Here is a 72,089-nt window from a genome sequence, read left to right on the forward strand (position 1 = left end):
GTGCTTAAATTCTCTTTGCTCAGCCAAACAGCAGCAAACAGCAATACTTATGAGACTAGGTTGAATGCAAAATAAACAAATAATACACCAGAAGGAAAACAGTTTACGCACACATACAAAATAGGAGACCATAATCTAGGACCCTGAAATATTGAACGTTCAATCTGAAGGCTCTCTGGTGAGCAGTAGCGTTTACAATTTCTAGTAACAAATGTTCGATATACTGAACAAAAGGACCAAATAATTATTATTCAATAATTTACTTATTTAAGAGGCAAATGCACCTCTGCAATGCCGGGCGCACTGAGATTGTGAGATGCAAAGGTGCCAGTGGAGCAAGTGTTTGCTCCGGGTTAAAAAGGCGTTTGAAAATAGTATTTTGGCACAAAGCTATGAAAAGTGGAGCAGTGCAACATTAGCTCACAAGCAAAACAATAAAAAATCAGCCTGTTTGTTTTTTTATGACAAATTTCCTCAAGGGCCACTAATGGGTTTACTTGCAATCTACACCACTAAAGGCATATGTAACTTTCACATAAGCACATTAACAACAGTGGTCCAAGTTAGCCTTTGTAATGTGCACATCACATCTTAAGATTTGAAGGAAAGTTTTTTTTGTTTTTTTTAAAGTAATCTTTTTATGGCTGGTCCCTTTTACAACATGTATTGTTTAGGCACTTTTTAGTCACAATGGGCAAGACAGCTGATAGACAGCTGAAAGTAGGCACTCAGAAGGCAAGTGCTTCTTTATCCAGGAATACACAATCATTGATGCTTCACAAGGAAAACTCTCAAAAGTGATGACTCTACAGGACCTTGTAAAGAATTGACTGTGCAGCAGATTTACACCCGACCCCCCACCCATCATCTACCTACAGTTAGTGGACAGAAAAATGGAAACACCAATGTAAAGTCACTTAATAGGGTGTTGGACTGTATGCGTCGTGGCATAGAGTCTACCAGCCTCTGGAATTCTGCAGGAGGGATGAGGCACCATTCTTCAACGAGAAAGTCAATCAACTCACACCTGGTTGATGGAGGTGGAAAACGCTGGCTCAGGCATCATTCCAGAATATCCCATAAATGCTCGATTGGGTTCAGATCTGGTGACTGAGAAGGCCATGACATATGGATAAAATCAGTGTCCTGCTCATCAAACCATTGGGCAACCGCACATGCTCTGTAGATGGGGGCATTGTCATCCTGGAAGACACCCCTCCCCTTCCAGCAGGAAAGAAATGCTGCAACATGGGGTGAAGATGATAACTCAGTGCCATTAAGTAGCGATTAGCATTAACCTTGCCTTCTAAGGGAATGAGTGCACCCAAACCACTCCAGGAAAATGCCTCCCACAACATTACGGAACCACGAGAACCCTTCACCGTTGAAACCAAGCACTGTGTAGAGTTCATTAGCTTGGCGCCACACGTGCACTTGTCGAGAACATGGTGAAGGAAGATTCATCTGACCATATCACATTTCTCCACAGCTCGGTAGTCCATTGTCTGTGCTTTTTGCACCACTGGACTCGCAAACATGCATTGCCAGGTGTGATGAGCGGTTTGTGCACTGCAACCCGACTATGGTATCCCGCTCTGTGGAGTTCTTGGCAGACAGTTTTTGATGAAACTTGCTCCTCGCACCCCATATTAAAATTTGCAGTCAATTGATCTGCAGTTGCACACTTGTTTTGCCTTGCACTTCGAATTAATGCACGGACATCACGATCCTGGAGTAGGTGCTTCTGCCCACTGTTTCCCTTTGCTGATGATGTCCATCCCTCAGAGTTCCTTGCCGACATCACCTTAGACACCGTTGCTCATGAAACATCAACAAGTTGAGCTGTCTTGGTCACTGAAGCTCCTGCCAAGCGCACCCCAACAATCATCTTTCAAAGTCACTGAGGGGTCTCCTCTTGCAGCTATGCTAGCCATAATTATAGGCAACCAGGCCTGTTCAGCATTTTTATACATGACCCTAAGCATGCTGGGATGTTATTTGCTTAATTAACACATTAGCCACACCTGTGTGGAAGCCCTTGCTTTCAAAAACGTGTTCCTCATGTACCCAGGTGTTTCCTTTTTTTTGTCCACTACCTGTACCTAGATAATACTTTTGTAGCTTTTAAGATGACATTCATAGTCTGGGTTTATCATTATTTTTTATTTGTAATTTTGTCACCTCTTTGTGTGATAAACATGCTCGTATTCAGAAAGATCTCTACAATCAGAATCTTATTGTGCTTGATCGTTATCTTTGATAGCTGTGCTACATGGAAGGCTTTACAATAGAATACTTCATATTTGATTTGCCTATTTCTAATGCATTTTTTTCCACTCTCCACAAATCCACCCCCAACCATCCTTAACGTGCTGAAAGATGATTGCTGTGTTAAGTAATCTCTGGAGAGGCTGAAGGAAACAGCTTTCCTCACTGCTGCCTGCAAAAAGGCTGTGAAAATATAAACCCTTAGGTATTCTTGACAAGTGGACTTGAAAAGTGTGACCGACTGAAGGCAAACCATAAAGCATGAATTCTGTTTACAGAGTTAAGAATCACTACTTGCATACAGTGAACTCCAAAAGTATTGGACAGTGACACATTATTTGTTGTTTTGGCTCTGTATTCTAGCACTTTGCATTTGAAATGGATGAATATGGGGTTAAAGTGTAGACTATCAGCTTTAATTTGAGGGTATTTTCATCCATATTGGATGAACCGTTTAGAAATTACAGCACATTTTGTACATAGTCCCCCCATTTTAGGGTACCAAAAGTATTTGGACAATTGGCTTCACAGCTGTTTCTTATTAGGCAGGTGTTTGTTTGCATCATTGGTCCATGCACAAGAGACCTGTCAATGTCTAGTCTTGATTCTAGGCTTTGCATTTGCCTTGGGAGTCTGTTGCTGGTGTCTGACAACATGAGGACCAAAGAAGTGTCAATGCAAGTAAAGCTGGCCATCACGAGGCAGAAAAATCAGAATAAATCGATCAGAGACATAGCCAAAACATTAGGTGTGCCAAAATCATCTGTTTGGTACATCATTAAGAAGAAAGCAAGCACTGATGAACTCAGTAATGGCAACCGTCCCAGTAACAGTCCAACAGATCAGGAACACTCTCCAGGAGGTAGGCATAGATGTGTCAAAGACTACCATATGCAGAAAAGTACACCAGCAGAACTTGAGGGTTACACCATAAGATACAAACCACTAGTAAGCCTCAAGAACAGAACAGCCAGGTTACAGTTTGCAAAAAAGTACCTAAAAGAGCCTGTAGAGTTCTGGGACAAAGTCTTATGGGTAGATGAGACAAAGATTAACCTGTACTAGAGTGATGGAAAGAAGCATCTCGTCTGCTCAGATACAACCAAATCCCTCCAAACTCATGGACGGCGCTTCATCATGCAGCAGGACAATGACCCCAAACACACTGCCATAGTAACCAAAGAGTTTTTCAGGGCCAAAAAGTGGAAAATTCTTGACTGGCCAAGTCAATCACCCGATCTGAATCCAATTGAGCATGCATTTCACATGCTGAAGACCAGACTAAAGGCAAAAAGCCCCCGAAACAAGCAGGAACTGAAGATTGCTGCAGAACAGGCCTGGCAGAACACCACCAGGGAAGATGCCCAGCGTCTGGTGATGTCTATGGGTCACAGATTTCAGGCAATCATTGCATGCAAAGGATATACGACCAAGTACTAAACATGACTAATTTATTGTACATAATATTAATCTGTCCAAATACTTTTGGTACCCTAAAATGGGGGGCTTTGTACAAAACGTGCTGTAATTTCTAAATGGTACCCTCCTATTAACCCCCTAGTCACTGTATCATTTCAAATCCAAAGTGCTGGAATACAGAGCCAAAACAACAAAAAATGTGTCAAATAGTTTTAGAGTTCACTGTAAAAGGCAAGATAATCTCAAAACACTTGAGAAAAGGAAATTTTAGTACAGCACAGCAAACTTCCCTCTTTGCAGCTATTAAGACTTCTCTGCCAGTCCCTGTGAATTTGGCGACAATCTTAACAATTTGGTCCACCTCTCTAAGATCACATTACTCACTTATTTGGTGGCCTCCCAAGAAGGATGCCACTGTATATAACTATACCGCACTGAAATCGGATGTAAGTATGTGCACCTACTCCGAAAACTGCATACCAAAACAAAGTAAATCCTTGATATCTCAATAAGCATCAACCAATATGTAATTGTATATATAAATATATAAAACTAGTAACAACTGTATGATCCAATTGAAACACACACACATATATAATTTTTTTTAAGGGACAAGACATTAACCCTAGTATAAATAAATTCTGTTACAGTATTTCAATGACTATGACAAAGCCTTGCATACATTTTTGTTTGCACTGCCCTGGTTGTGACCCAAGACAGTGATGAGGTAACTAACCTTAACCGCAGACACACACACAGACATGAAAATAGTGTGAGCATCCTCAAAAAATAAAAGCTCAAGTCAAAGAATTCAAAGAGAAAGGAAGTACAATATACTGGAAACACAATGACCTACCTTTAACTGTCTGCCATCTGATAATTTCACTTGTCTTAACATTTAAAATTTTAGAAATATAAAAATCAATTGTAACAAAAGTAACAGAAAACACACATTTCAGTTTAAAAAGTCTTTCCATTTTATTTGCAACTATTTAAATACAAAGAATATATAATGATATATTTCCCATTTACAATGACGATTTTCTTGTAAACAAAATTGGCAGATACTGTAATATTGGGCAATTATTCATTTTTGGCCTGCAATATTAAAAGACAGGATGCAGCTGATTTGTTGAAGGTACTGTGGTGTATTTTAACACCCAGCATGTTAACTAATGCTGCATCTTGCAGATCAGTAATACTTACAATACTTTCCCCCAACAAGGTCTATTTCTAGGTGTAAATTATATTTTGCAACACATAGTATATGGTAGAGTTTGGTTTTTGCCCTACAAAATTAACTTAAATGAACAGTACAATATTTATACCGATTTCAGATACAACACTAGTAATGCAAAATTTTGAAAGAGTTTTCCACCCTTTTTACAGTTAATCTCCATAAGGAACAAACAGACCCGTCTGCAAGACTTCTGCAATAGCTACTTAACAAGCGAGAAAGACCTTTGAAAAAAGTCATTAAAAAAAACCCCAAAAACCCCATCCTTTTTTGTATATAAAGATCAGATGTGAAAGAAAGTCTAGTCTTCTGGAATCTGAAATTATTTTTTTTGCTGTATATATAAATCACAAGGAACCACAAGAATCAGCTTGTCACAGCTAGCGAGTCTTGCTTTCAACCAGGGAACTTTTAATTTGCTGACATTTACATTACAGACAGAACTTCAATATTGCCTTAAATCAACTGATGCATATTTTTCCCCCCCGTGGCTTAAATCGGTTACAGTTGTATTTAACACCAGCCCTAGAACTATTAGTATCTGAAAGCTATTAGAGCAGATGAGTTTTAAAAAGTTAATAAATGGTCCCACATTCTTTTCCACAGGAATTCCCCAAAACACATCCACACCAGTGTTTGTGCCACTATATATCCTCCAATACATAATTTATTAATTGTATCCTTACCCTACAAAAATATAACTTGAATTGGATGATAATGTGTTCCGTGTGTGTATGTGTTTATGTATATATGTGTGCATGTATATATTATATATATATATATATTCTGCAGTGGTGGAATACATGATTGGAAAGGATAGCATGCTTTTTTTATTATAACCCTGCTTTTGCCTGATACTATCCCACTTTAAAAGAACCAAAAAAAAACCCAACTAATTTCAGTCATGTAAAACAATACACTTGGTAGATGAATTTTAAAGAATTATAGGTCACTGCTTTCTGGCACATCTGAAAAGGGTTCCCACTATAGTGCCTCCAAAGTTCAAACGTACAGTATATCTAAACTATTAAATCCTGAAAACTTAATTTACTTGGATTTGAAAAGCCTTTTGAAAAATAATACAAGGATCTCCAAAGTCCTTAAAGGGCTCATTTCCACCTCAATAAAGGAAAGGGAAAAAGTGAAATGGACAATATCCGTGGACAGCACTACTGATATTCCAAACACTCTAAGCCACCTGGAATGTACCTACTACATTATGCAATCATGCTAACCAATGAAAATAAGGTATCTGCAACAATGCATTTTTTCATAAATGCTTGTTGATTATATTGAGCTATAATCCCATGCATATAGTAAAAGTGCTAGTCTAGCTTTATTGCTTTTGTGAAACACATTACCAAATTTCTTAAGCCAACTAACTAGAACTTCTTTTCACATTTGGAAAAGACTGAATACATTTGAAAAATGCTTTCAAAATGGATTTTGGACACTTACTAAAATGTAATTCAATAGCAGACTCATGATGCTTAATTGAGTGTTTTATGTTGTAAGATTTCAAATTAAGCATGAATACTAGACCACCTAAATATAAGGCTGAACTTTATGCCTATTAAATTCAAATTTCAATTTTGCAATACATAAAGGGTTCCAAACTTTTGTAATGAAATGAACAACATTGCCCTTTACAAATCACACTATTTTATAACTGTAGTTCTAACAATTAGGTGTTATATGAACTCAATAACTTACTGTGAAAACATTTAAATCCCTGTGGAGATACCTTGCACAGTCCCACGTACTACTAAATGAAGATATGTGACGGACATCAACATGGCAAATATGTAACCTGTTTTATGGGAAGGAAAGGAACATCTTGAGTGGCCGATCTGTCAAACTATAGTATTCATGGTTACAACATCGGCACAAACTAACACATCAAATTATATTTCAAATCAGTGCTGCTGTAAAAAGGCAATACAAAAAGAAAGAGAGCACACGCAGAAGACCCTTATTTTCCATTTTTAGAAAAGATCGCCATTACCCAAATGTTTGTGACTCACTGTACATCCAACCAAAATATACAATACTAAAAAAACATGGAGACCCCTACCAAGGGCAATTCTTATTTATTTCTATTTTCCTTTAAGAAAAGTAGCTTTACCATCACTTCCAATTAAATTACCAATAACACAGTCATTGTAGTCACAAGTATCTATTTAATGCACGCTATGGGCATCTTTCTAGGCACAGCCAGAAGGGGAGTTGTCAGAATCTCCCACATGAGATGCAATCAGAATTTGTACACACACAAAACCTACAGCTTAAATGTCAGACCTCACTATGACGTTGGGGTGCCATTTATATTTATAAAAAAATAAAAAAAGGGAGGACAGAGAAATATAATGGCAGGTGTCGGAACTGTGTGCAACAACATTGTTTAGTTTTTTTTAAAAATCAGAGACAGTAGTCCATTACAATCGTTCTGTTTAATCGTTGTCTTCCTCTTCCTCCTCACTCTCCTCGATGCCGTCGCTGTCCTCCTGGTCCTCCTCTTCCTCTTCGGTCTCTGGGATGTCCCATTGGGGATGGTTGTCCAGCATCTGCTTTGCCTCGTGGACCTCCAGCTAGTAAACAGAACAAGAGACGTTCAAAAGGTCAGACTGGAGATGTAAGCAATGGTTATTCATGAGGAATAAATCATAGTCTGGTTCTTGCTATTTATAGGCAATGGAGTCTTCAGCCTTTATTTTCCCATCTGATCAAATCACATGTAAAAAATGCAGTACATGGGCAATTTGCTGAACCTCTCAAACTAATTGTGCTCCCTGCCACGAGACTACCTTAATAAAAGAGAACACAGATTAGGAGCCAAAAACTGAACACTCAATGAATTTGAGCAACATCTTACCTTCAATGGCTTTATCTGATCCAATCCCATGAATGAGTCACTTCTTAGAATCACAGAGTACTGATAATTTCCAGGTTTTGACGGTGCAGGGAATTTAAGTTCAACCTTAAAAGAAAATAAAAATAAATAAATTAAAAAAAAATAAAAATAAAAATAATAATAATAATAATAATAATAATAATAATAATAATAATAATAATAATAATAATAAATAATAATAAGTTGAGGTTATGCAACCTGTTAAATCATTTAGTCATTCAAATTCACCCTTTCTTTATGAGTGCTCATAGTTTCAAAATATTTGTTTGAATTAAATCCAAAATTACTTGTTTGTCTACTGGTACTGTATTATAGCCAATGTACACTAAAGAAAGATTTTATAAACAGTTTGGTATTCAAATCTAAGCTTTGGTCTATTAGAACACAAATTTCAAGAATGTTACATAAAGAAATAACAATTTTAATGTAATTACTAAAAATGGTGATTGATTTCTCATGCATGATTTAAAACAATACATTTTACAAAAAAAAAAAAATCACAAGAATTTAACATTACATCCAGACAGCTCTAAGCCCCTGCACTGTTCTAACACTTCAGAATTCAAATCATCAAGTCATCTCAGTCAAGGTGGTTTTCCTTTAAGAGGGTCTGAAACAGCTATGCTACGGTTGCCTAGCAACTAATTGTGGCGCCGGCATCTGACAGGGGAGGGTGGTCTGGCAGTGCGAGTCAGCCTTTCAAACATCATTTTATAGATCGATTTAAAATGTAATCAGAAACAATGATAGAACGACAACCATGTCCTGTTTATAACAGGGTCCTGGAGGCAAAACAAATAATGAATGTTATATAAAAGGCCATGTAGGAAAGGTACTGTAAGCTGTGGTATCAACATACCAGTGAAACTTAATGTATAGCACCAAAACACAAAGGGCAGCAAATAATAAATACATAGGGTATACTGTCAAGAATGCATGGGCTGAAGTGGAAGATGCCAGTCGATAACAACTGCACTGGTAGAGTCCGATATGCACATCCACCTGCTGGTATTGATACAGGTACGATCACAAAGCTCATATTTGAATATCTTGCCATGAATACTTTGTATGTTACTGCTTCCCAAATGCCCTAATTACATTGTAATCACCTTGCTTACTGAACAGAAGATATTCCTGGTTCAAACACTAACTGAACTGCTCCTTACGTTTAAAATATATGCAATGGAGGAACAAGCTCAGTGGAAGACAAGTAAAATACGAGATCTCACTTACCTCTTCTGTGTCCTTAAGTGTACAGACATGGTAGGGCATAGATACTAAAGTCTGTTCTTTCCTGTCTGCAATGTAAAGCCACCACCATTCCTGCTTTTCCTGTAGAAGTGGAGGGAATTAAAAAAATAATAAAAACAACAAGGTATTCTGGGCAGACTAGTCAAATTCTTGTAAATTCTAAAATGACCAAAGAACTAACAAAAAAAAAGAAAAAAACTAAACATACCTCAGGGAAACACAAGCTATAAACAGGATGTGTGATCTTTGATTTAGTCTCTAAAAGGGCCTTTTCTCTTCGTTGGATACTTTGCTGTAGTGCTTTCCACTCCTGTAGGAGAAAAACTAAAATGAATATCAAAATGTACTGTGCCTATAGAAAGTCTACACCCCTTTTTAAAAATGTCTCATTTTGTTGCCTTATAGCCTGGAATTAAATGGGGGGGGGGGGGGGGGGGGGGGGGGGGGAATTATCTACACATCCTATCCCATAACTTCCAAGTGAAAAAAATAAAAACTGTAATAACTTAGATAAGTGTCCACTCTCCTTGCAATAGTAATCCTAAATTAGCTCAGGTGTAACCAATCGCCTTCAAAATCACACGCCAAGTTAGGTGGCCTCCACTTTCAGTGGTTGCTGCTGGGTAGTGCATTTCAAAGCAAAGAGCCCCAAAGGTGCTTTCAATAGAACTCCGGGACAAAAGTTGTTGCAAGGCATGGTCAAGACTATTATTAATTTGTGGGAAGGTGTATGGCACCATCAAAACCCTGCCTAGATCAGGCTGTCCCTCCAAACTGGATGACTGTGCAAGGAGGAGACTGATCAAAGAGGCTACCAAGAGGCCAATGGCAACTTTGCAAGAGCTACAGGCTTTTATGGGCAAGACTGGTTCAAGTGTGTATGTGATATCACAATATCCCAAGCACTCCACAAATCTGGCCTGTATGGTAGGGAGGCAAGAAGGAAGCCATTACTCAAGAAAACCCACCTTGAATCTCGTTTGAAGTATTCAAAAAAAAAAAAAAAAAAAACACAACTCAGGAGATTCTGTAGCCATGGGGCAAAAAGTTTTGTTGTCTGACTAAACTAAAATGGAACTTTTTGGCCTAAATGCAAAACGTTATGTTTGGCGCAAACCCAACAAAGCGCATCACCCAAAAGAACACCATCCCTACTGGGAAGCATGGTGGTGGCAGCATCATGTTATGGGGATGTTTCTCATTGGTAGGGACTGGGGCACTTGTCAGGATAGAAGGGAGCAAAGTACAGAGAAGTCCTTGAGGGAAAACCTACCCTCTGCAAGAAAGCTGAAACTGGGACGGAAGTTCACCTTTCAGCATGACAACGACCCAAAGCACACAGCCAAAGCTACACTCGAGTAGCTAAGGATAAAAAAGGTAAATGTCCTTGAGTGGCCCAGTCAGAGCCCTGACCTAAAACCAATCGAAAATCTGTGGCATGACTTGAAGATTGCTGACCATCAACACTCCAGGGAACTTGACAGAGCTTGAACAGTTTTGTAAAGAAGAATGGTCAAATATTGCCAAATCTAGCTGTGCAAAGTTGGTAGAGACCTATCTCAAAAGACTCACAGTTGTAATTGCTGCCAAAGGTGCTTCCACCAAGTATTAACTCAGGGGGGTGGAGACTTATCCAGTTATGATCTTTCAGTTTTGTACTTTTTTTTTTACAATAAAACCTTTTCCCCCCCTTAAGTGTGGAGTATGGTGTGTAGACAAGTGGATCCTCATTTAAATGCATGAAACTGAGGCACTGACACAACAAAATGTGAAAAAAGTTAACGGGGGTGTAGACTTTCTATAAGCACTGTACAAGCTAGCCAAGATTCTCTCTCAGCAGGATTCCTTTGCTTTGAACCAAAAACCCACTGGATGGAATGACCTGAACAAGCATTACTCAAATTAAAATAGGTAACAGGACACAGAAAATTTAATCAGTAATGCATGAGTAGACATAACGACCTCCGTTCACATAATAACAGAAAGACTGGGGCAGCTGTTCAAGGTAACTGCATGGAGGCAAGGCGACATACAAAATGTCCACAAACTGCATTTATAAAAAGGTGGAATTCTTTACCAGACAACATCACCTGTGATCAGCAATTATAAATATACTATTTTATTGAATTGGCACTTTAGTATGTTACCAACTGTGGTATATTAGTAGATGTTGGCAATTATTCTACTACGATTATTAAAATCATGGGCAGCAGAGTAATTATTATTATGGTGTTAAGAATTTTAACAGTTTGCTTATTTCCTTCCTTTCTATACACCTGCCCAGGGGCTGCCAATTAAAACAAGCTCATAGCTAAATCTGGGTGCAATACATCTTATGACATGTCATACATGTTAACTGTACATTGTCTCTGTCAAACACACACACATTTATTTTTCTATCTATCTTTTTTCTTGGACAGTCTCTGAATTGACAGAATGTCTTACTTTACTCATCCTGCTCAACACACTTGGTGCAGGTAAATTATGACACATTAGACATTTCTTTTGAAAGGGGCTTGCTGAGAAAATTGGACGACTGTTGTACCTTCAGAGAGGTTTCAACATTAAAAAAACTGAAATGAAATGAAGGGGCGTGAGCAAAAGCTAATTTACAGAAGTTAAATTGACTTAGTTGTTCCATCTCAAAACACTTCATGTAAAATGCAGCAGTCAAGCACTACAAGCAGCATTTCACAAGCACAACACACACACAAAAAAAGCAAGATAGTTTTTTGCCATGAATGGGAATTATATGTTTGGTCTATATTTTGTCATGTACATGTTTTTACCTGGACCGCAAGGGGCCAGAATATTGTAAAATACAAATGTTGCTTGATCTTTAGAAGCTGAAGTTGAAGCCTCACCTCTTCATCATCCCCACCCATTTCGTCTGGTTCAGTGTCGCTCTGTTTGTCACTCTCATCATCTCTCTCACTCGGAGAGTCTTTGTTGGTCTCCCCCTCCTCTGAATCACTACCCTTGTCCGTAATCTCCTCCTCTTCCTCCTTAGTCGAAGGTACAACCTCCTGCCAGAGAAAGCGACAATCAGGACAAAAATAAAATACAAAAATCCAACCAGGCGCATTTCCTAAACATTGTAAGCAAATCATGTACTTCCATCTTTGTTTTATTCTTCAGGGAGCAAATCCTAGTGTTGGCTTGAAAATCACATTGCTACTCAGGTTTTGTTCTTCAACTCTCTCCTTTTCCTTTCACATTATACTAAATTGTACAATATTAACATCTCAAAGTTCAGAAAATTAATATCCATTATACTGTGCCAAACACCAAGTTTGAAATGGTTTCTTAATTCTACCCTCTTGGTAACTGCAGCAGCCATCTGAGTCGCAACCAGCTGTCTGAACTGTCCACTAGCACCCTGTAAAGGCTACTCAATTCTTAACTACTAGTATTACTGTTCTCACCTTGCAAATCGTTACAGTAAAACCTTGGACACAAACTTTTATGTTAACCTGTTATGCTCCTCTGTCCTGTTGTCAAAGAGGAACTGTGCTAACCAGCTCTTCATCTGGTGTTCGCAGTACAGTAGACGCATTTATTGCAAATAGAGGCGTCAATGTTGTTAGACTGGTAACATACAACTTATACTGAATGTATGTGTGACAGAGAGCAAATTAATCCTAGTCAACAATTTCCCTCCCAACCTGTGATGGCATGGTATAACAGGAACATGTGCCCCCGGACTAGATGGTTTGGCAGTTAGTTCCAGGGTCACTCTGAAGTTGGCCATCCAGAAAGGGAGCGGAGTCACAATACCAGAAGTCATCGCCTTAATGCAGTAGGTGAAGCGTCAGTCATGGATTGGAAGATTGCTAACTTGCTAACAAAGGGGGCGTGACTGAGGGTATACCAGGGGATGTGGCGATACAATCTGTTCCTTGTGCTATGGTTACGAACAGACCTACGAGGAAAAAAGTGTACTAACGCGAGTGTTTGTTTGGTCAAATCTAGTAATTGTTTTGTGTGTCATTATTAGATGGCTAAACTACCCGGGAGATGTTGCTAGAAGCCAGTTTCCAAACCGGGACTTCACTTCTCCACTGTGCACAATAACTGTATTTCACCACCTACACTAAGAGCACTCACTCTGGACTCTGTGACCATGTTTCGTTTGTGTGTGTTATATCCGTGTCTTATTATTTAGGAACTGAACCCCATTGTTGAATGGTGCAATACACATTGGTGTGTAGAGCATGTTCTTATTATTTAAGAGTTGCAGGCACGCGACCCAGCCAAATAAAGAGCTGTTTTCACTGTGAACTCTTGTCTATCATTACTGCATAGTGCAAACCACTTTGCCACAGTATGTTCCTAGAAATTAAAGGGTTAAGACTTCTTTATATTCTGGAGGACCCCAGTTCTAATCTCCCACTCAGCCACTGACTTACTGTGACTCTAACCAAGTCACTTAACCTTGTTGTGTTCTATCCTTCGGATGAGGACGTAAAACCGAAGTCCTGTTGCAAGTGACACTGCAGCAGTTGTTAATGCATAGTTCACCCCCTAGGGTCTCTGCAAGTCGCTTTGGATAAAAGCATCTGCTAAATGACTAATTAATAATAATATTCTGGCAAACCCCCTTACAACCGGTTGGAAAAGCACATCTTACATTGCCAGCGACTGTCCCATTCGCTTGTTTCTGCTTGTCCTGTTTCTGTGGCTGAGAAGGGGTCTTCTTCTTAGACAATTTCTTTTTCTTTGACTTTGATGTCTTCTTGGCAGCTTTGTTCTTATTCTGCCATACCTTGCTTTTGTTTTTGCCAACATCTCCTTGCTGAAACATAAATATTGGTCACAGAAAAATGCAGCCAAGAGTGTCATACTATAAGAAAAAACAAAAAGGTATTTTGCAAGCAGTGAGAGAATATCTAAAATGTAATTATGAATACTTTAGGAGAGCATGGCACAATGTCTATCACAGCGTTTTCAGGATGACGTAGGCTACTATATTTTTCGGGAATAAACAATTAAACTGCTGTATGGTAGACTGTTTTGAAATTAATTCAGGGGAATAAAGTAAAAATGCTTTCTTATTCCTGGGATATCTTCCTACTTTAAATAACGCATTACATAAAATGGCTTTTATTACCTTTTGCAAATGAACAAATATCTAAATCTTGAACAAATATTCAAACATGAAAATTCCATGTTCGTCTCAGCACTGATTTGCTTTTTGTATATTCAAGCACCATGGTAAAGAAACAAAGAAGCAAAAAATTATTTAGTATTTGTAATTTTAATAGCCTTTGAAATACAGCGCAGGCTTATTTGAAAGAATATTTGTAAATTCTGTATTTTCCTGTTAGAACACATGCTTAGATGGTGAGCTGTGGTTGCTCCGTTCCCTTCCGTTGTGCTACATATCTTTAAAAAATACTAGTCAATCCTATTTTTTTTTTTAAATTATTCGCACCATTGCTACCTAGTGTTGCCACTCATGACGCCTGGAGTATGAAAAGTTCTTATTAAAAGTATAGGCTCTATAATTGTGTTGCAGTGCTAAGATTTAGACAGCATATTCTAGTGTTGTTTTTAATATCATAGACTATGCACTAGAAAGTCTAATTTTGGTACAGCAAATCTAAAAACACTGACATACTATGTGTATAATTCATTTATATTTCTTCAAGGTAGTACTGTTATGAAATGTTCTGAAGAATTACTAAAGGCATATACCGTGGCCAGTATATGAAGTTATTGTTGATGTGCAAAAATATCCTGCAATTAAAAAAATAAATCAGTAATGTTGTACAGCTATTTAAAATCAATGATAGGTTGAATGATCAGGTTTGTTATGTGTATTAATCAATTATTTTCTATTAAAGTTTTAACCCATAACAAGTAATTTGCACAATACAAAAGGAATGCCTACCCCCTCTTCTGTATTAGGATCTTCTGGTACACACACTTGTTCCTGCTCCTTCTCAAAGAAATCCTTTAAAATAAGAAGTGGAGAAAAATTTCTCTTCATCATAATAGCTCTCTACTGTACTCTGAACATGGTGTGGCCTGCTGTACAATAGTTCAAGGGGATTTCTATTGTAAAATTGCCAGGGAAACAGATCAACGTTTTTAGAGTTGAAAGCTGTAGTTCTCCACTGAACTACTTCAATCTCAAGTAATTTCTCATTTCACCCACTAAACCTGGAGTGGAGCGTTTAATGTTCCATTTACTATTTGTACCTGAAGAGTAAACTGAAAGATATCATTACACGTGAAAGCCTCAGGAAACTTGTTGTAAAATGAACATGGTGTTTCAATGAATAATCTAAGTGAGGATCTCTACAAGCAGAGCGATCGATTCTTGTATTTTGGGTACTTGTCAAAAATAAAACAAAAGTTCAAGCCCTAAATATACACAATATAAACTGTTTTAAGCTTTTGGTTATTACAAATATCTTCTTCCAACTTACCAGCATTCTTTTCCTTGTTAGTGTGACAGTGACTGTAACAATGGACCCTGCTGTAATGTCATGGCTGTCCTCATCATCTAGCACTGCAAACAAAAACATAAAAACTCTCAAATTAAAAAGGTTTTCCTCAGCTCGACTTTTGGGTTACAACTGCATTAAGAAATCGTTAATTTTAACGACCTTTGTTTTGTTTAAGAGTTGCCATTTGCTTACACAGGGCTCATCAAATAAAATTTGCACTATCCTTTTAAAGTACTAATGAGAACCATTTCTTGTGATAACTTGCTGTAGTCAAGTAAAGGCAATTCCACAGTAAAATGTTTGTAAATGTTGCAAAATTAAGCTAAAATGTTAACTCGTTTGCAGGCTCCATCGACGAAGTTCGATTGCCCTAGTGGTTTTGGATAGCTGCCATCGGCCGTGTTCGACGCTATAGATCCCTTCTTAGCTACGCAACTCCGACATTCTGGAATTAAACTACCTGAAACTTCACATAGCGACAGTCCCCTTTGGGAACCTGCCAGACTTATTTCCTTTCTTAAACAGCTTGATTGACAGGCTATTTTTAAAACAAATTGCTTGCAGTTATGTTCCCAATTTAATTTTTTACTAATGGCCTGCTGCGAGTATACCAGATATTTTATCGCTCAAACCGATTGGATCTAGTCCTGTTTGTGGATAAAGATAGAATGCCGACACATTTTTATTTACTACAATTATTTGCTAAGCTTATTTATGACTGTAAGGACTTCTCTCTCTCAAAGGAGATACCTTGAAGTTTTATATCGACTGTAATGTGGGGAAAACTTCCAAGAACTGCCATAACTTCATCATATTTCTCCTCCCCAAGGAAGCGCAGCATACTCCTTCGGTCAGAGTCTTTCAAACTAACCAAGTCCACGATGCTTCTAACTTTGTACTGTGGGGGAAGAAAACACAAAAATAAAGGTAGACTAGTTTGTTAAAAACACTTCAACATTTTTACAGGTTATGGTCATAGTACCAAGGATTTCTCTATTTAAAATATTTTAATCATATGCATTTAACCCTTTGCAGTCCTATGTCGGACCAGGTCCGACATTACAATTTTCCCTTTCCAGTCCGAAGACGTCAAGCACACGTCATCAAAAAGATGTCAAGCACAAGAAAAGCCAAGTAAACACTTAAATGGCCGACAGCAGCCGAAAAAAAAAAAGAGGCGGATCTGCACCACAGAGATAACACAGACATAAGCAAACAAGACAGCTGCTTCCGCATTCAGCGCTCAAAGAATATCACAGACAATTGCAGAGCTTGAGATGTTATAGTAATATGGATCGCACTATTGAGGAGTTTGGTGATAAAACGAGTGATCAGGAGAGGATTTATCAGTATGCACGACTATGAAGAGGTATGTGAAACACAGCAAACAAGGGGAGGGGCTTGGCTGGAGATGCAGTACGGAGTGTCCTTTTGCTCTGCAATGCCTTTTAACCTGTTTTACTGTGAAAAAAAAGTTTAAAAACAGCACGCCTGACATGTGCTCAATAAATGGACCGCTAAGGGTTAAGAAACTGTTTATAAGTAACCAAATCGCCATCTCTCATTAAAAAACACAGATCTGAGGTCATTTGATTAAATAAGAAATGGGAATAAAATGAAATTATCGCTTGTTTACTTTTTTAGATACGCAGTATCTCAGATGCTCCTCTTCAAAGTGGGGGAGCTGCAGCAATGGAGATTTGGACTCTTGTAGACCCTGCACGATCATCTGGGAAAGTTTCATACAGTTCTCAATGGAAACCAAGCGAGGGGCATGAAATCCTACATTACATAAAAAATAATCAATTAAAACAAACATTCTAAATATTGCACAGGTTTTTTATGATGGCTCTAGTTAACGCAATCAATACAAGATTGGTTATAAATTTACTATGCAATGAGATTGTGGAATAAACATTTCCTACAGAACAATAAAATCTTGGGAGGCATGAAATGAATGCCAAATTTCTGCCAAAAAAAAGTGGATGGCATATTTCAAATCAGTAGTTTTTCTACTGACTTTATAATAACCAATTACCATATAACAGCAAATACGATATAAAATAAATTTTTCCAAGGTGTAGAAAAATAGGACACTTAAGCCTTTTGAATACAAGATGCTTAATGTTTTATTTAAATGCAAGACAATATCCCCTCTTCTAGGGTTCAAATAAACAATTAAAGAATACACTGATCCACATGCAAGCTGAAACAAATATGCACTGGTAAATAAATCTTAAGTCAGTCTTGCAAAGACCCCTTTCTGTGTTCCTTGTCTAGCTGCAGGTAACATGTTTCAAATGCTGGTTTCTTCATTTCAGTTGCATGTTTGTTATTTTCTTCTGTGTGCAACAATACCACATTTAGGTTTTAAAGATGAAGGATCAATCCTTACCCCCACGGCTATTTGCCATCATAGTAAGCTGACAGCCGACGTTAACCATTTCTTGCAGCAGTGCAGGGCTCTTTCTTACAACAAACCGTTGATCTACACACCAGAAAAGGTACGAATATTAAAACATCACAGGTTTTATTATTGAAATCTGTGTCTCATTACACCCCACTCAAAGGGTGAAAACAGAAAAAAACAGCCAACAATGGGACTTGTATATGTTGCTTGAACTCATCGCTGGTGGCTATCTACTGAATTCCTGTTTCAACGCTGTATAGATACTATAGAATAAAATAATATTGTCCTGGCATCAGTAAGATTAAGTATATAATAAATGTTCCTGCCTTAAAACAAATTATATAAAAATCACCTGTGCATGCACACACACAATGTGTTATTTTATTCTGCTGTGGACTGCGCAGCTAATGTAGTACTGTAGTTTTAATTAGAAGACCAACGCGCACCGTGACGTCGCTGCTAACTGCTTGTGTTTTCAAATGATCTTCAGATCGGGTTAAGTGAATGTTCCCCACCCCAAGATTTCGGGGGTGTAAACATTTTAATTAACCCCAACCTGATGGAGTCGACCCAATATAAATGGGGCCGTATTTCGGGTTGGGGTCCTAACACACGCACTATCATGAGTTTTACAGGAAGAAAGATTGCTAAAAAAAAAAAAGAAGAAAAAAAAGGGAGTTTTGAGAGTGGGACTACCTTCTATTGTGTTCTCAGACACCTCCATTCTGGCAAGATGAGAAAGCATAAGGACTCGGGCCTTCAGACTGTACGGGTAGCAAAATGGAGGCTCCTTCTTCTTGACATTGATATTTCCAAGGTCCCGAATGAGCTGAACGTTCATAAATCAAGAGTTAACATCCATCTGTTGTCAGCTGAAATGTCAAGTTCCCCCAATATAAAACTCTCATACAGTATAAGAATCTAGGTTACCTGAGGAACTTCAGTGTTATCTGTAGGTCTAATTGTTGCCTCCTTGTTACTGCGTGGGTCAAATTCAAAGGCTGCTGTCAGAACCATTCCAAGGCCTGCACAAAAAGATTCAATGTTTCTTAGATGAAAAAAATAGAAACACTATTACAAAAACCCTGATGTCAAATCTAAAAAAAAGGTTAAGCCAGTCTTTTTAATACAGATTTATAAAATGTATTTTATCTGTTTCAAAGTTAATAATCCCACTTTTTTTTTTTTTTTGCAAAGTAATAAATAACATTCACAGCCATGTGTGAGAACAGCTTTCTCAAATGATTATTTGAGCACTTATGTATTCATTCTTGGCTGCCCAGTGCAATATATATCTTCTGCCTTCTTTGCAATCACATTTCAGCTTGTAATCATATTAGAAAGGGATACTTACGTTTCATGTTCATGTTTGGAGTTTTATACATAAAGTGCATGAAGAGCTGTGTTGTGTTGATAAGAATCTGGTCTCCACTGTAGCGTATTGACCGATACCACCACGTACCCTAGAACAAGTGGGGAAAATTTTTTTAAAGTGCTGTAACAGCCATCAAACAGTCACCCAATGGATGTTTTCAATTAAGCTTAAAAAAAAAAAAAGAGGATCTAAAATACTGCCACTGAATTAAATTGCACACTAAAAATGGTTATGAAAATAAAATATCCAACACAATGCAAAACCCCCAGGGAGGTTCCTATTTAAAATGACGGGGGCAATTAAGTAATCTATACATTTAAATTGTATCAGTACTTACCACGACAACAGGTAGGATAACCATAAAAGCTAGTCCGTACACAAGCAAGACCTGAGAAAAAGGGGGAATATAACATTTATTTCTACAACACCTTTGAAAAAATGTCATACTGCATGTTTTGTGAACTTAGAAAAGGAAATTCCTCCTTTTTTAAAAACTTACCAGCATGGAGTTTTTCTGGTCCACAATCCAAGCAGGTAAAGCAATACCAAAACTTGTAGCTAGGGAATTAAAAATAGAATGCGATTTAAAACACAAAGTCATTGTATACTGTTTATTAAAAAAAAGAGAAGCTGTTCTGTAAATTAAAAGTATCTGTCATACACTTTCACTGGAATTTCAGCACAGGTGAACCAAACTTTACAAAGGATCTCATTCACAGAAATGCACAACATGCACTGAATGACTTACACCGAGAACAGAAGTAGAACATAACTGACCTAGTAAAGACTAAATATTGCTATGATGATACCCCTGTACACAGAATGCAAGACAGATCTGTATCACAATTTACCTTGCGGACCATCTGGGTTGCCGTACATTTGCCAGTTGTTCCGAGACTCTTCATTTGTTAAACTGTTAAATACAAATCTTTGATTAGAATAGATACAGGAGTCACAAATAATTAAATGCAAACTTGGGAACTTTGTGAAAAGGAATAAGTTTCTTTATATGTCTTTTTTAATTGAGGTCTACTTATAACATTTATCCCATGACATACAACTACAGGGCACGAAATAACTAATAGCACCGGCAGCAATTGCCGCAATGCCTCTCAAACTGAGAAAAAAAAAAAACACTTATGGCAAAAGTTGCCTGTAAGCCCGCCTGTCATTGCCGCCGGTGTCCCTCAGTACCAGCACATCTGATCTACATCTCATCCACAAACATGCTCCGTGTCAGCTGGCCCGTTCTGCCACAACTCAATTTAATTCTGTCTACTCTCGTCCTGCGAGAAAATGACTTATCATAATGTACTAGTGTTGCCATACTTTTTACTGTGAACCTCCCAGCACTTAGCCACAAGAAAGACATACTGCATCATTGGTTAATGAAGAGCAAAACAAGGGTGAGACGCTGTAGACTGACCTCCATATGACCGTGCTTCCAGGAATTTTCAATCACACATGTTCACTGGCAGCGTAACTGTGTGATTTTCCATCTATGAGCCTCGTGCCAACTCAAAGTTTAAAAAGAAAGAGTTGGCATGGGGCTCAGACAGAGAAGCGGAAGTGAAGTGTTCTAGGACTGACGATGTTCAGGTAGAAAATGGGTGCACAACAATTCATTCCCCGAAAATAATAATATGAACTTACAGTTGTCAAGTACAGTAATGAAGAAAGGACAAGATCAGACAGAATGAAATTGAATTGTGACAGAACGGGCAAAATTGCAATACTTTAAAATGAAATGGTGCAACACACATTCCAACTCCTTTCATGTCATATATATTATATAGTACTGTGCAAAAGTTTTAGGCAGGTGTGAAAAATGCTGTAAAGTAAGAATGCTTTCAAAAATAGACATGTTAATAGTTTATATATATCAATTAACAAAATGCAAAGTGAGTGAACAGAAGAAAAATCTACACAAAATCAATATTTGGTGTGACCACCCTTTGCCTTCAAAGCAGCATCAATTCTTCTAGGTACACTTGCACACAGTTTTTGAAGGAACTCGGCAGGTAGGTTGGCCCAAATATCTTGGAGAACTAACCACAGTTCTTCTGTGGATTTAGGCAGCCTCAGTTGCTTCTCTCTCCATGTAATCCCAGACAGACTCGATGTTGAGATCAGGGCTCTGTGGGGGCCATACCCTCACTTCCAGGACTCCTTGTTCTTCTTTACGCTGAAGATAGTTCTTAATGACTTTCGCTGTATGTTTGGGGTCGTTGTCATGCTGCAGAATAAATTTGGGGTCAATCAGATGCCTCCCTGATGGTACTGCATGATGGATAAGTAGCTGCCTGTACTTCTCAGCACTGAGGAGACCATTAATTCTGACCAAATCCCCAACTCCATTTGCAGCCCCAAACTTGAAAGGAACCTCCACCATGCTTCACTGTTGCCTGCAGACACTCATTCGTGTACCGCTCTCCAGCCCTTCAGCGAACAAACTGCCTTCTGCTACAGCCAGATTTTCCAAATTTTGACTCATCAGTCCAGATCACCTGCTGCCATTTTTCTGCACCCCAGTTCCTGTGTTTTCGTGCATAGTTGAGTCGCTTGGCCTTGTTTCCACATCGGAGGTATGGCTTTTTGGCCGCAAGTCTTCCACGAAGGCCACTTTTGACCAGACTTCTCCGGATAGTAGATGGGTGTACCAGGGTCTCACTGTTTTCTGCCAATTCTGAGCTGATGGCACCCCTGTCTGCCTTGAAATTTCTGCCTGGGAGAGACCTTGCTGATGCAGTATAACTACCTTTTGTCTTGTTGCTGTGCTCAGTCTTGCCATAGTGTATGACTTGACAGTAAACTGTCTTCAGCAACCTCACCTTGTTAGCCGAGTTTGGCTGTTTCTCACCCAGTTTTATTCCTCCTACACAGCTGTTTCTGTTTCAGTTAATGATTGTGTTTCAACCTACATTTTGAATTGATTATCATTAGCACCTGTTTCGTATAATTGTTTAATCATACGCCTGACTATATGCCTACAAAATCCCTGACTTTGTGCAAGTGTACCTAGAAGAACTGATGCTGTTTTGAAGGCAAAGGGTGGTCACACTAAATATGGATTTGATTTAGATTTTTCTTCTGTTCACTCACTTTGCATTTAGTTAATTGATAAATATAATCTATTAACATATCTATTTTTGAAAGCATTCTTACTTTACAGCATTTTTTCACACCTGCCTAAAACTTTTGCACAGTAGCGTGTATGTGTGTATATAAAACTGATTTTTCCCCAAATTGTAAAAGCTCCACCTAAAGGAACAGGAACTTTGCTTAAACGAACATCTTTTTGGCACCGATAGCGATTCGTTCACAACTGATGCAGTACTGTTTTGTAACCTGATAACTCAAACTTAAATTTAAAGGGTTTATTCAATCTTCTCAAATGTGACATCATCGCAAGAGTGTCTGGAGACACACTGGTTGGTTTATTCAATCTATCCAGAGCTGTCGTCATATCATTGCCTTGTTTTGTATTTCTATTTTCAGGTGCACTTCATCGCTACAAAATGGCATGTAAAAAAAGGGTGAAACACACCTCTGTTACAAAAAGTTGGAAATTGTTTAAGATCCTGAAAAAAACAACAGAATCAGACAAGTCACTGAGCAATTTGGTGTTTTCCGTTCTAGTGAGTTTCTTCATCATTCTGTTAAATAATTGCACATGTCTCAAATATTGCTCCTGTACAGGTATTAATTAATCTAGAGCTGCTGCTGCATTAAACGTGTGTAGAGGTATGTTGCGTTAATTTCATTTGACAAGTAGTTTATTAATGTTAGTTTGTCTGTTACTTTATTGTTATAGTTTATTAACATACACTTGCCTATTGCTTTTCTCTTCCTTCTGTTGTTCATTTCACATTGATGCATGTGCGTTATGACAAGTAATAAACATGTATTTATCGATTCATATTGTGTCTGGATGTCAACTCCGTTTTAGAGAACGCTTTGCTTCATTCCCGTGGGGCGTTCTCTTAGCCGGAGACTACTGTACTGCAAATATTTAAATCCATTTAGAAAACATTAAACCAAATATTACATGTAATATAAAATAGAATTGACTCCTTATTTGACTACAGCTCAAACTGCAGGAGGTAATCAATCCAAATCATGCATACATTTGTAACAATATAAAAAATTTGGCAGACACCAAAAACCAATATTGCCTTCACACCACTCGCTATCCATAATCTAATTCAATCTGTGCGATTTCGTACTTGCATGCTTTTTTTTTTTTTTTTTTTTTTTTTTTTTTTTTTACAGTATATACCCGCTCAATTTGCACAAACCAAAGGAGCAGGCTGTATAAAGAATCTGTCCTACACTAAGTGCATATTTGGAGGGTTGTAAATCTGAATAGGTTAGAAGGTACTTACGCTGCATAAGCTTTAGCAATCCTCATAAACATCACTTCATCTCCTCCCTTATCTGGGTGGAACTTGAGAGACAGCAGTCGGTACTGTCTTTTAATTTCTGAGACAGATGCACCCTACAAGAAAATGTACTGCAGTTGAAAGAGAAGTTCCAGAATATTTCTGTTATGTTAATTGTTAACAGTGATGGATAAGCAGAAAACAAAAGTGGGAAATGGAAATACAGTCAATGCAGACAAAAGTATTGGCACCCTACGTTTACTACATACCATCATTCAAGGACAAGCATTTAGTTATTGTAATCACATTAATAAAACAAAAGAAACACACAATTCTTAATTTGACAAATAATGCATCAAAAAACAAATTCACATCTGAAGTACAAACTGAACATTTAGTGTATTTATTAATTTTTTTCAATTAAAAATCTGATTTTGACCACTGGGACAAACATACAGCCTTAAGGCATTAGACTCATTTATAAAACATTTAATGTGATTGCAACTCAAATTCTTATCATTCCCAGCTTTGACTTCTGAGCGTTTAACCATATACTCTGTCTATGCAAGAAAGACAGGCTGTGAATGTACTTCCACAGAACATCAAAAATGGCTTACCGGGTCTAAGCCTAGGACCTCGTAGGGGTTGTATTCTTGATATTCTCTGTCTATTTTTGAAACTTTGTAGGCGAGGAACAAAAATACTGCCCACCCTATAAGTAGGGCAACTTTCCTGGAATAAAAAAAAAAAGATAAAATGTTTAACAAATGTTGAACAAGCATGTTGAACAAATGTAGCAAAATTGTGTTAAACTGCTCTTCCAACTATAAATGGCTAAAAGTTACACTGAAAAGGGGAACGTGGGAGTTCAGTGATCTTTATGCTTTCAGTAACAAAATGGCTTGTGATGGATTAATAAAAACATTTAATGAATTGTAAAATAGTTACACAAATAAAAGATGATATCGGTCTGTGAGAATTCTGGTTGATGGTGTCAGGAATGGTAGTAGGCTTCCTTGAAGCTCACATACTGCCAGTTTGCATCTTTGTCCATCAGTGTAGTGAATGGTAAGAATCCAATGGCATATTCAGAAATCGACACTTTGTTTAGATTATGGTATATACTTGCATCAATCGATACACAGGACAGGAAACACAGCTACTGATTGTGTTTTTTTTTTTTTTTTTTTTTTAAGTTTCTTGTTCAGTAGTTTAATAATTGATCTCATTGTTTCCATTTTTTTATTCTGTGAAATAGCCCCCTCAGGCAACATAACGTGGGGTGGAGGGATAACACTTACTTTAGTGTTGGTATAATGCTTTGTTGTGATTTCATCAACCGCAACCGGTACCATAAACATCTCCCATGTACTCTTCTCAAAGCCTTTAATCTGAGTTGCTCTGTTGAAACAAAAAACAAAGCTGAAACTGACAACACCTCTACTTTCTGGTCAAGCATTTCAATGTTTGACTGTGTAGACTCTGCTAATAAATTATATATATATACACACACACAGTGTACAAAACATTAGGAACACCTTCCTAATATTGAGTTGCACCCCCTTTTGCCCTCAGAACAACCTCAATTCAAGGTGCCAAAAGCGTTCCACAGGGATGCTGGCCCATGTTGACTGCAGTGCTTCCCACAATTGTGTCAAGTTGGCTACTCCGAATAGCTCGTTCCATCTCATCCAACAGATGCTCAATTGCTCAGGCCACTGCAGTAAGCTGAATTCACTGTCATGTTCATGGAATCATTCCTGGACAATCCTAGCCTTGTGGCATGGGGCATTATCCTGCTGAAAAAATCCATTAGCAGATGGATACACTACTGCCATGAAGGGATGCACCTGATTAGCAATAATGTTTTAGATATCCTGTGCATTCAAACGTTGCTCCACTTTTATCAAGGGGCCCAATGTGTGCCATGAAAACACACCCCACACCATCACCACCACCAGCCTACAATGTTGACAGTAATTTCATTCCTTAGCCCACTGCAACTGCAGTTTCTTGTATTTTGCTGAAAGAAGTGGAATTCTGTTAGGTCGTCGGCTGCAATACCCCATTCGTGTCAAGGTACGACGAGTTGTGCATTTTTATGGGTCTTTCAGCACCAATGTTGTACTGGACTGTCAGTTAACTAAGTGTAGCCCGTCTGTTGCTCTGCACAATTCGTGTCAGCCTCCTTTGGCCTTTTTCACCAATGACCTGTTTTCGACCACTGCCCTGCCATTGGCTGGATGTCCTTTGGGTGGTGGACCATCCTTGATGCACACGGGAAACTGTTGAGCGTGAAAAACCCAGCAGCGTTGCAGTTCTTGACCCACTCAAACCGGCGCGCCTAGCACCTACTACCATACCCCGTTCAAATGCAAATACACATACACAATCCATGTCTCAATTTTGTCAAAGCTTAAAAATCCTTCTTAACCTGTCTCCCCTTCATCTACACAGATTGAAGTGGATTTAACAGGTTACATCAATAAGGGATCATAGCTTTCACCTGGATTCACCTTGTCAGTCTATTTCATGGAAAGAGCAGGTGTTCCTAATGTTCAGTATACTCAGCGTGTATGTATATTATATATGTCAAAAGCATCCAAACATTTGAAGTTTAATCTCTGAAAGGAAAGTTCAAGAAAGTAAGTTCAATAAACAAACACTATGTACAGGGCAAGGATGACATGGACTTTTGACACAATGTATGTTGTTGAGAACGGAACAAGTTTTAGGAGATATTTTTTTGCCCAACAGCATGCTGACAGGGATGATATTTTATGTACAGTGCTTTTAGAAAGTCTACACCCCCTTTCAAAATGTTCACCTTTTGTTGCCTTATAGCCTGGAATTAATGCATTAATAGTTGTGTGTGTCCCCCCCCCCCCCCCCCCCCCCCCCCATTTACCTACACATCCTACCCCACAACTTCCAAGTGAAAAAAATACTCTAGACATTTGTAGAAAATTAAATAAAAACTGAAATATCTTGGTTGGATAAGTGTCCACCCTCCCTGTAATAGCAATCCTAAATTAGCTCAGGTGTAACCAATCGCCTTCAAAATCACACACCAAGTTAAGTAGCCTCCACCTGTGTTAAATTGTAGTGAGTCACATGATTTGAGGACAAATTCAGCAGTTCCTGTAGGTTCCCTCTGCTGGGTAGTGCATTTCAAAGCAAAGACTCAACCATGAGCACCATGGAAGAACTCTGGGACAAAGTTGTTGAAAAGCACATATCAGGGGAGGGGTATAAAAAAATATCAAAGGCCATGAATATCCATTGGAGCACGGTCAAGACGATTATTAAGACGTGGAAGGTGCATGGCACCACCAAGACCCTGCCTAGATCAGACCATCCCTCCAAACTGGATGACCGAGCAAGAAGGGGACTGATCAGAGAGGCTACCAAGAGGCCAATGGCAACTTTGCAAGAGCTACAGGCTTTTACGGCCATGACTGGTCAAAGTGTGCATGTGACAACAATATACCAATCACTCCACAAATCTGGCCTGTATGGTACGGTGGCAAGAAGGAAGCCATTACTCAAGAAAAGCCACCTTGAATCCTGTTTGAAGTACGCAAAAAAACACTCAGGAGATTTTGTAGCCAGGTGGCAAAATGTTTTATAGTCTGACAAAACTAAAATGGAACTTTTTGGCCTCAATGCAAAGCATTATGTTTGGCACAAACTCAACACAGTGCATCACCCAAAGAACACCATCCCTACTGTGTCCTTGAGTGGCCCAGTCAGAGCCCCGACCTAAATCCAATCGAAATTTTTTGGCATGACTTGAAGACTGCTGTCCATCAACGCTCCCCAAGGAACTTGACAGAGCTAGAACAGTTTTGCAAAGAAGAATGGTCAAATATTGCCAAATCTAGGTGTGCAAAGTTGGTAGAGACCTATCCCAACAGACTCACAGCTTTAATTGTGGAAAAAAATGCATGAAAAAAATGCATGAAAAAAATTTAAATGCATGAAACTCTGCGGCACTGACAGAACAAAACGTGAAAAAAGTTCAAGGGGTTGTAGACTTTCTATAGGCAATGTTTTACGTAGTGAAAAACTGCCTTTGTTGTTTACAAATCTAACTGGTTAAAAGGTCAGCAAGGATAAATGACAGCACAGACATGATTATCGACCCAATAAACATGAAGGTGGATAAAGCATCCGTTGCAAATTATAGTTATAGACACGGCTCAAAACTGCCAAGTAACACACTGGCCATGATGCCACCTATATCTCAGAGCAAACTGGATTTTGTTATATGTGCTACCCAGCTACATATGGTACAGTAAATTGTATTAAGCAGTTTTCATAGTAATACTAAACTTGACTAAAGAGCCTGTAAATTAATTCTGAGTACTGAACTAAATGTTCCACTGTATGATAACAGGGAAGAGAGTCTTTGTAGCAATTCCAGACATACTTTCTCAGTACGCTAAGAGGTAATTTCAGACAAACCTGCAGTTTTTTTGTTTAGTTTTATTGAGCATTTTAAGATTTGTAACAATTTCATAACGGTGTGCCTCACACCATGTTTAACTTTAGAGGACCAATTAATGTTTGCGTTCCTCCGTGTGCTTTTACTTTTCATATCCCTAGTGTAATAAAAAAGTTTCAATGGCCCTCAAGTGAGAAAGAAGTCTTACTACCAAACCATGCCTCTCTTGTATACTGATTACAGTGTCAGACCTGACTTGTTTGGTTTTTAGTTATCTAAAGATAAATTTGGAGCTTTTTCCCTGTGTATTAACCTCCCACGAAATATAACAAGCAGTGCATTTCAAATGATATATTTTATCTACATTCCACACTGTCTATACTCATTAACCCACACATTTTGTAAATTCTGGCAACACCGGAACAACAATGTTCAGGCTTTTTAGTCTACCACCCTCACATTAAGAAACCAGCAAGTTTGTTTTCTGTGTTACTCCAAGTGCATTCCATACTCATTTCTTTACATTTTTTTTTCATAAACAATGTGGCAAGATCTAGATTCCTTGGTAGTGGTCAAACCAATAAAACTCCTTATTGTTGAGGCACTATGGCTAATAACATTAGTTATTCCTTTAATGTTGTGTTTACTTGCCATGCATCTCTGTCCCTTACCCAGACTTCTAAATGTGATGCATGGACAATCTGGATGTTACAAGGTAGGACTGACTTCTTGAAACCAGTGGGATGTGAATATTTAAGCATACAACACATTAACTAACAGCGAGAAGTCAGTCAGCAAAAGGTTTGCCCAGCAGCGTTCTGTGTGACTATCAAAGAAGGAAATATGTAAGCCTGTGGTGCAAAAGACTTCTTGTAACCAATCGATGTAGAAACCAAATTGTCTTTGCCAACTGGCTAACACAGATTGCACTCCAATTAGTTATTGAAAATGATTAGGTTCGAATAAGCAACCTATTAAAATATCAAATGTGTTTGTATTTCAAGGTTTTAGATAAATGTTGGATAGTTGAGTGACAGCAGTAGGGACATCCAAATCAATCTAATTCTACTCTACATAGTCCTTCTGCTTTCACCGTAATGAGTGGACACTCCAAGTGGGTATTGCAAGACATCTTGGGGAGTTTGTTTTCCCAATCTGATAATTTCCAAATAAAAACTTCAGACAACAGATAACCAACCAACCACTTAAATCCACACACAGAAAAATAACCTTGTCCAATGTGTCACCTAATGGTGGCTTTTAAAAACAAAACAAACCAATTAAATACATAAAACAATTGCCAAAAAACAACTGTCAAATATCAATCCCCACATTTTGGCTAAAAACGTGTTGGCAACACATTTCTTGGGGTTGTGGTTCTGTATCGAGGCTATTTAATTCTACACAAGGAACACGTGTATGTATGTATGTATGTATGTATGTGTATATATATATATATATATATATATATATATATATATATATATATATATATATATATATATATACACACACACAGAGAGAGAGAGAGAGAGAGAGAGTTAAGAATCACCACATTATAACAACAACACGATTTAAACTGGCAAGGGGCAGGAAGAATAATTCTATACGTGTGCTTTAGTCACCCTCCATACACTTCTGTGCATCAAGCAGTTCCACCCAGGTAACGCACATTTTGACCATCCTAGCAAAGCGAGTATCAGACTCATTGTTTTTAACCATATCAAAACATAACAACCCAATCCGTTTTACAATCACTGGAGTCAATTATTTAATATTAGCGTCGTTTAAATCATAAAATAAATCAACAGACACTCGTTGTACAGTAAGGATTTAGCTGGGTAGGTACACTTACAAAAAATATCGGCACAAGTAAATATACTGTTAGTTTGGGTTCGTAAAACTAACCTCACTGAAAACACTGTAGCATTTGGTCTTTGTTTCAAAAGAAATGTTTTGAAATGGTTTTGGCGAGACATTTCTTATAAAAACTATCAACTTTCCTAGTACCCTTTCACGTTATCATGTGTAGGACAAGCTGTGTCTAGTATACTGTACTCAGCAAGTTCTACGCCTTTCAATGTTACCATTATTAGTTATTCCCTTCAAATGTCGCCCCACTCTGCTGCGCCGGTACCCGAACAGTACCTCTACACTAAATGAGGGCCAACGTGTTGCTATATTTGCGAATTGCAATCAGGCCTGCCGGCTGCCTAGCAGTAAGAGTGTGCCATATCTCCCCCCGGACACTAGCTTTCCCCATTCCGGGCCTCACCCGCGTTCTGATCCCGGGGCCAGAAGTAATAGGTGGCCGGGATGACGATGAGTCCCACGAAGGACGTGAGGAAGTAGAAGAATGTGTTGCCGCTGTCATCGTACTGAAACTGCTGTCCGGCCATTGCAGAGAAACACGCCGACGCTGCCCTGGTTTTTGGAGTCCAGACTAGCAAAAGCAGAACACACCAGCTGCGCCGCAAGCCGCGCGACACTTCGCGGGAACAGGGATACGTGGCTTACGCGTGCGCACTGATGTCGGCCGTCGCTGTTTTTTTTTTTTTTTTTTTTTTTTTTTTTGCTAGATAGACATTACTAAACAAATGTCTATTTTGTAATACTCGCATGTTTAATTGGGAACTGTAGCAAACATTTGAATGGAAATATAGTTTTATCTACACCAAAATCCCTCAAGTTTACAAAAGTGTGTTTACTAGTAATGGCACCTTAATTAGCCGTGTGGATTTGACAATATCTGATTTAGTCTACAATGTATGATTGGACTATTATATTAAATCAGTTTAAACTTTTTAAATGTTATAATTGATATCCTTACCTATATGAGTTTATATTATTATTATTATTATTTATTATTATTATTATTATTATTATTATTCAGGTTACGTTTTTATAAATACTCAACAAAATGTTATTTGGAACTTAGGCCTAATTGTGCAACTTTTGTTTTTCTTTTAGTAGTGTTTTCAGCTACAATTAATCAAAAATGTAGTTCAAATCTGATTATTTTGAGTGGGCTTTTTATGGTTAAACACGTTTTACTGTATATGAGTATTGTTTAAGGGGTGTTGTGTCATACACCATAGAATGAACATAGTATAAAATTAACAAATAACCCTTTCATTTCTATTTTAATTTTCAGAAAATATATGGCCGGCGATCCAGACCACGTGACTTGGGGTTGAGCTAGTCTGCTGTATTTTGCAGGGGTTTTTTAATTAATTTTTTTTTTATTTTGTATTTAGACCCTAAAGGCCTGCTCAACCTGAACACTTGCAAAATATGATAGCACCATTTTGATTATGTTATCATGACTGGGAAAGTAACTGGAAATATCAAAAACCTTAAAAGATCCCATTTTGCAGCCATCTTTTATCTGACTTTAATTCACACACACACACACAAACACTCACGTACAGTATAGAAACACTGCAAATGTAAGTGATATATTTGAATATCTACTGATATACAATATTACTTGTTTTAAATATGCTTGATTAGAAGTATTTTCTATCCCTCCCCCCCCCCCCCCCCCCCCCCCCCCCCAAGTTTATTGCAGTAAACTATACACTTTATTATCTGTATTTTTACTGGAATCTTTAACTGCACTATCAAGCATAGGCAGGGCCTCTTTTTTTTACTCTTTTGCCCATGTGTTAGTCCTTCAGCCACACAATGTCACGTTATACTTGACAAGTTTAAAGTAATACAATAATTAAACAATCATCCCATTACTTAATGTTTATCTGTTATTATGTATTAGGGTTTTTTCTTTTACTTGTCATATTTTTTTGTAAGAGATACATCCCCGCCCCATCTGTGAATACAAAATTAAATGAGGCATTGTTATGCTCTCCCATAAAGAGACTGAACTGCTCCTCCTCCCAGAGGATTGTCCCTCCAGGGCAAGCTTGAGTCTTGTTTGACGGCAGTGTGTGGAAGTCCCTATTATTATTATTATTATTATTATTATTATTATTATTATTATTATTATTATTATTAATAATCATTATTATCAGGTGATAACAAAAAAAAAAAAACATATTTCATAATATTTAGGTTTAGAGTTCTCTAAACTTCTTAAACTGTGTTTTGTATGATTTTTTTTTTGGTTTTCTATATTGTGTGTGTGCATCATCATCATCATATTCAGCCTTTTTCAATCTGCTGGATGAAGACCTCGGTATGACAGATGAAACGAAGTAGCAGTGTTTGTTTTAGTGTCGCTTATTTCATGTCAGCAAGGAAACAAAAGCAGGCCGACTTCAAAGGGGAACCGCATTCCTCCCAGCTGAAGCTGGGTCATTCAGATAAAGAATACAAATATGACATCTACACTTAATCTGTATTCAAAGGGATCAATAAACACTAAAAGACTAAGAATATGTTCATAACTTTTCCATTTTTTAATTATTATGAAAACAAAATATGCAAGACTTTCATTGCCTTAACCAACGCAGAAATCACCATCAGCAAATTCGCTAGGACCGATAGAAATTGTTTAAACCTCCTGTGACAAGGATGACTGAGGGTGGTGACGTCAGGCCAGGAACAGGAACTACAAGCAGGCAGTGCTAGGCTACAAAGTGCACTGCAGCGCCATGTTTATTCAAAAATCAAAAGGTTGCACACAAACAACTGCTTACAGAGTGAAAATAAACATTTAAACAAAAACAAAATCACGAACACTAAACAAAACAGACCCAAGGTCAGGCTGGGCAGTTGCCTTCACTGCTCCTTTTTACTTTCGTTTTATTCTCTCTCGCTCTCGTTCGCTCCTCTCGAACACCCACTCCGAGCGCAGAAAACAGCAGGCTTTTATACTGGTGACCATCTCCCGATTAGCAACAAATGAATCAATTAACTCGGGAGATGGTCACCTTCTGCGCTGGGTTTTGTTAGGATGGGGCTTGTTAGGATGGGCCACTGATATTTAATATGTAAAGAATGGAAAGCTTTTCAAGAGATCTTGATAGAAATTACCAACAAACTATAAAATACCTAACCAGAGTTGTTATATCCTTTAAAACATGTAATCGGGGTGTGGAACAAAAGTGACTTATAAAACACTCCCTGCATTTCAAATGTACAAATTATAGTGGCAGGTAAACAAGACTGCTGCCCTGCAAGTTAAGCTTTGCTTACATGATTGGCTAGAGGACATCTTTCTTTTTGTTGTGAATTTAAACCATTGTGTTTCCAGCAAAAACAGGGTATCTTGCTCTCTCTCTCTCTCTCTCTCTCTCTCTCTCTCTCTCTCTCTCTCTCACTTACTCACTACGGTATTTTAAAAAAATCACCATTCTGTTGTTCTGCTACAATTGCCAAAAACTACAAAAAGCGCTATCTTGGAAGCCTGGAATGGTGCTTGCAAGCTACTTGAAAACATTTTTGTCAGGACAAAATATCAGACAGTGAGACCCACCTGAAGAGGGCCCAAGATGTAATTAACCCTCTAGTGGAGTGTGTGGCTACCCGCCTCTAACAGATCTTGCAGAAACTGCTAAATAGTTGCTATAGGGCAATAATTGGGGTCATGATCTCTGGCCATGCATCAATTTTGAAAATACTTCCACATATGGCATGTAACGCCCCCGTGGAGGAGGCCCTAACATTCTACAGTGTACTGACATCTGTATTTGAGAGCCCTAAGATGGACAGATGGTCCCGTTCAGGGGCCAGACCCACAGTTGGAGTCTGCCCAGTCCTGGGTGATAGAGGGTGCCTTGCGTCTGACTGTGGAGATCCATGCACAGTTGAATCCCCCAGTGCTGGCCTTGCAAGAGCTAGCAGAGGTTTGAAAACCAGAATCTCCTTGGCCATCTAGAGGCCACCAGGAGAACTGTCACCTTGTTTCTCCTGATCTTCTTTAAGAAGGCATGGAGCAGCGGTATCAGTGGGAAAGCGTACAAAACGCTTTGGGACCATCGTAGGCTGCTCTCAGCTCCCACACATTTATGTTCAGGGATGTCTAACGATCCTTCCAGGGTCCGCAAACTCCTCTGCCTGCCCAGACTGCCCCCCAACCAGAGCTGGATGCGTCTGTCATCACCAATTGATGGTTGTGTATCACTCCCATCCTTACACCAGCCGACAGTGTCTGATGCGCTTGGGGTGCAGCCGAAAGCTACTGAGCCACACTTGGATTGGGTGCATGTGGAGTAATCCTAGTTGGGTGGCTGATGAACCTGCGGCCATCAGACTCAGTAGTTTAACACAACACCAATTGTACTGTGAACTCTTGTTGAACAGCGTCAGACAGTTAAAATGGCAGCTACTCTGTCATCTGACAGGTAGGCTCGCTTTGCAAGGGAATCCAGCCAGAGACCCGAGTAGACTGTACTTTGCACCGGTATTAACTGGATTGTCCCAATTGCTGTGTGGGCCACTGCTGCTTCCTGAGACTGGGACAAATCAATCAGTCATCCAGGTAGTTCTTCACCCTGACCCTTAGCAGCTGCAAGGGAGCTAGGATGACATCCATGCACTTTGAAAACGTGCGGGGGGCTAAGGAGAGGCCAAATGGCAGCCCCAAAAACTCAAAGACGCTCCCCTGAAAGGCAAAGTGGAGATACTTTCTTTGTGCTGGACGAATAGGGATGTGGAATATGCATCTTTTCAGTCCACTGTGATTTGCCTGGCCAGACAGCCTGGTGAGTACGGCGTCTCATTCTCTCCTGTACCAGAGTACAGGAGGGGAGCATTGAGGTTGCCTGCTGAGATGCCTTGTGTTCTTGGTAAGAATGCTGTAGAAATTCCACAACCGTGGATCCAAAGGAATGGTCAGGGGAGGTAGGGGCTGCTCCTGAAGAGAGGAGCTACCTTCCCATGAGCATTGCTGGGGTCCTGCTCAGCAATGCTGACATCCGGTTCCATAACATCCCGAGTGACCATTGGTGCAGGTGAGGTTATAGGCTGAGCTGGGGCCAGAGCAAGGGCTTGAGCCTGCTGCCTGGCCACGTGCTCCGAACACCGCAAGGATGTTGTGCAGGACGTGCAAGTGTGGACTTTAGCCATGCTTGATGTCTGCATAGCCCCAAGGGGGTTGTTTAAACACCGGAGGGTGTAGATCTGTATATTGAAGCACTCAGGCACAAAGGGTGCAAAAGAACTGAGGACACTGAGTGAGGAAGAATACATTACTGGTACACCGAAGAATCGGGGCACCGAGTGCAGGTGTTATTGACATGGTGTAGCGCTAACCATCGAGTCATGGAGCATCTAAGCACTGATATGTGCCTAGTCTTAACCGTGTGTAGTCAACACAACCCGGGGTAGCGCATAGCATACACCAGGATGGATACGTAGGCTGCAGTAGGCAATCAGGAGAGCAGTACAGGGGAGCGCAAGGTGCAGCGCGACGATAACCTGGTTCTGGACCACGAACAGTCACACAATGGTGCAGTGCGTAGCATATACCAGGGTGCAGCACAAAGAGCTGCGGCGTGTTTTTTTTTTTAACTGCAAGGGCAGTAATAGGAAAAAATAGAGGCTTACACACAGCAATTCAACTATGGGAGAAACACATTCACCACACCAGGCAGGTGACCAAGCACGCTTGTATCTGCAACCACACATACACGCACACAACAGATGTGACGGTAAATATAACAGACACCACGGCAATGCGGGAGAACAGAAATTTTAAGCGCACCGAGAGGACGGGCTGAGACCATTTTTTTTAAAACTACAATAGCAGAGGAAAACTCAAAACAGCAAGCGCTGTAAGGTTAGAAAACCAGACTGCAATCGCAAAGCGATGTAGGCGGTTGAAAAGAAAAAGAGTAAACACAGCGCAGTTGGGCAGTATTTATAGCTGAATTCATAGAAGCGGGGTTTATGATTCCAGGGAAGTGGCAAGCCAGATTCCAGCAATGAAATTGCACGGGAGCTCCATAAAACTCAAGAGAGAGAGAGAGCTATTTCACAGTCTCGATCACAGCAACAGGATAGGGGTGTCTAGCCTGGACTACTTGCAGTCAGATGAATGGCTCGTAGCCTACCGTCAACAGGCATAGGGCATAGAGGCACATCGTGCACCGATTAAGGGCACTATGTGGACGAGGTACTAGACACCTGCCTGCCGAGTACTGTTCGCACGGAGTACCGTAAGCACTATGTGCACCATGCATTTGTGCACTGACACCGTCACAATCAGCACTGATCACCGTGTGCACCGTGCGTACCGAGCACCGTGCACACCGACTACCGTAGCACTATGTGCACCGTGTACCATGCCGCACCGTGTGTTCTTGCACTAGCGCTGTAGCAGTGAGCACCAAGCACTGTGTGCACCATGCACCATGTGCACCATGCGTACCGAACACTGCGCTCACCAAGTACTGAGAGCACTATGTGCACCGTTTACTGTGCGGCACTGTGTCCGTGCAATGACGCTGTAGCAGTGAGCACCGTGTGCAGTGTGCACTGTGCGCACCGAGATAACGAAGTACCAAGGGTTATGCGTGCACTGAGGTAACGAAGCCGCACCGGGGGGCAGCTATGCAACGGTGCCTACCCTAACCGCGTGGTCACACACCTGGTCACCTGTAGCATGCACCAAGGAGACACGATGGGTGAAACCGCAGAGGGCGAGTTGAAGGCAAGGAGGCTGCTGAAAGACAGAAAGGAGAGACCTAAATAGAGTCTGTCATTCCAGGAGAGCAGCAAGCCGGCTTTCAGCACGAATGGAAGGGAAATACAACACAACTCAAAGCTCTTTCTATCAACACGCTCAACTAGACGTAGATGTTTTACCGTACCATCTTGAGAAGGAAAAAGAGAAATGGCTTCCTCAGGATGACGGTTTTAATCCCTCGTGGGCAGGACTGACTGCGTCATCCCAGGAAGGGGCCTATCGGCAGCTCTGGTATAGGGAGCTCAGTAATACCTACCCAATGGGCAAGCATATCCCATACATAATGTCGTTGGTGGTCGTCTTTGAATTGTAAGGGAACACAATTTTGTAATCACCTAAAAGTTAACGACGGAACTATGGAATCGTCTTGTTAAATTGTTAATCTAACCTGGCCCTGTGTATAAAGGTAAAGCAGGGGGAAAGCTGCCCAGTGGACCTGGGAAATGGAAAAGCTATTTGATTCGTGTGAGCTGCCACTCCAGGACATAGGAAAATCCTGGAACATCTATATTAAAACTGTGAAGATCCAGGGAAAACCAGGACAGGTAGCCTTCATGCAACACAAAGGTGCTATTTCTATTGTACACCAGCAGATGGCACTCATACAGCATGCATGCTGACGCAGCTTGTTTCCCCAGCTCTGTGTTTGTAAGTGTCACTTGCAGTTTGAATAATTGCGTGATTGCAGTATCAGAATAATAATTTTTTTAGGCCTGATTGATGTGTATTTCTCAAAATGTAGTTTGAGGGCAAAATCCAGACCTTTGCTTTAGCTACGTTTTAAATGTGCTATACTGGGGTATAAAACTGCCTTGTGAGATAACTAGACATATGCTTGTGTGATCCCCATCATGTTTATTTCTGTGCATGTGTTGTGTCTGGTTCATCCTCCCCACAATTGTTCTTTCATGCTGCATATTGGTTATCTACACAAAGATAACCAAAGCGTGTCTAGCAATGACACAGGGCAAAAATGGCAAACAGGTGAGATGAGAGTCGCTAGCTGCTAGTGACTCTCCTCTGAAGAGGAGTCAGGAACCAACTTAGTCATAACATGGCTCTCTCCTGATTCCAGCAACCAGGAAGGGGTTGATCTCTTCAGAATGTTGTAGAAAAAAAGAATAAATAAATATTCAAATTCAGCATTAGTGTCATTTGAGACAGCCATATGATAAAGCTTTAAATAAATATGAGTGCAGATTTATTTTTATAATCCATTTATTTTTTTGACATAAAACACAAGAACCTTTCTGCCAAGCAAGGAAGTGACACAAACCACCTTTCCAGCTGCGGGGTGAAGCAGTGCTCATTGCTTGTGTTCACTAGGTAGGCTGGTCATATCGAAACACTGATACCTTAAACCTATAGATTATTTAACTGAGACAGATTGGCTGACAATCGCAAGGCATTCCACCTTGAAGAGCAGCCAATGTTTCCTCTTGCACATCAATATTAAGAAAATGTTACTTAAAGTGTGCATTGTTATGCAAACCCCTTAAACTGTCAATTAGTTAACTGACTAATGGAGATAATCTACCTCAGAAGCTTGTGGCAATAAATATAATGCTTTGTTCCAGAGGGAAACATATGCCTGGGATATATCATTGGAAATAAAAGCACCCCCAAAGAGAGAGCCTGTGCTGCTGAATAAAAGGGCTTATTATACCTGTGAGGGGGTCAAAGTTTCTATATCTGTAGCTTATAGTATTATGCTAGATTACAGAATCACTAATCATTATGTTAGTCAGTCTGCTCCTGAGAAGTAGTTGGCAGGGGGCAGGGCATTAGAGGCTTTTCAAAACAAGGCTCCCATTGGCTTCCTTTTCGAAGGTCTTATGACAGGTCAGCTGTTGGTGACATCACTACTGTTAGATCATATGTCAGAACCTTAGGTGTGTGACTTTTGTCTTGTTTTGCTGAGCCTCTTAGTGCTAATCTGGCTGCTGCTGCAGAGGCTGGGAGATCTGTGAGGATGAATCAGAGCTCAGTGGGTGTCCCAGAGCCTTTCCTCTCAGAGACAGGACCCCAGGCACTCAGAGACCACCTGACCTCCCACGGGCTCTGTTCTTCCTACTCAAAAACAGGAGCAGCTATCAGCTGGAATGGACGGCTTTGAGCTCAGTGCACTGCCTGACTAGAAAGAGACAATGAGATGCCACGTCCATTTGAACCCATCATTTCTTAAGCAATTCATATTTTCCACAGACGTAAGGTCCTGCAGGAATGAATTGGAGGACTGTTAAAGCACTCAATAGGAGATGTTGAAGTGACTATGAATGTCTATGAATGAATCAGGGCATTTCAGGCCAAGGTGCTTTTTTACTTAAAATATTCTCAGGCGCCCTTGAGATGAGTCACCTCTTCACAGTGTTGTGTTGTATGTTAATATAAGGATCCCACTTAGGAACTGGGATAGATTAGGGGTCCTTCAGACATATAGACTGAGGGCAAAACAGTATATTTAAGGCCCTTTGTTTTTTTGCATGTATCTACTGTATGTAAAGTGATGTATTTTCACACTGTAAATATGAAATCCCTAAATTAAAGCCAATGTTTTAGAGAGAGAAGAATTCTTATATAATACATTTTAGTATAGTCTCTCATGGGCTTTAATGGATCCTACAGTCTCTAATGTGGTTATATAAGTACACTAGCACCTGGTGTTGAGGCCTCTTTTACAGTTATCCATGTATTATTTACTTTTAACTTTAGTGAGCATGTTTGGACATTCCTGTAAGTAAATTAACTTACTTACAGGAACGTGTAGAGGCCTTATGCACTTTTACCATGCTTTGACTATGATAACACGATGTATTAACCATAATTTACCCTGGTTTACCATGTTTATTAATACAGTTCACCATACCTCACTGTTCTTTACATTGCTTTCATTATGGTAACCTTTTATAAGAGAGACCTTTGACACTGGCTGACAGCTGTCTATTGAGCCATTTATAGCAGCTAGCAGGTATCTAACCAATACTTTAGGCAAAAAACAAACCGGTACCAGAGGACACAGTTGAAACATAAGTGGAGATAGACCTAGGATAGAGAGGAGAGACTTCTTTACACAGAGTAGTGAGGGTATGGAATACGTTAAGTGGCTACGTTGTTGATGCTGAATCACTGGGATCCTTTACAATCCAATTTGACAAAGTTTTTCAGCTGCTAGGAACCAGATGAGCACAGATGGGCCAAATGGCCTTAAAGTAGTTGTAACTAACAAAACCATTTCATTATCTGCGCCATTCACATCCACCCATTATATAGATCACAATGTGCAATTATAAAAGCAAGACGAGTTGATATGCATCTTCATTTTAAAACTTCACATCTAAGTTAGGTTAAAGAAATCTCGCTTTTCTAGCCTTGCTTTTTGAAAGTCTTGCACTTCCTGTGTCTTTTCACCTGTAAAGTGAAATTGTCCCCATCTTTCCTGGAAATAACCAGCCAGCTGCTTCCACTGTTGACTGAAATGCTTTTCATTCAGTAATATGCTTTGACCCAGAAAACACTACAGGGTGAAATGAACAAGACAGTAACAGACTGTTTGGAAGGCAAGGCAAGCGAATAGGGCACATTCTTTCACCTAGTCTAGTACCAAATGTCTCTTTCAATCTTGCTTACCATAACACGTGTTTCTTTATTTTGTTAGCTAAAATTACTTTAAGATCTTGCCTGCCGATCTGAAGGGAACTGTCCTCCATTGAGGTATGGCATTTGACATACATTCAAACGTCAAAGGCCATGTGATGGAGGACAATTGACCCCTTGGAAGGGCGATACAAAGGAGGTGGGAGAGAAAGACCATTTTCAAATTGATGGGCTCAGTGTTTATGACATTGGTTAGTTGCTAAGATTTTGTGAAGTGATCTGAGACTTATTCATATAAATACAGCAAGCCTCCAGTGTGGGAAAATGTAGCTTTACCTGACAGCATTCTATTCTATCACTCAAGCATATTATTATTATTATTATTATTATTATGATTTTATTAGCAGACGCCATTATCCAGGGCGAATTCCAATTGTTACAAAATATCACATTACCGATAAGACCAGTTATAAAGTACAGTAAAATCGGTAGAAATAAGATCTAATTCAAATAAAAGCAAACTAAAGAATACAATAAATAATTACATTAAAGATATATATATATATTATATCTTCCTGTATGGGACAGCAAATATCCACAGAATGTATTTTTATTCTAAACCACAATGACAAAAGCAGACAGGCCATGTCAGGTTTTTTTTTTTTATTATTCACATTATACAGAGTAACATTTACTTTTATTAATGAACTTTAAAAAGTTACAGACTAATTGGAAAAGACATACTGAGTCAGTGTACAGACTTGTACTAATTGTTCAAATTGTTTCACATTTACACAGCATTATTCAACAGTCAATTCCCATAAAAGCTATTTTCCTGTAGATTAGGCAAGTGGGGGATCTGCTCAAAGGGAGCTTTATGAATAACTTAACAAGCATCAAATCCCTGTTATAAATTGTGCTAGCAGCCATTTGAAATTGCTTTCTCAGTAACCAGTCACTGGATTCAAAGTTGTTTGGTCTAATAAACAGGAATCCAGCCTGTTCAAGAATACACTACATAAATACTATAGCATGCACTGCATTTAATACCAAACAATCATATTAATTCAGACAGCAGTGTCACATCACAATTAGGATCAATCTATTACAGACATTTCTGGAACGCAACAAAAAAAAAGGGGAAATGAATTAAAGCTGCAATTAAAAAATGTAATTATCTAAACAGTGTCATTTATTAAAAGGGTTTTTGAAAGTATTCTTTTTAATAAGGTAATCCAGGCTTGTAAAATAAACTAGATACTGATTATTTGTAAGTTGAAATGTTTACAGAATAATCAACAGAGAATGATTATTGCTGGCGGCAGCAGGGAAATGATTGATATGAGAGGAATTAGCTTCAAATTTAAATTGGTTCTGTCCATTTCCTTGGCTTGTAGTCTGGTATTTCCAGTCATTCTCAGTAGTTCTGAGCTCTGCTGCTGCAATACTGAGTTATCAGCATTTTTCTCTAGATCTGTCTTTACCTGGAGTATCCTAACTTACTCGTTCCGCAATATATTTGTAGAGTAGGTGGAGCCACAAAGTGCAAAGGTCCCTTTGCCACATGACTTGAATAGAATGAGAAAGTGTGTTCAGTATTCTATTAAGCCTAGAGCAAGCTCAGAGTCAGGTAAAAACAGATATAGAGAAAAAGATGTAAACTCAAAATTGGAGAAACAGAACCACTTAGAATGATTGCATGCATTTAAATGGTTGCAAGAATCGTTTAAAACAGAGTTAACATTCTTGTTATGGGAGCATTCTGAACCAAACAAAAGAGCAATATAGAATGTAACCTGTAACATTCCCCTGATAGCTAATGCTGTCCTGACCTTCTTTAGTATTTCCGCTGATACAATGAAATCTGGGATTAGGTGTGTTCTTACATTGCTTTTTAAATCACGAGGCCACTCTGCAGGCTGTAGCACTGGTAGGCTTAAGTCCCCTGTGCAAGTGTAATGACTTTCAGAACTACTTGTTAGAAAAGCCACCGATTATAGTATCACAGCTGTCATTCTTAAACTCAGTGCATGCAGCCAGGGTTTACCAGCATGAATGAAAGCTTGTTTAGAGCAGCTTGCGGTCATATGATTCAAGCACATCAAGATAATGCTATTACAGGCCGTGTTATAGGAAATAGCTATATTTTAACAAGTCCAAAAAACCGAGTTTCTTTATCCCACTTCTGGGGTTAACGCTTGCTGAGCTGCAGCACTGTAAAATACAACACACAAAATGTACACACACAACATTCAAATCCAAAACAAGTAGAGATATGTATAAAAACTGTACACCTTTAACATGCATTTTTCATGTAAGAAAATGTGAGATCAACAAAGTGATGGCAATACATATGAGAAGATTAACTTTAATCATTCTATAGGGGGTAAAAACTTTACAGGGAGTGCATTTAAAAACCCAGTGCATTAGGTAAATAAGCAACAACGTGTTACAAAAGTGGCCTTTGATCACATGTATGTGCAGGAATTTTTGCACTACCACACAGTCAAATCTCATTTAGTAGTCAGTGAACACATTTTTTAATTGTCTATTTTGTAAGTGTAAAAACACACCAGGCTGTGCGGTAATTTGAAAAAGACCGCACTTCCTGTGTGATTGAAGGCACTTGGCTTCGTCTCGTGGTTCGAAACACACCTAGGACATCTAGTAATTTTATATCTACTGAACAGCCTGTTGTGTGTTATCCATTACTTACATGCAATGCTCTGACACTCACACTCACATACAGCACACGACACTAAGCCGATCACCTTTATCATGCCAGGCTTTCATTTCTGGTTAATGTGCCCTGTTATTTATTTATTTTTTTGATTACACGAGTCTGTCATACAATGTACCAGCAGCTGTCTAGTTGTGTTGTCTTGCCAAGATGAGACTTAATTTCCTGATTCAATAAATAAAATATATTGATGATGAAGAAGCAAATTAATTAACACAACAAAAACCTGAAACTGTTTAAGCAGCAATTTATTTCTTCTATTAGAAAAAAAAGAGGTTCAATTTGTAGAAATATACAATGCAAACCTTTAACGGCACAGAATAACCAAATCCCAAATACTGATAATTTAAACAGTAGTTTCTATGACATGCAATTTTTTAATTTTATGCAAAAAAAAAAAAGAAAAAAACTAGAAGAAAAAAAAAACGGACGCTTGATTTAAAAATAAATAAAAGTAAAATGAATCCAGGTTAATATGCATACCGTAGTTCTAAAGTACAAAATAACAAAAAAATTTTGGTAATTACTTCTTGACAAAACTGCACAGAAAACAACAAATGTTATCAGTTATTGTTTGTTTTGTTATTTGGTACTTTTTTAATATCCAACACTATAGGGGCAGAAGACCAATAATTAAAATATAAATCACAGGGTAAGTGTATAAAGCCCTATTATTGAAGCCTACATTACTTCCATATATTCGATTGGAATGGCAGGTATGATACTGATAAGCAGATCAGCAGAGGTTTCTAGCCCTTACTGTTTTCTCCCCCCACAATCAATTTATATTCCACCATGTTTCTGTCATTATTAAAAATATAAATGACTGGCTGTGATGTGTTTTTATACAGCATAACCTAGTGGTTAGAGATGAACATGAAGATTCGTTTTTTTGAATCTCAGTTTCTTACTGCAAAACCTCATCTTTTTTTAGCCTCCGCCCCTCCCGTCTGTAAAACTGGTTTGTAAGACCCCTCTGAAAACAAAGCCTAAATAATCCTATTGCCGCTGGTTATGAAATTGCTGAGGATTTGTATCCCACCTTCTTGATAATTTGTAATGAAGAAAGGGCATCTTCAGGAGGCCAAGTAAGGTGAATAGGATTTAACGCTATAAATTAAAAGCAATAACCTCCCCCCTCCACCCAAAAAAAACCCCAAAAATGGTAGCATTTATGTCCTTTTTAAACATTTTTGCAGCAGTTACATGTCACTTCACATAATACTGACAAAACGTCTCTTCACTCCCATGTTTTCTGCTTCCACAGTTTTGTTTGATCAGTGCTCAGCTTTATTTGTCTTGAATGTTCATCAGATTGTTGCTCGATTTTGCACGTTTAGCTGTAAAACAAGAAGGGTATAGACAGATATCAAAGCGTGAGCACGTCCTGTATGAAATACACTGAGCATGCACATCCAGTGCTTATGAAGGACAGCGCAGTGACTGCAGTCAGACACTATGCCAGCAGGCATGACAATCCTGAGCTGAACAGCCCCTGCCACTCAGACCTGGACCTCCCAAGAGTAGTGTCCGCCAATTATGCCAAAAGTCGGATGTGTGCAAACGTCTACTGGAGGCTAGACTGAGGCCAGATGTGAAAGGCATGAGAACCTCCTGATCGGTCTCTATGATTCCTGGGTCTGCAGCCCAGAAAAGAGCTCCACAAGAAAGATGAACCGTATTACTCATTGGTTAGAAGCTAGAACTCACAGGGTACAGACCATGTTAATGTGTTCTGTATAACACGTCTTGTACACTATGGCTCTCCATAGAGCATAGAGAAAAGGAGTGGGACAGCCCTACAATCTCATAATCTAATATAAAGGGTTTTTAGCAGAGTGCCGTGTGTAGCATTATGCTCCCCCCCCCCCCCCCCCCCCCCCCGAAAACCAGATTACTTTGTTTCAAACTCATTGCTCACTCAACCTTAAGACATGGCTTGCAGGTCACATTGTTAAAAGTGTGGGGCCAGCCATTGTGCTGCTGAAAATGCCCTTCTCTGGATTAGAAGCAAACTGAGGTCCTAGCTTATTTGTGTGCATTAAAGTTGCACTTATCTGGGTATTGACTCCTTTCCCCTTGGTCCCTTTTACACCCAGTGCCCAAGCCACAGTCTCCTTAACAAGCAGAAATACAGAGCCTAAGGAAGTAAGCACAATGAATACACTACACTGTGTGTATTCATCTTCACATTATAGGGGAATGTTTCCAAAGCACTTACTCCCCTTTTAAAGTTAAACACTTTTATTTAACCCAGTTAAATAATGAAGTTTCTCTCAAGCACTTTCAGGTTGTGTTTCTCATTTTGCAACATTAACAAGGAATTTTCTCCTGTGTCAATAAAATAAAAATACCTCAAAAAGATTGATGGGAAATTGCAAGTGGCAAAAAAATCCCACACTGTTAAAAAATAAAATAAAAAAATAGCCTTGTACTTGTCATAATAAATAGGTAGTAAAATATATAGTTTTTAGATGACTCAAGTCAACGTGCAGTGTGTTGGACGCCAGCCAACACAGAGTTCGCCAAAGATGTGCCTGGCTAGGGATAAAATAAGTTTCCCCACTACTTGCGTCATAATGTTGAGAGAAAGCAGTACTAAGCTGCATCTCTAAAGTGATATGGGCAGTGACATCCCTCCATCCAGGAGAGCCACCAGCAGAAAGGTTATTAGAACTAAGATTTGTGTTGGACAACTGGAGGCTGCTAGAGCTTGGAGAATGCAGGCAGATGTTGGACAGCTCCTTATTTTCCCATCCTAGATTGCTACAACTGCCCTTTGGCCTGACATTGTCCTGGGGTCAGTCTCAGCATGCCTTGTTCTCCTGGTGGAGCTAACAGTGCCATGGGAGGACTGAATGGATGATTCATACGAGAGTAAGAAAGTCTTGTACGCTGAGTTAGCAGCCGAGGTGGAACAGTGGTGGTGGAGAGTCCGGGTGATCCAGTAAAGGTGGGTTGTCTGGGATTCTTTGCGCACTACATGTATGAAGTTAACGTCTATGAAAAGGAATAGATGGCGAAGGAAAGTAAACTGGGCTGGATTCAGGCATCAACACCAGGCCAACAGGAAATCCACGTTACCTTGTGGAGCAAAAGTGCTAAATGCTATATAACAGCGAAGCTACGTCTTGGTTGGTCCCCGCCACTACTATCTCATTTTATGTTAGCGAAGCCAGGTCCAATACTAGCATTAGCAAGTAAATAACTCTCATGTAATAAAAATCACAAGTTCATTTTAAGCTTTTGTTTCTGTTTAGAAGGTATGTTCTTTAGTCTTCCAATTGCTGTGTGCACTTTAAATAGACCTTGTGATGGAACTGGATATACATCAACACCTTTTAAGTAAACTAAAAAAATAAATAAAAAAAAAACGTGGAGGAAAGATGCATGAGGAATTCTAACTGAAATTGAAAGTCTATGAACAATTTCAAACATTAACTACCACTAATCACATGTTTTACTCAAAACAATAAAAACACAGAAGAGAGACTTTACAGGGAGCATTCTCCGGCCGGGCATCTCCAGTCAAAATACCTCAACAATAACCTGTATGTTCGCTGGCAGGGTTTTGCATAGCCACATTAAGCTGGTTACTCACGGGGTATGAGCTTGCGTTTCTTTTGTTTGGAGTGAAGGAAGCTACTCAAGTAGAAGATGATGGGCAGAAAGAGCATGAAACTGGACACTGCAATGACGGGGACCGTCTCTTCCCGGGGGAACGAACAATTGAAATTCTTGCTCCACAGTCTGCGGGTCATATTCATCTGAAACGGTTCAAAACAAGAACTAATGAAACAACAAGGAGGCCTGTCTTTTTCAGAGAACATCACCAGTACAAATGAAACTGGAATGTTGTGCTTCCTGTAAAGACTGCTCACACGAATGTACACAAAAAAAAAAAACACAGGAGCATGTCTTCAATAATCTTACTGTGCCATTCCAGTCTATCTGTATTGTAAACACATTGCACTAGTCACACAGTGTTTAGTCTATTTCAACCCAATTATGTCCCATGTTCTACTGTAGCAATATATTGCTTAATATGGTCAACACTGTGGTTTTTCTGCAAGCTCCAAAAATGATGGCAGGGTTATTAATTAAAATCTGAATTATTCATGAAAACAATTACGTTGTTCTTGCTTGGTCAAAGAGCACTTGTACCAGAGAAGATTAACATATGAATACTTACTGCATCCTCAATATCTATGCAAAGCGTGAAGTTCTTTTCCATCTGGTTGTACAGCTCACTGAGCCTGCTGTAGTTTCCTTTGCATTGTTTACACAGTTCAGAGAGGTTTCCTAACTAGAAAATAATATGGGTTACATTGATTATGAACACAACAGCTACAGTCTCTGTCTTCGAAATAACAGATATCTAGGAACCAGCCTCACGAAATTATATATAAGTAAAAAAGAATATACAAGCATGCCAGTGTAAACTCAACATGAGGGCAATCAGGGACAAGAAAATGACCATGACCTATACCCACGGGATGCACATGTAAAAATGTAAGTTTGATAGATGGCTGCATATAAAAAGTACCCCCAGATTCTGATACTCTCAATTGTTTCAGCTAACCTATGTCCAGACCACGTTTCATCACAAGTGAATAAATAGTTCTCCAGGTGTGTGTGTGTGTGTGTGTGTGTGTGTGTGTGTGTGTGTGTGTGTGTGTGTGTGTGTGTGTGTGTAAAACAGAGAGGGAGTTGTAGTCAAAAGTTTACATAACCCAATGGAAATTTATAATTTCTAGAAATTTCTCGAAAACAAAGAATTTTAGGAAAAATCTTTTGCACAAAAGTTTTGCTTTTGTGGATGAGGGAAAAAAAAGTTACAAGAAATAGATGTCTACATTTAGTTATTTCAGCAATTTTTCTGCAAAACTCCAAAATGCTAAAGCAGAAGTATTCATACCCTTTGATGCTACGACAGTATTGTCTAGAAGGTGCTAGAAATTTCAATATGATAATGCAGAACCTAATTCTAGAAAATGTTAGACTTAGGTGAACATTCTTAGACAGTATAAAAGGGTTAGGCATAGGATGATTGCTGTCATGACCAATAAGTCAATATGGGAAAATGTAATAGTGAAGACCTTAGACAAAAAATTATTTCTTGTCATAAAGCTGGAGAATGATACAAGAACACTTACAAGCATTTGAGCATCCCAATTTCAAATATTGTTTCTATTATCAAGAAGTACAAGACTCATGGTATTGTCACAACACTTCCTCGGTCTGGACAAAAGAAGGTTCTTATACCAAGAACAAGTAGAAGAACTGATATTCACAGTGAATTGGCTGTAAATGAGATTGGGTTTTCCAATTCAATCACAGGGTCGAGTATTGCATGGTGAAGGGCTCAATGGTCGCAGGCCACGAGAAAAGCAGCTCTTAGGAAAAGTCATGAGGACAATTGCTTAAAGTTTCCAAAATGGCATTTGAATAATGATATGAGTTCAAAGGTTTTGCGGAGTGATGAAACAAAACACCAAAAGATATTGGCAAATCATCTGCAACCCTCCACTACAAAACCTGGGTTTAAAGCGCAACTGGACGATCCAACACAACAACAAAAATCATTTGCAGTAAAAGTTTTCCTAAAATTCTTTGTTTTTGAGAACATTCTAGAATTTATATATTTTAATTTGGGTATGTAAATTTTTGACTACAGCTATACATAAAAAGTGTTACATACAGACAAATGGGTAGACAAACAGACAACCTCAATAAACCCCTGAATTAACTCTGACAGGGAGTTCATTCGGTAAAAATAAATAAATAAATAAATAAATAAACCTGAGCATCAGTATTTAGTGCTATTTTTAATAATACAAAAGGCTTAACCGGGCTTTATTTCTGCACATAATCAGGGTGAAAGCATGCAGCGTTTAAAACACAAATCCTATATATTTTTATATACAAGGTGGCTATGTACAGTATAGGACAACAGTAGAAGGTTGCCATGGTGTTAAAAGACAAACAAAGTGAAAGAAACACCAAACAAAAGTGCCAAGCGCATTAGTGAAAAACTTTATATTTACACAGTATCTCGTATGCAACCATTTACCTGTTGAAACTTCTGAAAGCAATCTAGTGACTGATTGAGTGCATTCATAAAGTTGATTGTATCATTGGAAATGCTGTCCTCCTTGGTTAAACACCCTAAAACAAAAAACAAAAAACAAGTGAAAGAAAACAACACTGACAGCACTAGCCCAAACGTTTGGCAGCTGTCTTAGAAGTTTACCTTAAGAGTTTAGAAGTTATGGATGCAATGTCCTTTTAAACGTTAAAATGTTGTCATTTATAAAGGCAATCATTTGAAAGCTACACTTTCTTTGATGTTTTTTTTTTCTTCCAATAAGTACCTGGAGCAGGTTCAAATAAATGTAATCTTCAGGCTTTGTATCAAAATACAACCATGTGACAATAGCAAGCATTTGCATGGAACATGCAAACTTGACCAACAATAGTGCGAGAAGCACTACTTACTTGAACATTCAGATTTGCCCCAGAGCCCATTTAGAAACTCATAAACAGAGACAATGACCTGCAGCCTGTCTGACCTTAGCAGAGTGTCTCTGCAGCTCACATTCACCAGGCTTTCCTGTTGGAAACCAAAGGGTACAGAACAATTTTAGATTCCCGATTTTATATAACAATTTCACCTTTTGTTGCCTTATAGTCTGGAATTAAAATGCATTAATTTTTTTTTTTTTCCCCCCGTGTATCTACACATCCTACCCTACAACTTCCAAGTAAAATAAAATATTCTAGAAATTTGTAGAAAATTAATAAAAAATAAAAACTGAAACAGCTTGTTTGGATAAGTGCCCAGCGCCCTTGTAACAGCAATCCTAAATTAACTCAGGTGTAACCAATCGCCTTCAAAATCACACGCCAAGTTAAGTGGACTCCATCTGTGTTAAATTGTAGTGATTCACATGATTTCAGGATAAATTCAGCAGTTCCTGTAGGTTCCCTCTGCTGGGTAGTGCATTTCAAAGCAAAGACTCAACTATAGGCACCACGGAAGAACTCCAGGACAAAGTTGTTGAAAGGCACATATCAGGGGAGGGAAATAAAACAAATATCAAAGGCCATGAATATCCCTTGGAGCATGGTCAAGACGATTATTAAGAAGTGGAAGGTGTAAGGCACCACCAAGACCCTGCCTAGATCAGGCCATCCTTCCAAACTGGATGACCGAGCAAGAAGGGGACTGATCAGAGAGGCTACCAAGAGGCCAATGGCAACTTGCAAGAGCTACAGGCTTTTACGGCCATGACTGGTCAAAGTGTGTATGTGACAACAATATACCAATCACTCCACACATCTGGCCTGTACGGTACGGTGGCAAGAAGGAAGCCATTACTCAAGAAAAGCCACCCTGAATCCTGTTTGAAGTATGCAAAAAAACACTCAGGAGATTTTTTGGTGCAAACTCAACAAAGTGCATCACCCAAAGAACACCATCCCTACTGTGAACTTAGTTTTGTATTTTTAATATAAAAATGTTTTACCCTTAACAGTGTGAGTATGGTGTGCAGATAAGTGGTAAAAAATCCTCATTTAACTCTGAGGCACTGACACAACAAAATGTTCAATGGGGGTGTAGACTTTCTATAGGCACTTACACACACACACACACACACACACACACATATATATATATGTATGTGTGTGTGTGTGTGTGCGTATATATATATATATATATATATATATATATATATATATATATATATATAGAGATATATAGAGAGAGAGAGAGAGAGAGAGAGAGAGAGAGAGAGAGAGAGAGAGAGAGAGAGAGAGAGAGAGAGAGAGAGAGATTTGCCACAAATGATAACCTTGTTCGACTGCAGACGGTACATTCTGGGGAGGGTAATTTTTATCAGCCTCGTCACCTAGACAGCACGCAGTTAAAACATTGCTTAAAACATTAAAATAACATACCTGGGAAATATTGCGATATATTTCCTGGAGGTTGTTGAAGTTTTGGTAACAATTCTCACACACCCGGACAGGACGGGCGTGTCTGAGGGTGCAGTCTACCAGCGACACGCATTTAATGGTAAAACTATAAAGGAGCTCCTGGCACTGGTTACCGACCTCAAGCTCGTCTAGAAAACCCAGCGAGAACTGGCCGAGGGAGTAAGGAGACTCGGGCACCGACAGAAACTGATCATCTGCTTCTAGACTCCACAGCACGTCTTTTCTGACCCATTCCGCACCTTTTAAAGACAGGTTCATCTCTAATGTAGTGCCCTCGCTCACCTCCACGAACAGCAGTGAAATCGCAAACCCAAATATAAATAAAACACACATTTTTATCTCATAAAACTGAAATGTCACCACTTCACTCATACCCTATCCTTGTACTTCCTGTTTCTTTTTCAGCGCAGAAGTCATGTGATTATAAGATCACATGTCTCTTCTAAATTAAACAACACATGACAGCCTCCTGCAGACAGTGGTTGATGTTTGCGCACAGCCACCTCTGCACATAAACTGATGACTTGGAGAATATATATATATATATATAACTCGCTCTAAAAAGTAACTTTTTTTAGCAGGAATGTTTTGTTTAAATTGGCCAGTGCTCTTTTTCGTTTCTTCTGTGTAATGCATTGCTTGAAGGTTGACTCAGAGCAGGCCTCTTATAAAGAGTGTTCCAGGAGTGTTGGAAGCTTAGTGTTATGGGGAGGGATAAAAGGTATGGGGTGCCACGTGTAAAATAAAAATTAAATACATTTAAAAAAAAGCCTTAATATTTTAACATGTCTTTTTTTTCCAGATTTAACGTGGCTTGTATTTTTTCATCAGATTTATAAATGTTGTGAAAATAAATAAATAAATAAATATATATAATATATATATATATATATATATATATATATATATATATATATATTTATATATATATAATCTGTATAATATATAATGTGTACATTCAGACATTATTTATAAATCTAGTTACAAGATTTAAGATTTAACTAAATATTTAACTAAATATTAAATCTCTTAACCAGATATAACATTCCGCTAAATATTTAACCGGCCAGTTAAATCTGGAGTTTGTATGCAAATGAACTCCGCCCGCTTTGTGCTTTCACGCGATTTGATTGGCTCTTGTAATGCTGAAACGTCCATATTCCCCGATTAGCATTAACAAGAGCCAATCAAATCGCGTTAAAGCATAAAGCGGGAGGAGCTCATTTGGGGAAAAAATACAAGATTTAAGCTAAATCTGGGAAAAAAAGACATGTTAAAATATTAACGCTTTTAAATACATGGAAGCCCATTAAAATGTACAGTCTGTTTTAAACGGGGAACCCAAACAGATATATATACAATATATAAAATACAAAATACTGATAATTAGTCCACTTGGACTATATTTAAAGACGAAATAAAAATAAAATAAAATAAAGATCCATTCCCGTCCCCCAGAAACTTTTAAAACTTTCCCTTGACCTTGACCAGTGACGTCTCAGAGTGTACACCCGTAAGTGCTGGACATGGCAGCAGCTGTAGAGACAGACTACGACAGCAGCTGATCCAGATTTGGTGTCTCTATATATAGAAACAATGTACAATATGAAAGCGTTATGGTGCAACTATCATCAGATGGCCTGATGTAGCCCCGAACGAGAGCAAAACGGATGAAATGGAAAATCGCAGCGATCAAGACAATCTCGGTGCTCGTCTGAACAACGCTGACTGGTAATGTATTTGAGGACCTTTCTCAAACAGTTGAGAATGGGTTTCAATGTAAATGTGATTTCATTCATTCAGATTATCTTGAAAACAAACCCATTCCAGAACAAAATAGTGTATATAATTTGGCTACTCATAAGGACACTATGAAACATTTCCTGCTCTATGAATGGAATGACAAAGGTGTTCTGAAACTATAGATTTTAAGCTATTTTACCGGGTTTTTCACAACCCAAACTTCGAAACAGCAAAAAAAAAAAAAAAAAAAAAAAAAAACTATAGACACCAGGTCTCCACAAACCAGTCACGATGTGATATTGTGATACGATGTGACGAGATATTTTCCACAGCATCTTGACTATACACACCATTGGCGACAAAGAGGAGATGCGACCGTTTTGAAAACTGCCAGATCTATACAACTAGACAAATTGCTATTGCCAGAACTACGATCAAGTCTGGTAAATATTCCTCAACATCATGTGGAAATTATGAGTGCCTTCTCTGACGGTATTTCAACATATATGGTAATGAATCATACACACCAGAATTATCCAGTTCCTTCGAATTGGACTCCCATATACTGTCTTTCAAATCTCTATCTTTATAATTGCGGTGACCTTTGTCATAAAGCTCTGGGGATTTTTTTCTACGGCAAGCATTAATGTTTCCTCCGTCATTCTGGATGCAGCTTCACCCTGTTAGACCATGTGCATTGAAGCTGTTTTCTGATTGATCAAGGCCCAAGTTGACACGCGTCAAGCCGCAAAAAATAGTATCCATTCCTATTTATTTCACGCCGCTCCAGTGGCGCCCCTGTTCCGCTCCTGCATCGCATGTCGTGTCCCCTGTGTGTGAAAGACACTTCTCAAAAGTATTGGTTCTATTCATTTTGACGGATCGCTGCACAGTTCGGCTTGCCGCATCGGGTCTGGTGGGTAGCAGCCTAGTTTAGGCACGAAACCCATATCCACAAGCAGATGAGAACTTGAAGTAAATATGGAAGCTACTGCAAATGAAGTTCGGTACATTATATAAGGGTATGATTTTGTCACGAAAAAAAAAGTGAATTTGAAAAAAGTCAGTGAAATCTTCGAAATAGATGTAAAAACCCTATATATAAAATATTGTGTGCCACGCACTGAAAGTACAAATCTGCGAGTATCAAAATTGTTTGGTTGCGCATGCACGCAAGTGAGTCAGCCGAACAAATGCATCAGAGAACATAAACTTCCAGAGGCTTTCTTTACAAAATGCTGTTTCAGAATCGTGGAAAACTCTATTAAAGCCTGGATCATACAGTGCTTCTGTTTTAGATGGTTACGTTAGGCGCAGACAGCTAAAATTGTGCAGCTTCACCATGCTGTACGGGACGCATCGTACTGCATCCCTTTTGACTGCGCAAAGTGGTCGCAGCTGTACATAGTACTTTAAATACAAACTGCATTCGCAAAATTGGATACGTTTACATTTAAGTGGGCGTGATGAGTTTGGACCGCTATACAGAGGACGCATCTGCCCCCTCAACCAGCAGAGAACTCGAAAGGGAGAATTTCAAACTATTCAGAGAGACGCGGTTATATGACAGTGAGACGTATTTGAGGTATTTTAGAATGACAGGTGAAAGGTTTGATGATCTGTTAAGACTGTACACCTTTCCAAAAAAGATGCACGTCTCAAGATTGTAGATCACGTAATTCTGACTTGTCGCACTGGGTTGAAGACCCTCCACTCCGATCAGAAATGATGTCAGTCTGAAGTAGGCCTATGCGCTGTAGGTTTTGTACTCTAAAGTAATATTTAACTGGTCAGCAGTCAAAAGCAATAGTCTTTATCTTATTGGTTTTGGTGTATATTTAAAATATCTTGTGTATGTTGATGTAGGTAAAAATACATTGTTTGGTAAACTTTAAGTGAATTTGGTTGTTTGCCACACCTCGCCCCTGAAGAACTGTACTAGAAATTACTGTGACCAAAATCAGGCTTGCCTGTGTAAGTTGTCCAGAGCTGCGTGGGCCTTCTGTGCTGTAGCTCTGAGCTCTGAGCTGGCTCCATGGCCAGCAGAGTGAAAGGAAGCGGACGGCTGATGGCACACGTTTCGGAGGACGCGTGTGTCCGTCTTCGTCTCTCCTGAGTCAGCGCGGGTGGCAGCGGTGAACCGGGTTGAAATAATAAAAAAAAAAAACATCCACTACCCCTAGATTCTAATACTATCAATATTCTTTGCTAAATAATGTGAAGTGGGACATACAGGGACAGATCCACTATATGCACCCCTGCAGTGTAGACCTGTGCTAACAGTAACAATAGTGAGGCGAGGACACCCTATGCTAAAATATTATTCAACTGGCATGAAAACTAGGTTATTTATATGTTCCTGTCATTCACAGCCATTAGTTGATTTATTAATTAACTAACAATTGACAATTTCTTTACTGTTATTTGATTTGGTAATATTGCTAATTAATGTGTTATTGATTTCATTTTTTTCTTTCTAAAACTCATTAGGTATTTCCTTTAGTTTATTAATGTTGACCTGGATTTTTATACTTACTTGACATGTACGCCTAAGTATCAGATTGCAAGAATCAGGTTTGACTATAGGCTGGTTTCACATACTGATGAACTTTAGCCTTTTACTGCTGTATCTAAGGCAACATTAAGCAGTCCAGGATCATTGCTAATCTGGGTCTGTGAAACCAGGTGTATCTGTTAGTCAGAGACATAGACTTTATACCACCAGAGCATAGGGATGTGGTAAAGAAAATATGTTTCCTTTCTCTGTAGCAGAAGATGTCTTTAGTTTTTTTTCTCTAGGCCCCTATTAATTGTGGAGCTCTGTTAAACACCAGATTCATACAGGTTTCTGATTATTCCGTACCATTTACCAATCACAAACTCAAATTAAGGACACCCGATAAACGCATTTCTACATGCTCGCGGATAGAATTCATTCAGATTTATTTTATTTAAACAAACAAGTTTTGACCTTTCACAGTAAGGGTTCCAAATGTGAAGCATCCATTAACATATATATATATATATATATATATATATATATATATATATATATATATATATATATATATATAATAAGAGATAAATAATTACATGGGAGGAGGACATCATTGCCACGTGTTTTCATTGTGTTTATATAAATAATACCCATTGTTGCCTTGGAGGCAAGTGCTTGTTCAATCAACCTTGCGAATATGTCAAGTAATGTGTGTTTATTGATTGTATTTTCTTTATTATTCTGTAAATGGTAAACTTTTAAACTTTTCATGCAGACACCAGGCTAATGAACTCTGTTATTCAGAAACACATTTAGGGTGGTTTACAGTAAAAGGAAATCCTATTCTGTGCTTTCTAAAACGAGTTCCTGATTTTTTTAATTGAATAACAAAATCGATTCTTTACTTTGCATACAATGTTTTGCTTTTAATTAAAAAAAAAAAAAAAATTAAAATGAGGATTAAACCAGTGTTCTGCTGGTCCTTTGTATCCAAAAAAACAGGCTACCAATTTTGTGTTGGGAAAGGGTGATGCATACAATTAGAGACCATGCTTAGGCCGACTGTATATGCTTTTTCATTTGTTAATGTTAGACTTAGCAAATGAAACTTCTCGCATGTTAATAACAAACAAATACAAATATAATATTGCAATACGGGAAGCCATAATAGTAGTACAGTATGTTTTGAAATGTCACATTTTTAAATTTTTGTCAGTATGCTAATATATAAGTAAATATGGAGTAGAGAGGAGGGCCATCCTAGAAAATTATTGACCTGAGGGAAGCTGAGGGCATATTACTCTGGAAGTAACAAGTCTTCCAAAGGGGCTTTTAATTTTCCACTATGAGCTGAGTCTGCAGTGCACATTTAATATATGAATCAGTCAAAATAATAAGAGAAGCAGGGTTCACTAGTAAATATGACTTTATATACTGTAAAGCCATTAATATTTGCAAGCCTTTTATTATGCGTTTTTCACGTATGAAAACAAAAGTAAAAAAATGTTGGCACGAATATCTTAGTGCTGTACATATAATGAAGTAATATACTACTACCAGTGCAACAGGTCTGCCACATTTCTGGAGCAAAACAGGTTTTGCAAAATAGGTGTGATTCGCCAAATATTTATGGCTTTACATTATTTTGTTTAAATATAGCCGATACAGCATAAGTAAATAACTAAACAACATGAGTAAATAAGAAATGTTTCTAAAATTCATACCGCAAGTTGTGTTTTGTAATTAATTTTCTATAAAGTCACCGAATCAACGTTTAGCATTTTTTTATTCAGCCATTTTGTTGATGGAGTGGAGGGGGAGGGCGGTGCATGGTGAGCCAAGGATTCCTCAGCTGACCTAACCCTCCCCTTTTATGGGTGAAACATATACTGAAACAAAAACATACAAAATGTGCACATAATTATTTAAAGAAAAATATCCTGTTGAGGAATATGGGGAGCCACCATTAAAGCCGGCCATTCATAAATGCAGAAACGGAGGGAAACTGGTTCTGTTCAAAACCTCCGCAGCAGCTGTGAGCTGCGTACTTGAACTTAATTGAACAGTGTCGACCGTGCATAAATGCCAATGGTCACCACCTGCTTAGGTGCGTTTACAGATTTACATGAAGGTGTATTTTTTACTTAAGTTTCTAAGTCTCTAATTAAATTTTTTCAAATGTATTATTGGATACACTCTTAAATAATACATTGACGGGGTCCCCACCCATTGTGTTATTTATGCATGCATATAGTCATTTGTTGTTGTTGTTATTATTATTGTGTTTATGTGCGAGCGGTCGAGCATCGTCCGTCTTTTATTATTTACTGTTTGAGACCGGCGAAAAAGCTGTCTTGTAATGTGCAGTCGGTGGGGATGGGATTAAAACCCCTTCCCTAGAACTCTTGTGGGAATGTGACTGAAGCCTTAATAAGGTCATTCTTAATGGGTAATTAAGGCTCCAGCCATGAATATAAAAGACCCACTCTCAGCTTGGTGGGCTTAGAGTGTCAGAGGAGCGACGTAAGTCTGTGTGTAAAAGCAACTAAACGACTGCTCCATATGCGAGTTTCGCAACCAGCATACTATTTGGTTACTGTTTGTTTCTTTGGTTCCTTTTTTTTTTAGTGTTTTTGTATAAATATTTATTTTACTTATTATTTAATAAATGCGCTGAGCGCTCTTGCATTTCATTTTTTTTTTGCCCCACCATACATTGTTTTGACTTGCTTCCTGAACCTGACGTCACAACCCTCACGCCACACAAAGCCATCTGTGATGAACGCTCATATTTAAAATACTGAAAACAAATAGGTGCACAGTTAATTGCACTTTGAACAGAGAGACAGAGCATCAAGAGGGGAAGATAAAATAGCCTGCTCATGGCTAACTTTCCTTTCTCCTTCTTGTTCCATACTTCAGTTTGATCTGAAGATCGTTCTAATACATAATCAGTAGGTGAAAAAGCTTTTAGGGTCTTTGTGTGGGCAGTTTTTCTTTACGCTAATAGAGTTTTGAATGCTGCTCTGTCATTTTTTTTTATTGATTAGAGGAGTAATCGAGATAAAAAGACAGCTGAGTTAAGAGAAGTTCAGCATATCATTACAGATAACAGGCAGTTCATTTGCAGCTAATAGTAATGGTGGCTCCAATAAAGAGTTCATTTGCATGAGATGCTGCGCCTATAACAAGAGGACAAAAATCCTAATTAGGGTTGCAGTGTCTCCATCTCTTCAAGTGCTCTTTAATAGAAGCAATGATGCAGAGACCCCACTTTTATGTAAATTTAGGGAAGACATAACAATTCAGAATGTGCCGAAAGCAGTGATTATTTTAATAAAACGACAACCGGTATATTAGGCTACTTCACCTAGGTGGACATTGATTTCTAATTGATTATCTTCTTATGTCCTTTGGGATAATATTGGAAGAGAAGGCAAGAATATACACAAGATTAAGCACCCAGTATAAATTTTATTATAAAAAGTCCATGACAGTTTACAGTACGAAGAGATCATTATTATAGGTTATAGAAAGGTAAAAGTATATAGGCACTGTTCTTCCAGTTTACTACAGTATTAAGTTAAAATAAAAATAAAAAATATATTATTTGTGATTTTATTTTATTTTTCAAATAATATTTGAGATTAGTCATAATAACAAATTGTAACATTCAACTTTAATCAGTGAATAATAAGCACAAAAGCAATCTAGTTAATGAAACACTATATATTTTAATATATTCAGCACAGTATCACAGTATTTGCTTTATTAATTTGGAATCTCGTAGTTTTGCTTTCAAAGGTTGTTACATTAAAAAAGAATGCTTATGCGACCCAATTTAACTACTGCTGATGTGCATGGTTTTAAACATTGTTCAATTGAACACACATAATTCAGAATAATAATTTCCCGCCATTCTTATTTACATCTGTCTTGTTTTATACCAGTATAAGAAAGATGGAGTGGATTAATCCTGGCATTTACATTAAATTTCTCACCCCACTCCCTCGTTGAATGGAGTCTTAAATCCCAAATGTTCCCAAAGGTTAGAACAACTCCTCAAAAGGGTAGCAAAAGCAAAGCTTCATTATTGTTTTTTTGTTGTTGTTTTTTAAAAAACCTTAAACATAAAAGGGGTTAACAGAAACCCATTTGGTTTAGTCTCTGTGGTATAGACTGTAATGAAGAAAGTAGCAGTAGTTATGCAGAAGTTATTCTTCATCCTTTTTGGCCAGTCCTAATCCCTGAAAACCGCATTCATTTATAAGAGAACTGTGCCTCTTTTCTTGTTTTTTGCTTTCCATACAAAATAAAGTCAGTCTGTATTTAATGGTTATGGCGGGATGGGAGGGGATTTTGCAAATACGAGGCCTTTTGCTTTGAAATGTTGCTGTTATGCGTCGTGTGAGTCTATCAACCCACCACGACCCTGTATTCTTCTCCCGGTGTCTGACTCGAATGACAAACTAGCTGATTTTTCACTACATAGCTGGGAAATGTAGTGAGTGATAATAGAGATTTCTCTTTCATTTTTCACGCTTGACTTGGTTATTGTTGCTTTTCTTTCCCGTGATTCCATCAGAGGATTACCCCTGACTTCCCCACTACTGGCGGTCAAAGTGGCCCAAACTCTGGATGACAATTGATAGGGATCAAGGGATTGCCATTCTGTGCCTAAGAACTGATTTGTGCCAGAGAAACTCATCAAGCCGAGGAATAATGAAATCATTTGTGGGTAAGAAACGTATTCAGCTAAAGTGGATGCTCCCAAACAGCCCCGAATCACTCACAGAAATAAGAATAACGCTCTACGACAAATGAATGGCTTTTTAACGGATTACCAATCTTGTTGAGCTGGGATTTCTAAAAAAAACTTTTTTTCACCCAAAAGTAGGTTTATAAGGAGCAGCTAGTCAACCATAACTAAAAGACATGCATTGGGTAAAGTAAAAAATGAAATATAACCAATTAGATACTGCACACATATCCAGTACGGTATCCTCGATAACTACACTGGTGTAGGATTCGTGCATATCTTCGAATAATAGGAGGCGTATAAATTCTACTGTACATAGTCACAATTTTACTTAACAAACTAGATGACAAGTGTCTGTTTCCCCCTAGCCTACTGGTGCTCGCAGACTACATAACTGGTGATGTGTTGGTTAGAGGGCCGAGATGGATCAGGTGTTTTTTAATAGGTCCATTTAAAAATCTTTTACTAAAAAGTTCTAAAGTCAACTACACTTTCAAACTAATATACTTGTAAACATTTGTAAAGATTCTTATGTATACTCTACACGTATATTTAGCCTATGTTTTTAAATATGACAGGCGATGTTTATATCCAATGAAAGTGTCCTAGCAAGGAAGTGAAGTTAATAATCGTGGAGTTTCTATGTTGTTTTTCTCTGTAAGCTGGGTGGTTGTTATGGGCTGAGTCTGTGACTGGGGATAATTACCAAACACGCAGCCAGCAGAAGCAGCACAAAGAGCGCTTTGACTTCATCACTGCTGGTCGCCTCCAAAGATGGCATAGCACAGATACTGCTGGCATGGCTTGCCTTGGTCACTTCTCTGTGCTCCTCAAACAAGAGCCAGAGATGTCTTGTTTCATAACAAGACACGAAGCTGACTTCTTTCAGCTCTACTGAACCGAAAATAAAACCTCGCCGACAACCAGTAACTAAACAGAACTGGGAAGGGTGTGGGCGACTGTGCTGTGTGTGTGTACAAGTGGAACATAAAGTTGTACCAGACAATATTATGACACAAAGCCACGCACTGACAGTTCCTTATTTTGTCCAGACTAATCAAACTAATCAAATCTGTCAGGAAAAAAACTAGATTTTTCTTATTCTTCTCATCAGGTCCACTTGGTTTAAAAAAAACCCAATATGAACGAGAACAACTGATAGGACATGTTGCCCTTGTCTTAATGAACTTGTAAGATCATAATGAACACACTTTATATATTTTTCATGTTAAAATAATAACACTCTGGGTTACATTCGATTTATTATTGCTTATTCTTTTTAGGAACAAAATTGCTAGCCTGTACCAATTATATTTGCTTCTATACGAACTCATATTTTATCACTCAATTTTTTTTGCATCTTTTTTGTTGTTGTTTTATTGGAATATAATCATTAAGGTATATTTGATTTCAAAATATAAAGTACTTGTTCAGGTATTCAGAAATGTCTGAAGTTGTTCTACAGGAGCTTTTGATAGCTTGATACAACACTTAAGACTTTACACAGACTTCAGCTTTGTTGGTCTTGTTGTGTGAGTACTTTTAATGTGGGCACTGCTTTTTAAATACCCCATATACCTCCTTGTTAGTGGACAGGTCTGAACTTTTGAAGAACATTTTTGTGTCATTCAGGGCTCATTCACTCCAGTTCTTTTGTAGGACTTCCTTCTTTTCAGTTCTCAGTGTGTTACACCAATTAAAGGACGACGTGCTGTAAATGTAATGGCCCGAGGAGTGATTGTTTTTGACAAGCAACAAAACCCATAGATCCACCCCTTAGATTAGGCAGTTGAAGGGGAGGTTCATGTCGGTCAGTTGACTGAATGGTTCATGAACTGTAATTCTGGGACTGTGTGAAAGAAAGGTCCCTTTCTGAAAGGGGAGCCAGTAGCATCTAATGGGATGAAGGGCACTATTGGACTGGCCATGTCATTATAAAAAGAGATGGCAGTCAGCTCCTTGCATGATACTAAACATACATGCTGATAAAAAATGATTTTCGGCTTCATTAACCAAAGGATATAGTGTTTCCCAAAACCTAAAATATATACAAACAAATGCGATGTAAACAATAACATTTTAAACTGAAATGTGTTAACACTTTAAAACGTAATGGTTTATTCTGAAAAATATTACAAAATACAATATATATAAAGGTGGTAGGATTTGGCAAGGGATTACACGAATGTGCTTGAGGCAATACGATTAGTAATTGCATAGAGCATTTACCATGTACATTATGAATGGGATTCCATATGTCAACTAAATATTTAGGCCATGTTAAAAGAGAAACATACACAAAGCAAAAGTAGTTCAATTTATGGAAATCCTAGTACAGTATATACACACACACACTGAGTGTACAAAACATTAGGAACACCTTTCTAATATTGAGTTGCACCCCCTTTTGCCCTCAGAACAGCCTCAATTCATCAGGGCATGGACTCTACAAGGTGTCGAAAGCGTTCCACAGGGATGCTGACCCATGTTGGCTCCAATGCTTCCCACAGTTGTGTCAAGTTGGCTGGTAGTGGATCGCTACTCCGAATAGCTCGTTCCATCTCATCCCACAGATGCTCAGTTGGATTGAGATCTGGTGACTGGGCAGGCCACTGCAGTAAGCTGAATTCACTGTCATGTTCGTGGAACCATTCCTGGGCAATCCTAGCCTTGTGGCATGGGGCATTATCCTGCTGAAAAAATCCATTAGCAGATGGATACACCTGATTGGCAATGATGTTCAGATATCCTGTGGGATTCAAACGTTGCTCCACTTTTATCAAGGGGCCCAGTGTGTGCCATGCAAACACACCCCACACCATCACACCACCACCAGCCCACTGCAACCGCAGTTTCTTGTGTTTTGCTGAAAGAAGTGGAATTCTGTTAGGTCGTCGGCTGCCATACATCATTCGTGTCAAGTTACGACGAGTTGTGCATTCTTTTATGGGTCTTTCAGCACCAATGTTGTACTGGACTGTCAGTTGACTAACTGTAGCCTGTCTGTTGCGCTGCAGAATTCGTGTCCGCCTCCTTTAACCTCTTTCATCAATGAGCCGCTTTCGACCACTGGCCTGCCGTAGGCTGGATGTCCTTTGGGTGGTGGACCATCCTTGATACACATGGGAAACTGATGCGCGTGAAAAACCCAGCAGCGTTGCCCTTTCTTGACTGCAAACCGGCGAGCCTGGCACCTACTACCATACCCCGTTCAAAAGCACTTAAATTTACTCATTTACCCTCTGAATGGCACACATACACAGTCCATGTCTCAGTTGTGTCAAGGCTTAAAAATCCTTCTTTTACCTGTCTCCCCTTCATCTACACTGATTGAAGTGGATTTAACAGGTTACATCAATAAGGGATTATAGCTTTCACCTGGATTCTCCTCGTTAGTCTATTTCAGGGAAAGAACAGGTGTTCCTAATGTTTTGTACACTCATTTTTTATATATATATATATATATATATATATATATATATATATATATATATATATATATATATATATACACACACACACACACACACACACACACACACACACACATACCATTCTTGAAGTGTCATACAGGCTACTTGACCGAAGCATTCAAAAAGTTGTAGTCTATTGTATTACATGGTCCAGAGATAATTTGATGAGAAGAATCCTTTCTGTCATATAAATTGCTTTTGGGTTCTTTGTCATTTGTCCAGGGTGAGAGGTGTTTGCTTCACATCTCTGAAAGAGAGAGCATTCAAACTTTTTTTTTTATTTAATAAGCTTTGTAAAAAAAAAAAAAAAAAAAAAAAAGTGAATGTTGTGTTGAGCTTTTATGAAATACATGTTTTACAATTACCTGAGACACAGCGGCACTTACACAATGTGTAATTTTTTAATGTGTAATGTACTGATATGGTCAAGTCAATTTCCATATTTACAGTATCTTTAGCTTAAATATTAAAGACATTGAGGAATACTTCTAGTAGAAGTGCTAGTTAAAGACACAGAAGAATTAGCAAAAAAGCACCATCTATATTAATTTATTAATTCCTTTTTTAATATGTTGGAATAGGTTTTACTACAGTACAACAACATTATATGAATTAATATGTCTCAGTAAGTACAGTAAAAGTAAAAACTTTAACAGATGAAATGGCAATTTACAGAACATTAGTTTTTTTGCATGTTATCTTGGTTTTCAAAGTGATTCTAAATTATGTACAGATTTATACATTGTTATGTAGTCTTTATAAAGGTCCCATGAATGCTACATAGTGTCCAATTTAGATAAAACATAGTTTTTCTCTGTTTTTAAGAAGGTAGGACTTATAAAGTACTGGTGACATTAATTGCACACCCTAAACTATTAATTTAAAGATGAGATTATATATTATTAATAAGGATTTAAAACTAAAACTACAGAATATTAAGCAAAATAAAAGTTGAAAAAATAGACTAAAAATTATTAAAATAAATAAATAAATAAAACATAATTGTTCAATTTCCTTTCATTTTAACAGTATGCATTTGTTCAACAATATGGTTCCAGATAACCTTTGCCCAGAGTACATATATATGTCAGCGATATACCTATGCTTAGCTATGAACAAACAATACTTATTATTGCAGATGACATGGTTGAGGCACCATCAAAGGGTTAATTATATGTGTACCAAAGCAACTCTTACAGTTAATCAGATAGCATCTGAAAGTCGGCACAAATACAATTACAATTATAGCACAGTGTGCTATGCCTTGTACCACACCCAGGAATGTATTACTTCAAACATTCTCTTTTTCTTATTAAATATGTTATAACAGCATGATCAGGCCAGACCAAGCCCAGTTATTACATAAAAAGACATGTGCAGAGCTGTATAGTTAAACACTAGAAAAAGCTGGCTGCATCCTACGAGCCCCAATTAACTGGAGGTGTGAATTTATTTCCGGGTCTTCTGTGAAGCTGATCATTATTTTGACTGAAGTAGCTTTACACAAAAAAGAGAAGTCCAACAAATAAATGAATAAAAAACCCTTTTTCCTACATAATGTTGAGTGCTTTCATGCAAAAGACACTGTATTCACAGAATAGCAGGGATGGCACAGTTCATATTCTTAAGACTCATAGTGTGTCTTCATTAATATATATTTCTTGTTAAACATTTTAAAGTCTTTCTTTTGCAAATGTGGAATATTAATTTTCTTTAAGTCACAGAGGGGTATTTCAAGGCTTAAGAATGAGAAATTATTCGATTGTGCAGATATAAAGAAACTGTTGTTGTAGTAAGAAGTCATTGAGTGTTTGTTCTGAGTAGTTTCCTGCTAGTTTGTACAGTTAAAACCTTCACCTTTGCACCTTTTTTTTTAAATGAACAATGAAAATCGCATTGGGTACAATAAATAAGGAACTCCTAAATCAAATTTTTTTTTTTTTTTCTTCCACCACTTAATCCAAAAAGCGCCACACAAGTAGTGTAAACAAATAGCGTGTAACCCTCATGATTATATTGTCTTGCGGTACACACAAAGGCAAAGTTACAGTTTTAAAGGGAGGCTGATTTGTAAATTGAGGGAAAGCTCTCTCTCTCTCTCTCTCTCTCTCTCTCTCTCTCTCTCTCTCTCTCTCTCTCTCTCTCTCTCTCTCTCTCTCTCTCTCTCTCTCTCTCTCTCTGTCTCTCCCCAAAATAAAAGGGTTGGGAGGATTTGGCCGAGATTGAGTAATCTTAAATTTGAATGGCTCCTGTAGCTTCAGGGCGATGTGCCTCTCTCCCCCTGAACCTCCAGGTTCACCACACATTACATCATGTTGAAAGTATGCAATATACCCTGAGAATCAGAACTGTCACAATTGCCGGCTGTTTCATAAAACTGTACGTCGCTGAAACCCATACTTTCCCCCCCAGATCCACTACTTTCAGTGGGGCATTGTTGGGAGGGTCGCCCGCCAACCACAGGCTTTCTGTATATTCAATAAGGCCACCTTAAAGATTTTCCTAATTAATGGATGACATCTTTGGCTGGATGAGAGGCGAGGTATTCTGCTCCAACTTCTTCTTTGTTAGCCTCCTAATTAACTTTCGTAGGTCACCCAGGTCTCCCCAACTTTAAAGTGAAGAGGGCCTTTGTGCTGGGAGTTGTAAACTTATTTTTTTGCCTAGGTACTTAAAAGGGAGAGCGACGTATAGGCACAGAAAATATCCTGTTTAAAGTCTTTGTGGGTGAACTGTGTGCACATGTTCCAGGCGGGAATGCTTTTAAATAAGCATGTATAGCCCTCTTTTCTATGGGGCACTATACAATGGTTATAATTTATAATGAATGGAATAAAACAGAATAAAAGCTAGCATTACGTTATTTGAACTATGCCTAAGAAGAGTATATAGGCTGTGTACATGAAAAGACATGTGGTTATTAGTGTTTTATGAAAAGGCAGCATTACTGTCAGATGGGGGCTTGTTTAAAACTGAACTCAATATAAACATTCATGCTGGGAGTTACATATTTATAGAGCAATAGAAATATTTGGCATGGGTGCATACATCCCAGATCAATGAGAAATAAATATATCTGAAATATATGTGATTTTCTTTTAGATTTAATTAGAAATATATTCTGTCTCTGCTATATACAAATAAACATCCTTCATATACATCTTGCATAAATGTATGATATATTTCATTATTTGTTTTATTTTATATTTATTTATTTTAATATATTGCACACATGGGATTACTGCTAGGGTTTAGTTCTTTATTATCTCCTCTAGAGCAGTGGTTCTCAACCCTGGCCCTGGGGTCCCCCTGTGTCTGCTGGTTTTCATTTCAACTGAGCTCTCAACACTGGACCTTTAATTGAACAGATAATTTGCTTACTTAGACCTTTTTAATTGTTTTCAGCCCTTAAACAGTTGCAGATTTCAAGTTAGCTATAACATTTTGAGAGGAACAATAGTTCCTTGCACCAAGTTATCAGCGAGAACTGCCAGAGACTATACAGCAGGGATCGTTTACGTGTTTTTAGGTCAACCTTGGCCCCCATTGGTTTTACCGTTGTGCCTGTTTGCTTTGTGCTGGACAAGGTTGCCCCAATGGTTTCTTGACACTTGGCTGGTGTTTTTGATATCTCAATGTTAAATGGCTGGGCACTTTTGATGACTTTTCTTTTTTCCACATTTCCAATGTGTTTTTGTTTCAATATAAGTAACTTGAACTCTGCAACTGTTTAAGAACAAAACAATTGAAAAGGTTTATTTAAGCAAATGATCAGTTCAGTGAAGGGTCTAGTTAAGTTATTGAGAGCTCAGTGGAATGAAAACCAGCAGACACAAGAGTCCCCAGGACCAGGATTGAAAACCACTGATATAGTGGAACTATACTGTGGCAGCGTTGTGAATATAGGGTTGACAGAATACATGTGGGAATGTGGCTGGGGCCTTAATTGGATGATTGATGATTAATTAAGCTCCAGACACATGCTATATAAGGGGAGAAAATCCTTTCTTTGTGGGTGTTGAGGAGCATTTGTGTACTGTGGTTTAGTGGTGGTGGCTGCTGAGCCTGAAACCACAAGTTGGTTTGTTCTTTTGTTTGAACCTTTATTTTGGTCCTCGTGCCATGTTTGTTTGTCTTTGTTGGTTTAATTAAAAGTTTGCATACGCTCTTTAACTACAGCTTTTCCTGACTCTCTCATTATTGACACTGTCCCCCTGTAGACTCAGAGCAGGACTGCAGTTTAATAATAATATTAATAATAACAATAATAATAATAATAATTATACTAATGGACTATAACAAAGACTGGGATGAGCAGTAACGGCGGCTGGAATCTGAAGGGGCTTCATGGTGCAGAGCCTACAGGGAGTTTGGGCACCGAGATGTGTGCCCCTACGAAGACCCACAAATATGGAGGCATACCATCGGGGCAAGGTTAAGTCCTGTGATGAGTGGCTCCATTTAAGGCCCAGGACCAGCTGCCTGCCCAAAAGCCAGAGACGGGCCCCTTTGCTTCACAATCCATTTAGGTTGGTGGTTTAGACGCCCTCCTCGCAGGCCTGGAGGACTAAGGTTGGTGCCTCGTTTGTGGAGAGTTCAGGCAGTCGAGGGTGTGCTGCCCCCTTCAGGGTGAAGAGCAGTTGCTACCTGCCTGAAAAAGGAAGAGTCAAGCAGAGGGAGAATCCTTGCTGTCTCCAGCCAATGGGGAACAGGCTGCCGCTGGCTACAGACTCTGAATGCCAAACGCCGGGCCAACCTCAGCCTCCGTTACACCTGCTACTAAGGAAAGCATGGCGAAAGCCAGCCACCCCTGCCGGACTGCCCAGCGCCGCTGCCCCTGCCGGACTCTATTAAAATATTTGAAAACCCAACTTATGAATCCTCGGAATCCTTTTAGCTTATCTCAAATTATTGATTGGTAAATGTATTTGTTGGGAGCCTGGTTTGGAGTTTTAGTCTTTAAGAAAGAATAAGTGGCTTGAAATGACATCTTCTTGGGTTCTTTTTTTTTCTGTTCCTTTACCAGAGTGCTCTCTTCATTTACTGTCGTTTTGCTGTTCACTAGATGGCACTGGTGCTTGCTCATAAGAACACACGCTGTGGCTGATGTAGCCTGCATTACATAGGTCTGTGACGGGCAACTAGAACTGAGGGGTAGGTCTTAAAATCGTCAAACCACTCTGAATGATTGCTAACATCATTCAAAGGAAAGAGAACAGTAGCAATTGCTGTTTCGGTCTTTTATTGATAATACAAAAGCCATTTTTTGTTATGTATCTTTTTAGTGTCTTGTGGTTGATTGGAAAGTTATGGGTGGGCAGTAGTAAGACAACGCCAACAAAAATAATCTGCTTCCTATGAAGAAAGGACTGTTTTCAGCTTGTCTGTGCTATGTCTCTGTGGTTGCTGAAATCATTGGACAGCCACAATAAGACCCAGCAGTTGAATAGGAGTTTTGAAATGCTGGTGTATAACAGAACATGAGCCAAACTGCAATCCATCCAAGTATGACCTTCACAATATGCACAGCGGAACGTAAAAAATATAAAACACAAATATCCCCACAATAAGGTATTTCATCATTTTACCCTACCTGTATCAATGTTCTGCAAAAATAGGAACCACAAAGTGCTAAATATTGGGCAATTACTACAGTCATTTCCCAGTACTGAACACTTTCTCAGAAACATCACTATATTTCTACTGTCAAATTCGCACAGTGCAAATAGTTGAATCAGCACTGTGTGTGTGTGTGTGTGTGTGTGTGTGTGTGCTTGTATGTGTCGTGAAAAGCATCAGCATTGTCCACCACATGCCATGTTACCACTAAACAGAATCCCATACGTTTTCAGTGCAGTTATTAACCCTGATCACACTACTGTGTGTCTTTGGACTCATTGACATTAAAAAAAGATTTAATGAATGGGCCCCCAGGGATGGATACAGCATCTGGATCAGATGTTTCTGATAATCATTCATTAAGAACCATTGAAATGCCTTAACTCCATTACCTGCTCCTTCGGAATGAGCACAATGGTCACTTATAAGCGCCAGGAAAGCAGAGATTCTCCAAGGCTGATGTCACAGAAAGGCTGGGACATGGCTAACAGCCTTCTTGGGAATATTCATGTGTGGGGGGCTGAATAAGTTACTGCTGATGAAATCCCTTTACTATGTAATGGCTAAAGGGGATTGGACAAAAAAATTGAAACCCCTGCCATCTCTAGCGCTCAAGTTTCTGTAAATGAGTTGCTACACAAACCACTGATTGATTTGGAAGCCCACCTTTTCTGTAGCTATGTCTTCAGGCAGTTCATGCACAATGGTGTAGATGTATCTTTGATAGAGGGTAAACAGCAGGGCAAAAGATTCAAAGACTGTGTAAATGACTTCTGTACTGTATGAACAGTCTCAAACATGATGGCTCTCTGGAGACTTTACTACAGACTGCCATCTTCCCAGAAGTAATCAGTTTATCATTGAGGATTGGTCACATTGAATGCTGTACCTGACTTGGTAAAAATGAACATCACATATCACCCCATTATTCTACATTGTGTAATATGTGCATATGTTTGAGGGAACGATTGCCTATTCATTGATTCCAAAACATTAAGTAAGCGAACATCTCACCGGTGTTTTAAAAGAGGCAACAAATACCCCACTGTGCTACACCACAAATCAGCACAGGTGCTTCTTGTATTGGAGGGCCTGGGTATGTGTACAAGGACTGCTGAATGAATCCTCTACCTTGTCAGAAATTACCATAGTAAACATTTAGAAGGGTCATTAATGACATGTATTGTGACTGCAATCATTCTCGGTGGTTCAGAGTCAAAGAGCATCTTTATAATTAAAGGTGAAGTAGTGGATAAGAGGTTCTACATTAACAGTGAGGCAACACCAACAGTGTCTGAGAAGCCTTTGAAAAGTCTTAGGAAATGGCATGATGGGGACCTAAAGGACACAGTTCATGTGGGAGAGGTGAGACAACAAGCATTGCAAGGGTTGAAGAACACAGACAGCAGCGCTTTGCCGGGCAAACTTTAAACTCTGGTGCTTTCAGTTTGGTCTACTGCCAAGACTTCTGTGGCCAACCACTGTGTATGAGGTTGCCTTGACAACAGTAGAGAAGCTGGAAGCGTAAATCAGTTCATACGTCAGGAAATGGTTAGGAGTTCCATGCTGCCTCAACAGAGTGGGACAGTATGGTAAAGGGGTACTGCAGCTGCCAGACTCAGCTCTAACCGAGGAGTTCAAGTGTGCCAAAGTTCGATTGGAAATTATATTGGCAGAGTCAAACGATGACTGTGTGAGGGAGGCAGCACCTGGGTTGAAAACTGAAAGAAAGTGGGTGGCAAAGGAAGATGTGGAAGATGCATAGGGTGCCCTTTGTATCAGTGATATTATGGGGCAAGTACAGCATGGAAGAGGAGGCCTTGGTCTCAGTTCAGCTCCTCCTACGTGGCACAAAGCAGCCCCAGCTCAACGGAGGAAGATGGTAGTCAATGAGGTGCAAAAGCAGGAGGAGAGGATAAGGTGTATAAAGACAGTTTCTCAGGCCAAGCAGGGCGAATGGACGAGATGGGAGAGTGTGGAACAATGCAAGATAGGCTGGCGAGATCTATGGACAATGGAACAGAGCAGGATCAGTTTCCTCATCTGGTCAACATATGATGTTCACCACAGAACCTTAACCCTTAGCGGTCCATTTATTCAGCGCTTGTTAGATGCGTCAGGTCCAATTTATTTTCACATGCGCTGTTTATTTTACACATGCTGTTTAAAATAATTTTTTTCACAGTAAAACAGGTTTAAAAGGCACTGAATCACAAAAGGACACTCAGTACTGTATCTCCAGCCAAGCCCCACCCCTTGTTCACTATATTTTTCACATACCTCTTCATAGTTATGCATACTGATAAATCCTGTCCTGATCATTTGTTTTATCACCAAACTCCTCAATAATGCAATTAGTCATTATTTTATTACTATAAAATCTCAAAAAGCTCTACAAATGTCCCTGATATTCTTTGAGCGCTGGCTGTGGAAGCAGCTCTCTTCTTTGTTTATGTCTGTGTTATCTCTGTTTTGCAGGGGCTATGTGTATTGCTCAGATCCACCCCTTCCTTTTTCAGCTTCTCTCAGCTCCTATCGGTCTCACTCAGCCATTGAAAGATTTTCTTTGCTTTTTTCAGAGAAATAGCGACTGGAGACCTGTGCTTGACGTCTTTTTGATGATGTCGGACAGGGTCCGACATCGGACTGGAAAGGGGCATTTGTAATGTCGGACCTGGTCCGACATAAGACCGCAAAGGGTTAATCTACAGGTATGAGAGGATCTATGGTGTTGTTTGTGTTTAGCGCCAGCTACATTAAGACACATTTTGACAGGATGTAAGGTAGATATTAGCCAAGGACGGTTTACTATCAGGTGCTGCGATGTTTGGCATTGGAAGGCAAGTGCAGCATAACCA

The 72,089-nt window shown here is 38.8% G+C and overlaps 2 protein-coding genes across 2 annotated transcripts; both read right to left on the bottom strand.

Moving 5' to 3' along the window:
* Positions 1–4,640: 4,640 nt before the first annotated feature.
* sec63 (SEC63 homolog, protein translocation regulator) lies at positions 4,641–30,649 on the bottom strand. The gene is made up of 21 exons (XM_041251283.1): positions 30,431–30,649; positions 25,010–25,109; positions 24,326–24,440; positions 23,712–23,824; positions 20,178–20,239; positions 19,826–19,884; positions 19,664–19,714; positions 19,306–19,414; positions 18,882–18,976; positions 18,648–18,780; positions 17,937–18,029; positions 17,178–17,323; positions 16,292–16,439; positions 15,521–15,603; positions 14,980–15,042; positions 13,717–13,881; positions 11,951–12,112; positions 9,295–9,396; positions 9,069–9,167; positions 7,797–7,901; positions 4,641–7,512 (listed from the first exon to the last, which is right to left on the bottom strand). Exons 1-21 carry the CDS (start codon positions 30,552–30,554, stop codon positions 7,375–7,377), a joined length of 2,265 nt encoding a protein of 754 aa, XP_041107217.1. The 5' UTR covers positions 30,555–30,649; the 3' UTR covers positions 4,641–7,374.
* A 12,947-nt stretch (positions 30,650–43,596) lies between these two features.
* On the bottom strand, positions 43,597–51,544 carry ostm1 (osteoclastogenesis associated transmembrane protein 1). Its single transcript, XM_041251284.1, has 6 exons — positions 51,102–51,544; positions 49,638–49,752; positions 49,213–49,307; positions 47,332–47,445; positions 46,741–46,906; positions 43,597–44,479 (listed from the first exon to the last, which is right to left on the bottom strand). The coding sequence occupies exons 1-6, from the start codon at positions 51,510–51,512 to the stop codon at positions 44,430–44,432; spliced, it is 951 nt and encodes a 316-aa protein (XP_041107218.1). The 5' UTR covers positions 51,513–51,544; the 3' UTR covers positions 43,597–44,429.
* Positions 51,545–72,089: the final 20,545 nt, after the last annotated feature.

Source organism: Polyodon spathula, chromosome 5 (assembly GCF_017654505.1).
Source record: "Polyodon spathula isolate WHYD16114869_AA chromosome 5, ASM1765450v1, whole genome shotgun sequence".
In the NCBI taxonomy this organism is placed as follows: Eukaryota; Metazoa; Chordata; class Actinopteri; order Acipenseriformes; family Polyodontidae; genus Polyodon; species Polyodon spathula.

Bases quoted from the DNA above. Each gene is read 5' to 3' on its own strand.
- sec63 (XM_041251283.1), bottom strand. From the start codon at position 30,554: ATGGCCGGACAGCAGTTTCAGTACGATGACAGCGGCAACACATTCTTC. The intron at 18,781-18,881 runs GTAACCTAGATT...ATGAACGTTCAG, and splicing joins ATAACACTGAAGTTCCTCAG to CTCATTCGGGACCTTGGAAA. The intron at 15,043-15,520 runs GTAAGTTGGAAG...CTTATTTTAAAG, and splicing joins TAACAAGGAAAAGAATGCTG to GATTTCTTTGAGAAGGAGCA.
- ostm1 (XM_041251284.1), bottom strand. From the start codon at position 51,512: ATGAGTGAAGTGGTGACATTTCAGTTTTATGAGATAAAAATGTGTGTT. The intron at 49,308-49,637 runs GTAAGTAGTGCT...TTTTTGTTTTAG, and splicing joins GGGCAAATCTGAATGTTCAA to GGTGTTTAACCAAGGAGGAC. The intron at 47,446-49,212 runs GTAAATGGTTGC...ATTATTTTCTAG, and splicing joins GCTTTCAGAAGTTTCAACAG to TTAGGAAACCTCTCTGAACT.